At 43.4% G+C, this 65,765-nt stretch overlaps 2 protein-coding genes across 4 annotated transcripts in view; both read left to right on the top strand.

The window, feature by feature from the left end:
- The window catches only part of LOC143940393 (catechol O-methyltransferase-like), a 90,700-nt gene extending 77,709 nt beyond the window's left edge, over positions 1 to 12,991 (top strand). For all 3 annotated transcript variants that reach the window (XM_077461689.1, XM_077461688.1, XM_077461686.1), the window contains exons 4-5: positions 2,896 to 3,027; positions 11,858 to 12,991. In XM_077461689.1, the coding sequence (XP_077317815.1) occupies positions 2,896 to 3,027; positions 11,858 to 12,037 (312 nt within the window). In that variant the 3' untranslated portion in view covers positions 12,038 to 12,991. The remainder of the gene's footprint in view (positions 1 to 2,895; positions 3,028 to 11,857) is intronic.
- Positions 12,992 to 27,378: 14,387 nt separating this feature from the next.
- On the top strand, positions 27,379 to 54,474 carry LOC143940396 (catechol O-methyltransferase-like). The gene is made up of 5 exons (XM_077461691.1): positions 27,379 to 27,518; positions 37,634 to 37,806; positions 43,620 to 43,813; positions 50,457 to 50,588; positions 52,303 to 54,474. Exons 2-5 carry the CDS (start codon positions 37,644 to 37,646, stop codon positions 52,480 to 52,482), a joined length of 669 nt encoding a protein of 222 aa, XP_077317817.1. The 5' UTR covers positions 27,379 to 27,518; positions 37,634 to 37,643; the 3' UTR covers positions 52,483 to 54,474.
- Positions 54,475 to 65,765: the final 11,291 nt, after the last annotated feature.

Genomic DNA, 65,765 nt, shown 5'->3' on the forward strand with positions numbered 1-65,765 from the left:
ATATCATTACTGTTTACTGACTGGCTGCTAGAGGTTATAGCACACATTACGGCTCATTGATTAGTTGCTAGAGGTTACAGCAAATTATTTCTGCTTGTTAATTGGTTGCTAGAGATTACTGTACAGTAATACTGCTCACTGGTTGGTTGCTAGAGGTTATAGCACATCATCTCCTCACTGCAGGGGAGCATGATATACATATGAATGCCGCTTTTATTTATAGATCAATGCCACTGGCCTCAGCTATTTAATTATGAATGATGGTTATTTACATGTAAACACAGGGTCTGTAGGTAAGTCATCTGTACACAATAGGGCAGAGCTGGGCAGCATTAGTACCAGCACTTCACACTGAGATATCGGGACACAGCACAGGACTAAAAATTCAAGGGACAAGGGAATTTAAACTGGGATAGTTGGCAAGTATGCGGCAGCTGCTTTGGGCCCCACAATAATGACAGGGCCCAGGGCAGCTGCCCCTTTTGCCCTGCCTTAAAGACAGCCCTGTTTACATGTTTCCCCAGGGTTGGCAGGAGGGGGGTGAGCCCATTTACCATGTTGTTGACACATATTGACAGTGGGGAATGACTCTTACCTTACAGTCGCCTGATACACACAACAAATTATCTGACAGAATAAGCGGAAAAGTTTTGGGTCACGGTGGATTTACCTCATAGACTATTCGCCTTCCCAAAAAGAGTCATAGTACTGTTTAAAATTATATGCCCTTCCAAAGGGTTTTCTTAGGTCTACCAAAGACCTTTTTCTATATTAGTCTATATAGGCGTGGTTCGTCTCCTTTCTATACACTTTAAAAAGGACTAAAGCTTTATCAGAGCCACGGCAAGAAAATAATTTGTCAGATAAGACAAAAATTCACTTACTGTGGATTATTGCTTTATCCAGGAGGAGCCCCAGTTTGAAAGTAAATATTACTGGACAGCCGATCACCCTTTGTTCCTTGGTAACCCACCGGAACCTTTCAGCATTCTGGAGCTCCAATGACGCACAACAGGCAATTTCAGTGTTCAAAGCAAGTCTAAGGTCTTCAGAATTAATAGCTTTATATGCAAGTAACAACACAAGAGGGGAGGGGTAAACTTACTCTTAATGCTTCTAAGGGTTATGCAAACTTCTACAGAGATTTTTTTCAGCATGAGTTTAGGCAGCTAAAATGAATTTGCAAAGATGGCTTATCTAGCAAGGACACAGGATGCCATTCTGAGGATCAGCCTAACAATAATGACTCAGAGTGGGGGGGGTTAATTCAACTTTAACTTCAAGCAAGAAGTGTAAGATAAGGCACATACATTCTGAAAAACAAGAACTGTAAAATGGAGGGGACATTACAAAATGGAGTCGCAATTGATTATGTTCTGTTACAATGAGGTGACTGACTGTACTTGGGTGCCTGAGGGGAGGAAAGTGAGAAGGAGGAGGCACAACTCCAACGAGGCAGGAAGTCCTCTAGGGGGCAGCTTAAGGGCAGCCACCCTATTGCATAACAACGCAGAGCTCTGCAGGTGCAGGGCGCTGCTTACAACCCACTGACTCTTAAAAGTTCCTTGGTGTGGGCATTTTTCGATACATGTGCAGCAGATCGCACCATTGCTGTTTTCAACTTATCAAACATGGTCAGAACAGCAGCTGCTTGGGCACCATATGCTTGACCAGACATACGACGGCCTGCCATGCAGTTCGTTGGCAACAGCGCTTGAAAGACCCACATCAAAGAAAAAGGCAGACTTCTTGCTCCTCGTCTGGGATCTCCAACCCTACTATACATCCAGTCCTCTCAAAAACCTGCACTGACAGGAATAAAGTAATAATGGAATATATAAAGGAATAATGTGCTCTGCACATTTACTGTAATAAAATGTAATATTGCAGCTTACCAGTCTTTAGATGTGTTGGCAGAAATGCCCATTCATCTTGCCAGAAATGTTGTCATTGTCATGTCCTGTTGGTTGAACTGGAGGCAGAAAACCATCTCGTCTTCCTTGTTTAAACAACCAATCCCACCTACTCTCATGTAATGAAAATTAACAAAGACAGGCATGTTTGAATTCCAGCCTAGTGTGACAATCATGGTTGCTGCTATAGATAAAATAAGAGAAAATTTATATAGAATGGCAATTTTATGCATTTATTTTTTTTTATTTTATTTCTTTTTAGTACCACATCCAGTGTTTGAAACTAAAAGACAAAAAAAACCCTAGTGGTAGACTTTTAAGGCACGTACGAGAGAGTATTTAGAGTACAAAAATAATTTACTGATTATATAATATCATAAAAACATCTAGCATAGGGAATGGGTTTACAGCGTAATCACCAAATCACAGTAGTCTACTGTACTTTTGCACCCAACTCTTGCACTCGGAAACGCGTTGAGTGCAAGAGTACAGTGGACTACTGTATGTACATTGGTAATCATGCTGTAAACGTAGATAAAATAAAGGTGCAAAGTAGCATGCAGAGACAGGAATTGAAGGGTCTGCAGGATTAACAGGTGAAAATAAAGCCGAAATAAATAAACAAATGCAGCCACTAATGCAAGGACCCTAAGCAGCAATTTATTACACTTTTATGGTTTGCACACACTTTAATAAAAGGAGTTGTTAAATTTTTAAATTTGGCAAATAAACTTCAATGTGAAAACTTCAGTGGTAAATGTTTATTTGCCTTCTTTACATCTATACTATAATTTATATTTATAATTTATGCTGTCTACCCCATGTGTTGTCAAAGATATCGGTTGCTCATGTTATCCACATTTACTGTCGTGTATACAATGATACTCCTTGCACTTGTGTTTTTCTGATGATGGAACAGATGCTAACCAATTGGCTGTAACTGTCAATCTGAAATCAGTAACACTGCATTTTATTTCTCCAGATAGAAATAATAGAAGGATCCACAGAGAAGATCATTCCAAGATTGAGACTGGATTATGGTGTGGAGCATGCAGACTTTGTGTTTATTGATCATTTTAAGGAAAGATACCTTGTGGACACCAAATTACTTGAAGTAAGTAACTTCATCAAGGCTGCTGAAGAATTGTCTAGGAGAATATCTGATGGAATTTGAGTTGCAATGGAGTACATGGGCCAAATGTTGCTCGTATACAAATTCTGACTAATATCAGACTAGGTGTTCTTCCAGGATGCAATTAATTTACTGTTCCCTTCACAGATTTAGCACTGGTGTGTGTTAGGGCTGTTTCAGACGGGTAATGAGCAGGGCCGGAATGGCCTACCGGGAGTTTTCCCGGTAGGCCACCTGCCCTGGGGCCGCTTTTAGTTGCGGCTGCATTAGTGCTCTCTCCTGTGGATCACACAGCGCTGGCTGGCTCTGTGTTCGGCGGCCGCTCTGTAACACGGCCCCACCCCCTCAGACTGGCTCGTGTGATAGTAGATAGAATCAACTTTCCGCCTATCACACGAGCAGGTCTGAGGGGGCAGAGCCATGTTACGGAGCGGCCACCGAACAGAGCCAGCCAGCGCTGTGATCTGCGGGAGGAGATGCTGCAGGTACAGCCCGCCCTGTGTGGATTCTGTTTTCAGAATGTTTTGCTAGAAAATTACTTGGAACCTCCCCAAACACACATTATATATATATATATATATATATATATATATATATATATATATATATATATATATATATATATATATATATATATATATATATATATATATATATATATATATATATATAATATTGTGAAGTTTGGGGATACTAGCTCCGCGGGATTAAGTGCATAAACCGTTATCAGGTGAAACCAAAATATATTTATAATTAAATCAAAAATAAAGCTTTTCTTCAGCAAAAAAAACCCCATAAATTAAAGTCCGCTTATCTTCAGTACAAAATAATACAAAAAGAAAGTTCTGTAGACCAAAAAGTTTCTTTTGCAGAGAACTTTTTGCAGCCTCCAAACCAGCAAACAACAGATACAACACAGCCAGACAGCTCCTCAGACAGGTGTTCATCTCCTTCTCCTCCTCACCACCACCTCTCTACTACTTCCTGTCTTATAGGCTGTCTGTCTTCCTGGAGGCCGTTAACCCCTGGTGGTCAGGGAGGGAGGCTCTTTCCCACCCAAATGTCACTTTAGAGCCTCCCAAATTCCGGGTCCCAACTATCTCTCTTAAAATATAGAGAGGACCGCGAATCGGTCTTCTCCCGAAAACTATCCCCGGAATTTGTCGCCCATTTTTGGGTGACCCCCTGAGGCCTACCATGATTCCCTTAAAGGGACCACATCCCGAATATAGGCGCCACATAGTACCCCCCAACCTTGGCGTCCTGTACAATATATATATATATATATATATATATATATATATATATATATATATATATATATATTATTATATATTTTTTTTTAGAAGAGACCCTAGAGAATAAAATGAAGATCATTGCAATACTTTGTCATTTCGTATTTGCGCAGAGGTCTTACAAATGCAATTTTTTGGAGAAAAATACCCTTTTTTAATAAAAAAAAAATAGGAAAACATAGTTACATAGTTGGTGAGGTTGAAAAAAGACACATCCATCAAGTCCAACCTATGTGTGTGATTATATGTCAGTATTACATTGTATATCCCTGTATGCTGCAGTCGTTCAGGTGCTTATCTAATAGTTTCAAGAAACTATCAATGCCCCCCGCTGAGACCACTGCCTTTGGAAGGGAATTCCACATCCTTGCCGCTCTTACAGTAAAGAACCCTCTAGGTAGTTTAAATTAAAAAATTAAGAAAAATAAGAGAAGACCAGGGTTTGTGAAAAAAATGTTTATGCTCAAAAAAGCTCAAAGAAGCTTAATAAAAAACGTGCAAAAGAGCCCCAAAACGCACAAGTTTCTTCACACTGAAATAAAAACTCAGATGCCTGTAAAAGCAGATTTTTTTTTTTTTTTTTTTCTTGAGCTGCAGTGTGCATGACCCTTTAAACGCCAGCGTGCATTTTCAGAGATCTGTCAACAAACAAGATATAATGTTGCATGTCTCCTCTCCCAGCACGCTGTATTGTAACATTTGATTTGCAACCCCTCCAATCTGAAAAGGCGGCTTAGCCTTTACTTGGGGCCAATTCACACCAGAAACTGCAAGTAACTGCGTGTTTTTTTGGAGTGCAGTCCAACATACATCCAACTGCATCCCACTGCGTTAGGTGTAAAAGGACCCTAAAGCCAGTCTAATGCTGCATTTCCAAAGCTACAATCACCCCAATCGTTTTCCATCTACTTTCCTGCCCAGTGCTCACAGCAGTGGTGTCTTCCCAAATGCTTCCAGGTCTGCAGGTAACTCACAGCTTCTTCTATGATCAACTTGTTACACTGCAGACACACTTTCCTCTGTCTTCACACAGTTCTCTGTGCTTGTGATTTCTCTATAACGTGCAATGGTACCAGAACTAGGATTTCAATCTCCTCAGCCAAGTGAAACTCAGAAGTAAGAAATAACACCTTGAAGGTCATTTAGAGGTTCAATCCAGTACTGTGCAGATCTTGACAGTTAACAGTTAACATCCAGATACTCTAGGTCAAAAGATCATATTGTGATCGAATCCACCAATACACATATGAATAGGATGGTGGCTGACACATTATGATCATAGCCACACTGGAAGGGCGACTGTGCCCAAGGGTGGTCATTCACAGGTGATCACTGTTTGAGGGATTACATGGGAGAGGCCATGGATAGCTCTGGGAGCAGTTGGCCTCCTATGGTTTTCAATAGGCTTTCTACCTGCAGCTGATCACAGGGAACCCTGCTGGGTCTCCCGCATCTAATTCGCAAGTATGAATGGGGCCTATTCTGAGCTGTCAGCACATTAGGACTGCCCTTACTATTTACCTATTTATTTATTTTTTTAAATATTTTTATTTATATTTCAAAAAGAAAATAGAAAACAAACATGCATCAACAGGGTACCCACATATCATGTGCAGACAGATAACCAAATTGCAGCATATGTGGATCACAGTTATTTCCTAGCAATGTGTAGAGTCACTAGTCATTGCAGTACAGATTACAGACATAACCCGAGACCTCCCTCCTCAATACAAAAACCACAGAAGATAACAAAGGAACCCACCCCCCACCACCCCCCTAGCCCAATCAATGGTCAAATGCTTTGCCTCAACCCATGCCGCCCAGATCTTCCCAAATTTCCTGGGGCAGTTCCTGCCCAGATACGTGTGTTTGTATAGCGGCAAAGCCGCGTTTACCAGGGACTGCCACAATTTTTTAGTAGGAGGAAAGAGGTTGATTCCATTGCAGTAGTATTGCTTTCCTCGCGTATAGTGTAGTGTAGAAAATAAACAGTTTCTTCCCCCAGCAGATTTCCAAAAAGTCACAGATACCCAGCAGGAGAGGTATTGGGCTAAGTGGGATCGTAAGCTCCCCCACAGCATTAACGTCGGCCAGGATGCCTTTCCAGAATCCCACTACCCCGGGGCAGGACCACACCATGTGAAAAAAGTCAGCATCGTCTTCGTTGCATCTAGGGCAGGTAGTCAGTTGGTCAGGGTAAATCCTTGCCAGGCGTGCCGGCGAAAAGTATACCCGGTGGAGGAACTTCAATTGTGTATATACCTGTCCCTTGCAGAAATCGCCAGGGTCAGGTATTGCTGTATACCCTCCTCCCAGTCCTCTTCAGTAAGTTCTGGAATGTCACTGTGCCAGAGCTCAAACAAATGGGAGATCCTAGTCTCGTCCTGTATGGCCAGCGTGGTATAGATCGTAGATATTGTGCGCCCCCCCCCCCCCCGCAGAACCAAGCACATCCTCCACTGCAGACACCCCTAGAGTCACTCTGGGTGGGAATTGAGACCGGAAGGCGTGTCGCAGCTACAGAAATCTGAAAAACATATGATTCGGCAGGTCTCTAGCTTGTTTAAGAGCGTCAAAGGAGAGTAGTTGCCCCTGAGATACTATGTCCCCTAGTGATGTAACTCCATGCCTGGCCCAGACAATCGGATCAGGGATGGACTGAAAATGGGGCAGGCGGGGGTTCCCCCAAAGGGGAGTCCCTGGGGCCCACACCCCTGTGCCCACCAGCTGTTTGTTTACCAGTTCCCATACCTTAAGAGTCGTCGGCATCGGAAGAGTTATCCCGGGGTTAGATCGGGGTCCCCTATGGATTAGGTTCCTTGGTTCCGCATAAGAGCCCAACAACGCCGCCTCCAACGAGGATGCAGGGTTGGCCGGGCCCTCGGAGAGCCACCATTTAATAGTCACTAGGACTGCCGCCCAGTAATACTTCAGGAAACAGGGTAATGCCAAACCTCCGCGCACAAGGGGCCGTTGGAGGATTGTTCTAGCTATTCTAGGGGGCTTACCATTCCAAACGAAGGACGAGATAATGCCATCCAGTTTCTTAAAGAATCTAAATGGGATATGGACTGGGGTCTGGCGGAAGAGGTAGGTAAACTTGGGAAGAACCGACATTTTAATTAAATTGACCTGTCCCACTGGTGAAAGCGGCAGGGACCTCCACACATTGCACTTCTGGGCTAGCTGGGTGACCACTGGACTCAGGTTAAGGGTAATAAATTGTTTCAAGTCTCTGTATTTCCACACCCAGATATCTAAATTGAGAAACCCTCTGCAATTGCCCATCCACCCGGGAATCACCAGCACCATCATGTAGTGGAAATAAAGTCGATTTCGCCCAATTTATTCGTATACCCGAGAACTGTCCAAACTTGTCGATAAGCGACAATGCTGCTTTTAGGGAGGCTCCGTCATCTCTGAGATACAACAGAGTATCATCAGCATATAACGAAACCTTTTCCTGCAAAGGACCCCTGACAATGCCCCGAACCTCAGGGGGGGAGCGGAGGAGAGCCGCCATAGGTTCAATTGCCAGGGCAAAAAGCCCCGGGGACAGGGGGCACCCCTGCCTGGTTCCCCTGTGGAGGGGAAAAAGCGGTGAGAGGACCGTGCCCGTGCGCACCCTAGCTGTGGGAGCCTTGTACACTGCCCTGACCCAGGAGATAAAGGCTGGACCAAATCCAAACTTGCGGAGGACTTCCCACAAATAGTCCCACTCCACGGAGTCAAAGGCCTTCTCCGCGTCTAGGGAGGCCACTACCTCCTCCCCGCCTTCTGCATCCCCCGAGGCCAAGACAGTGAAGAGCCTGCGAATATTAATGTCTGTCCCCTTCCCTGGCATAAAGCCTGACTGTTCCTCATGGATTAGGGTAAGTATAACATCGTTCAGTCGCCTGGCAAGGATTTTGGTCAGCACTTTTGCGTCTGAGTTGAGCAGGGAAATAGGTCGGTATGACGAGCGCAGCTGGGGGTCCTTCCCAGGTTTAGGGATCACCACTATAATGGCTTGTGCCATAGATGGAGGGAGATCTTCCTCCTGGAGGGACGCGGTAAGCATGTCGTGCATTCTAACCGTCACCTCCTCCAGGTAGTGTTTATAGAATTCCGGGGGTATCCCACCCTCCCCATGGGTCTTTCCCGGCTGCATGGACCCCAGTGCAAGTCGGACCTCCTCCAGTGTGATCGGGGAGTCCAGGCCATCCCTGGCCTCAGAGGTGAGGGCAGGGAGTGTCACCCCCTCTAAAAAAGCATGCAACGCCTGCGGTGATGACCTTACCCTAGATGAGTAGAGGGTGGAGTAAAACTCTGCAAAACCAGCGTTGATGGCAAGGGGATCCGTCACCAATGTCCCAGCACTATTCTGTATTCGAGGTATAGTGGAGATTGGGGCCTGCTCCCTAGAGATCCAGGCCAACAGCCTCCCCGTCTTTTCGCCCTGTTCAAAAATCCTCTGCCTCTGAGCCAGGTGACGTTTGCTTGTCTTAGCCACCCTAAGCAGCACCACCTCCCGATACGCTACTTTCATATCTTGTGCCGTGAGCGGGATGGCCGTGAGGGTGAATCGGGTTTCAAGGTCTTGGGCCCTGACTTCTGCCTCCTCTACGGTGATCCTATCATTCCTACGCTCTCGGCCAATGGAAGAAAGGTAACACCCCCTCATGTAGGCTTTGAAAGTATCCCAGACTATCCCCCTTGCAGCCGTGCCTGCATTGGAGGCCCAGAATCCCCGTATTTCACCGCCCATCTCAATGGCAATAGTGGGGTGCTCAATCCAGTACCTTGACAATCGCCAGAGTCTATCACGCTGGGGGGTAGAGGTCTGCAGTGTACACAATAGTGGGGAGTGGTCAGAGATGCCCAGAGGGAGTAACTCTATCCCAAGAACCCTGGGAAGCATGGGGGCACCAGCGTCAACAAGGTCAATACGGGAGAGTGTGTTGTGGGAGGAGGAGTGGCACGTAAACCTTCGATCTGATGGGTGTTTCCACCTCCAGACATCCTCCAGCCCAAACACCTGGGCCCAGCGAGAAATTGGTGAGTCCGTAGCCCGGTCAGGCGCTAACCTATCTAGGGAAGGATTGGGAGGGATATTAAAGTCCCCCGCTAGAACTACATTGTCAGTATGAAATTGGGCGATCAGGGCAGTCAATTTATGTAGCAAAGACAGGTTCGCTGGAGGTGGCATATAGAGACCCACCAGCACCATCTATATCATGTCTATTCTGGCGTGCACCAGCACGTATCTCCCATCCTGATCTGTAACAATATCAAGAGGCTCAAAATTAAGGGACTTATGGACCAGGATGCTAACCCCCCGGGCATAGCCGGAATACGTGGCATGATAGTGGTATCCCACCCAGGGCCTTTTCAAGCCCATAGCCCCTTCCCCCTACTAGATGCGTCTCCTGAAGAATACAAAAATGCGGAGCATATTTTTTCATGTAGTCGAAGACAAGAGAGCGTTTAATCTTCTGGTTAAGCCCCCTAACATTCCAGGAGAGGATCTTCAACGGAGCCATAACCTGGAAGGGCAGGGGGGACCAACGGATATGGCCGCCTGACCAGGGTCAAGGCACAAATATCTCATCTTAAGTAATGCAATGACACCTAGGACAGAGTCTCCTGCGCAGAGTAAACAGACTCCAGCGCAGCCGCTTCCTGGAGGCAAAACATGTTAAAGGGGAACAAACAAGAGTATAGGTGACGCCTCAGATTGAAGTACATTGTTCACTTGGAGTGTTCCAAGGGCACATTCTTAGTTGCAACTCTTCCAGCAAGGAAGAGACAAAAAACAAAAAAGCAAAAAAATTGGAAGAAGAAAAAATAAGGGAATAAGACAAAACAAGGGGGGAGAAAAAGGTACAGCTCTGGGAGCCTGGGCTGTCAGGGTGTCCAGGTCCGGCATCCCCGGTATAGTATGTCCATGTCCAGAGGTAACCATACAAACCCCCTCAGGCATCAACCTAGGGGAGAGGTGAGGCCATAAGACAATAATATGGACCCCCCCCGCGGAGCATCAGTGCATAAACAACCACTCCAGGTCATCTCCTCGCCCCCTGCCCAAAACAACTAATGGGAAGGAGGGGGGCAGCCTAACCGGATCCCCAAGTTCAGAGACGGAGGGTCAGAATTGGAGGGGGGGGGGGACTGATCTGCTTACCACTGGGCAAGGCTGGTGATGCGTGTGGACCTCAGTCAGGGATTCTCCATCCAGGATCAGCCTTGCCGGGGGAGGGAATCAATCCATCTGGAGGGCTAACTCGGGGAGGTAAAAAAACTGACGGATTCTCCATCAATCACTGAGTTTCGCGGGGAACATCATGTTGTACTTGAGACCTTTGGTGCGCAGCTGGGCCTTGACTTGGTCGAATGTCCTGCATTGCCTTTGCGTCTCCATTGAATAGTCAGGAAAGAGCATTAGTTTAACGTTTTCAAAGCGCAGTTCGCCCACCTTTCTCGCCTCCCAGAGAACCAGGTCTCTGTCTCTAAAGTTCAAAAGGCGGAAAATAAATGTGCGCGGCGGGGCTCCTGGCGGGCCTCGAACAGACGGCATTCTATGTGCCCGCTCCACCACAAATTGAGGGGAGAACACAGCTAGCGGGAGAAGTGTGCGCAGCAGATGTTCAGTAAAAGCCTCAGTGTCTCGGCCCTCCGAACCTTCTGGCAGGCCTACCAACTGCAAATTATTCCTCCTGTTCCTGTTCTCCTGGTCCTCCGTCCTGGATTCCAGTGCCTTCATCCTCACTTGTAGGGTGCGGAGGGAGGTATCATGGTTGCGGGTGACCTCTTCCACGTCCCCCACCCTCCGCTCCGCCTCAGTAAGCCGCTCCCGGTGTTTATCCATATCACGCCGGATAAGCCCCATGTCAAGCTGTATCTGCTCTATCTTAGTGGTTAGGGTAGTCTGACAGCCCGTAATCACTTGCATAAGAGCCTGGAATTGTTCAGCACCCAGCAGCGGCGTGTCAGCTTGGTCCGTCTGAGACGCCATGTTGGTGTGGGCCTTCCCGCGTGCAGCGCGGGTCTGTAGCGGGGTTCCCGGTGCTGTATGTTTCTTCCTATGGGAACCGGAGCTGCCCCTGCGCATCCCCGATCCTCACCACCGCTTCACCGGCCCAACAGGATAGGTATATGTCCCTAATTGCCGGATAAATAGCCTGCCAGGTGCGGAGCGCTCTTCCAACACGTCCTAGCTGGTTGCCATCTTGGCCACGCCCCTCATTTACCTATTTATACTATGCTCAGAGCACATCGCTTACCATACCGAGTTTCTGAAGGTCTACTTTGATGCAGCTTGCCACACATATACATATTAGGCCTTAGCAAGCTGCTGTGTGTACTACAGGTTAATGTTTCATTATAATAACATAAAAGGCTTGCCTGTGTGTACACGTTTATTCAATTTTCAGTGTCGTTGGTATCGCCTTGTTTTTTATTATAATGGTAAATAATTGAAACCTGGAATGTTTGTAGCCACTTTAGATGGGTAACTGTCTTCTTCACTCTCTCTGCAGGACTCAAGCTTACTCAAGAAAGGATCAGTGCTATTAGCAGACAATGTTGTGTATCCCGGTGCTCCAGACTTTCTAAAATATGTAAGGACATGTGGCCGGTATGACTGTACCAACTACCCGTCTCACGTAGAATACACAGACAAGCCAGATGCTTTGGAAAAAGCGGTATTTCGGGGCTAGTAATCATCCATGCAACAGAACCGGTTAACAAAAAGCATCCTAAATAATCTACAGTAAAATGTTTAAGGACTGGAACATTGGACAAAAGTATTTGACACAGCTGTCATCAAAAGTACTGTACAATTTTAAAGGTTTGCACAAATATCATGAACTAAGGTCAAGCATAAAAGAAATTAATTTTGTAAAATTGCCAAGGACCTGAATTCATATCTAAACCCAGAAACAAGAATTGAATATATTGCAGTTTACCAATCCTTAGATGTGGTGGCTTTTTTTTTTTTCATCTGTTAATCCTGAGGCTTTGCTTATTTTTTCATTGTATCTATGGAAGTCACATGGTTATCACACAAACTGGACTTCAAACACGTCTACCTTTTTTGTTCCTGTTCATTACATGGTGGATTGAAGGAACTAATAGTTTAGACAAGGATAGGGATTTTGTGTTTTTTCACCTGCACAGGAAGTAACCAGAGAACTGTGTTTCTGGCAAGACCAGAAGGTAGTTTCTGTACTTGCTAAAAAAAAGTGTTCTTGGCCTGAAAAAAATAAAACTAATGCAGCCAATGCATGTGAAATGATCATTTGTAATACCCTTTTGTTTTTGGGTTTAGATATACTTTAAAAGCAGTGGATGTTCAATAATGCCAGCCAAACACTTAAATCATCTCTTGATTATACAATAGCTTTGATTGTTTCAAATGATCTGATTTGTTTTATACAAAAAATAGCATTACTCTGCTGAAAAATGATTGTTCATTGAATAAATCGCACATCTAATGAAGGCTACTAAATGAACTATGGAAAAATATAATTCTTCTCTTTAGTCCATTGTAACATTGTGTATAGCATATGGCCAATACAGTATATAACCAATGTATCTGATCCTATTACACTTCAGAATAAACGATGAACACGTTAACCAGTTATGTAATTAAAGCCTGAACCCTAACTGTTCACTGTTGTACTGTTTTTTTTTTTTTTTTTTTTTTTTTTTCCACATGAAAATTATCATAGGAACCAGGCAGTGGATACTCTTCAGGGTCGTCTTTACCCCGAGCAAACATTTTCTTGGGACCTCACATTTGACAGATTGATGGTGGGCTTATTAAAGCGGGAGTCCGCGTTTTTTTTTTTTTTTTTTTTTTTTATTTAAAGCCAGCAGCTACAAATACTGCAGCTGCTGACTTTTAACCACTTCAGGACCGCCGTATTGCCAATGTACGTCAACAGAATGGCACAGGCAGGCACAATCACGTAGATGTACGTGCCTGCCTTCCAGCGGGTGGGGGGTCCGATCGGACCCCCTCCCGCTGGATACGGCGGTCCGGTTCGCTCCAGGAGCGCTCCGTGATGAGGGGATGGCCGTTGGTTTTCGGCCACCCCCTCTGGATCGCTCCTGGCCAATGAGAAGCTTCCTCCCACTGTGTATTGTTTACACAGGAAGGAGGAAGTGATGTCATTCTCCTCGGGGCGGTCTTTTTGACCGGACTACGAGGAGAAGACTAATAGTAAGTGTGCACCAACACTACACTGACATGTAGGTACACACAGGCACACAAACCCCCCCCCCCCCCCGATCGCCCCCCGATCCGCCCCCCTAGTCACAGTGTCACTGATTGCATTGATCATTTCTTTACTGATCAATGCATTCAGTGTCAGTTGTGACAGTAAAAACTGTCAGGACAGTTAGTGTTAGGTCCAGGGTAGCCCCCTATCACCCCCCAATAAAGATTTAACCCCCTGATTGCCCCTAGAGTTAACCCTTTCACCCCCTTTTGCCAGTGTCACTAAGCGATCATTTTTCTGATCGCTGCATGTGTCGCTAGGTAGCTAGTTATTTTTTTAGGTTCACCGCCAGGTTTTTATATCGCTAGGTACCCCGATATACTACCCAATAATGGTTTTAACCCCCTGATTGCCGCTAGTTAACCCTTTCACCCCCTTTTGCCAGTGTCACTAAGCGATCGTTTTTCTGATCGCTGCATTAGTGTCGCTACAGTCGCTAGGTAGCTAGTTATTTTTTTAGGTTCACCGCCAGGTTTTTATAGCGCTAGGTACCCCGATATACTACCCAATAATGGTTTTAACCCCCTGATTTCCGCTAGTTAACCCTTTCACCCCCTTTTGCCAGTGTCACTAAGCGATAATTTTTCTGATCGCTGCATCAGTGTCGCTAGGTAGCTAGTTATTTTTTTAGGTTCACCGCCAGGTTTTTATAGCACTAGGTACCCCGATATACTACCCAATAATGGTTTTATCCCCCTGATTGCTGCTAGTTAACCCTTTCACCCCCTTTCACCAGCGATCACAGTATAAGTGTCACTGGTGACGCTGGTTAGCCAGTTAGTTATTTAGGTTCCCCGTCAGGTTTTTATATAGCGCCAGGGACCCCCATATACTACCTAATAAAAATTTGAACCCCCTGATTGCCCCTAGTTAACCCTTTCACCACTGATCACCGTATAAGTGTTACGGGTGACTCTGGTTAGTTTGTTTTTTATAGCATCAGGGCACCCACCATTTATTACCCAATAAAGGTTTAACCCCCTGATCACCCAGCGGGTGATATCAATTAGGTTTTAGGGTCAGGGTCTGCGTCGCCCCAGGCAGCGCTAGGTTAGTGCCAGTACCGCTAACACCCACACGCAAAGCATACACCTCCCGTAGTGCTATAGAATCTGAACAGATCAATATCTGATCTGATCAGATCTATACTAGCGTCCCCAGCAGTTTAGGGTTCCAAAAAAACGCATTGTTAGCGGGATCAGCCCAGATACCTGCTGGCACCTGCGTTTTGCCCCTCTGCCCAGCCCACCCAAGTGCAGTATCGATCGATCACTGTCACTTACAAAACACTAAACACATAACTGCAGCGATCGCAGAGTCAGGCCTGATCCCTGCCATCAGGGCCGCTGATAGAAATCATGGGGCCCCGTACAGCCTACCTGACGGGGCCCCCTTCAGCTCCACCCCTGGCCCCGCCCATGGTCCATCCTTCAGCCCCGCCCCGTCCCAGCCCCTCCCCAGACCCCGCCTTGAAACAAAGTGCAGGTTTGTCTACAAGCGATAGGCATGGCTGGCACTGTCTGTAGCACATTACGGCATTGGCGGCATGGGTGACACTGTCTGTAGCACATTACGGCATTGGCGGCACAGGTGGCACTGTCTCTGCAGGCAGCACATGCGTTATGGGCCATAAAGCATGTGCTACCAGCAGACAGTGCCGCCAATGCTGTAACGTGCTGTAAACAGTGCCAGCCGTGACACTAATGGCATAACGCATGTGCTACTTGCTGACATAATGCCATTGGCAGCATGGATGGCACTGTCTCTGCAGGCATCACATGCGTTATGACATTAGCATCATGGGTGTCACTGTCTGCAGCACAATATGGCGTTGGCGGCATGGGTGACACTGTCTGCAGCACATTACGGCATTGGCGGCATGGGGGGCACGGTCTCTGCAGGCAGCACATGCATTATGGCCCATAATGCATGTGCTGCCTGCAGAGACCGTGCCACCCATGATGCCAATGCCATATTCTGCTGTAACAGTGCCACCCATGCCGCATGCGTTATTGCCCATAACGCATGTGCTACCTGCAGACAGTGCCACCCATGCTGCCAATGGCATAATGTAAAGATGCTGCTGCAGTAGTAGTAGATCTTGAATCCACCCCCCCCCCCCAAGCAAGCACACACCTGTCTGTGTTCTGTGTTAGCCGGGCCCCAGGAGTCACTTCTTCCTTGATCCTGTTGCTGGTGGCTGTCTGGACTGGAGTACGAGTGTCCACAAAAGTTTCCAGTCAGATGCCAGATCGATCTGCTACTTTTTTTTCTTCCGCTCGGCGCTCGTCTCTCTGCTTTTTCTCTAGCCGAGCGAAGAACATAGCAGAAGGGGAGGAATCACTCCGCGCCAGGGAAGGCAATATAGAGGACGCGCTGGCCGGAACTTGAGCCAGCATGAGGAGCGGGCGCAGAGAGGACATTCTTCCGTTTCCGAAATAGAGAAAATAGTCCCTCCCCCTGCCTATTGAGCTATCGGCCTAAAAAAATATGTAAAAAGAACGGCAAGGGGTGGGGGGGGGTGGGGGGGGGAAGAGAGTCAGTCAAGGTGGCTGGGGGATTTTTTTTTTTTTTAACATTAATTGGATTTTTTTTTTTTAACATTAATTAGGTCTCTGTTTAGGTTGCCCGGGCCCCCCTGCTGGCCGGGCCCAGTACAACAGGGCCAGTTGTACTGGCCTATCAGCGGCCCTGCCTGCCATCGCTAACAGGTTTTTTGGTAGCATTTTATATTTAAATCCGGAAGGCAGTGCTTGGTTTTCGGGGTCCCGTACGTGGCTAGGCTCCCAAAAAGTCCCCCACATGTGGTATCCCCGTACTCGGGAGAAGCAGCAGAATTTATTTTGGGGTGTAATTTGACTTCTGCCCATAGCATGTGTGAGCAATATATCATTTAGTGACAACTTTGTGCAAAAAAAAAAAAGTTTGTAATATTCCCGCAACTTGTGGCAAAATATAAAATATTCCATGGACTCAACATGCCTCTCAGTAAATAGCTTGGAGTGTCTACTTTCCAAAATGGGGTCATTTTGGGGGGTTTTGTGCTATTTTGGCATTTTATGGCCTTCGAAACTGTGATAGGTAGTGAGGAGTTAAATCAAAAATTTGCACCCTTAGAAATCCTGAAGGTGGTGATTGGTTTTCGGGGTGCCGTGCGCGACTAGACTCCCAAAAAGTCCCACACATGTGGTATCCCCATACTCGGGAGAAGTAGCGGAATATATTTTGGGGTGCAATTCCACATATAACCATGGCATGTGTGAGCAATATATCATTTAGTGACAACTTTTTTTTATTTTTATTTTTTTTATTTTTTTTGTCATTATTCAATCCCTTAGGACAAAAAAAATAAATATTCAATGGGCTCAACATACCCATCAGCAATTTCCTTGGGGTGTCTACTTTCCAAAATGGGGTCATTTGGGGGGGATTTGTACTGCCCTGCCATTTTAGCACCTCAAGAAATGAAATCGGCAGTCATGAATTAAAAGCTGTGTAAATTCCAGAAAATGTACTCTAGTTTGTAGACGCTATAACTTTTGCGCAAACCAAAAAATATACGCTTATTGACATTTTTTTTACTAAAGACATGTGGCTGAATAAATTTTGCCCTCAATGTATGACTAAAATTTAGTTTATTCGATTTTTCTTATAACAAAAAGAAGAAAATATCTTTTTTTTTTCAAAATTTTCCATTTATAATCTTTTTCCATTTATATCGCAAAAAAAAAAAATCGCAGAGGCAATCAAATACCATCAAAAGAAAGCTCTATTTGTGGGAAGAAAAGGACGCAAATTTCGTTTGGGTGCAATATTGCATGACCGCGCAATTACCAGTTAAAGCAGCGCAGTGCGAAATTGCAAAAAGACCTCTGGTCCTTAAGGTGTTTATTGGTCCGGAGCTGAAGTGGTTAAAATAGTGACACTTACCTGTCCAGCGCGCCCGCGATGTCGGCACCTGAAGCCGATCTCTAGATCGTCTCTCGGGTGCTGCCGCCGCCATCTTGGGTATGGGAATCAGGAAATGGAGCCTTTCGGCTTCATTTCCCGGTTCCCTACTGCGCATGCGCGAGTCGCGCTGCGCAATAAGGACGGTCCCCGCCGCCTCTGGGATCTGTGTGTTTCCCAGCAGGCAGCGGGGCACTTGCGGAAAGGGGCGGGCACTTGCGGAAAGGGGCGTAATCTACGCCCCTTTCCGCAGAGAGCTATCCCGGAAGTGGGTGCAGATACCTGTACTGTACAGGTATCTGCACCCCCCTCCCCCCTGAAAGGTGCCAATTGTGGCGCCGGAGGGGGGGAGGGTTTCGATGAGCGGAAGGTCCACTTTAGGGTGGACCTCCGCTTTAACAACAGTTGTAGGCAGGACTTTCAAGCATACTCATTTACCTCCCCAGTGGGCAGGATTCAGTATAGGTGATGGTAGATATGATCTCAAGGGGCCATGATATACATATGAATGCCGCCTTTTTTTACATATGAATGCTGCCGGTCTGCCATTATTTACGTATGAATCCCATCACTATTTACATATCCATGTCGGTGCATACAAACACAGGGTCTGCAGGGGAGTCATCTGCACACGACAATAGGGCAGAGCTGGGCAGCATTAGTAACAGAACTTCACACTGAGATATCGGGACACAGCATGGGGCTAAAGCTTCAAGGCACAAGGGAATTTAAACTGTGAAAGTTGCCTAATATGAGGCAGCTGCTTTTGGCCCCACAACAATGACAGGGCCCAGGACAGCTTCCCCTTTTGCCCTGCATTAAATACAAGACTGTCTTTAACTTTGATAGGACCCTGGGCAAACATTTTCTTAGGCCCCCCCAAATCCACTTGTCAACTATTTTCAGGCAGTGTAGGCTCAAGGGGCATCTGTAGGCCCCGCAACAATGATTGGGCCTGGGGCAGCTGCCCCTTTTGCCCTGCCTTAAAGACAGTCCTATTTAAAGACAGCCCTGATACTCTTGCCTGCAAGAGGCAATTCTAGTTAGAGCACCACTAAATGTGTTGCCTGCCTTAAGGTAAAAAAATGTCCTGCTAATTGTTGTGCACCTCTCCCTAAACATTTGCCTGACTCCTCCACCGACCCAACGCTGTCCCATCTGCTGTACCCTTTTTCTGGTCTCACTGGAGACACTGGTGGCAGTGGGAGCCATAGGCCCCTTCTGCTGTCCGTTAAATCCTGTGAGGAGGGAGTGGGGGTGTGCCTGAGCTGCACTGTGTGTCCATGGATGCACACCTGTGTAGGTGCCCCTTCAGCATCTGGCTTCCTGAAGGAGCTCCCTCAGGAAGGAGTATTGAGCACTGGTGGGAGACTGCCAAAGAGGAGTCACTCTGTACAATATCATTGCACAGAGCAGATAAGTAAAACTTTTGTTATTTTAATTTAAAAAAAATAGCCCTCAATATCACTGTGCAGCAGAATTGGTCTGATGCTGCAACCGATCTGCTGTGCTGCACTGTGGAGTAGAGTGTCCTCTATGTGGCTGTTCACCACCATGACAGGAGCTGCTGTGTGCTGACCAGGGATGAAATTCTGTGAGTTTCTGTGGATGTCTCTCAACCTTTTTTCTTTCTGGTCATCCTCAGGAGTTTCTCCATTGCCTAGGGAATGTCCAGATGTGTTTCTGGAGCGGGTAAGTAGCTGGAAATCTGTCTTAGCACTGAGTGTTCAGAAGAGCTGAATTAGGAAGCTTCCGTGCAGCTCGCGAGCCGGCTCCTCTCCCCTTTTATATTGGCTTTTGAAATTAACGAATGCAGCAATTTAGAAATTGATGAAAGGTTTATCACTAAAATTTTTGATAAATAGTGCAATTTTTTTATCCAGCTATAAAGATCAAACAAAAATTAGGACAAAGGGACTTTGTTCTAAATGAGGGACAGTCCCTCAAAATTGGGGACAGTTGGGAGCTATGCAGTTTATAATGCATATACATACATATGGATTTGCAGAGGGTGTGCAGTACAGATTCTGTCTAATTCCACTGTGTGGTGGTCCTTGTTATCACACACTAGTTGCTAATTATACATAATGCAGGCCCCTTAAAATGTTCATCAAGTCTGCTTCATTACCAGGCTGATGAATCCCTCATGAGGTTACAGCTTGGGATAAGGTCATCCAGTGCCCAGGGCAAAGGGACGGGAGGTGACATAGTGTCTCCTCAGTGCCTGTCAAATGCCCTCTGAAAATGGCAACCACTGCAGGTCACTCTTCAGAGGGCTACCACAAGTATAAACAAGCCCTAACTTAGTGGGATAGCTAAAAGGGTAGGGGAAGGGATTTCTGAGGTGGAGAGGGGAGGTCTGTGGCTGACTTGTTCCCCACCCTCTCTGTACCCACAGTTCACACCTGAGCATGACACCTGCCAGAAAAGAAGGCAGCTTCTCCTTCCCATCTCAAGTCATGTGATATGTCACATGACAAGGGGAGACAAGAAGCTGCTCAGTCTGCCCTCATGCCCCAGTGGCACACACTGAGAATGCACCTCAGTCTCAGTGGAGTGTACTTTGCTGCCCACAGTAGGTTGCTATTGGAGGGAGGAGAGCGCAAAATCCTCCCTCCAGCAGCTAACATATCTCTGCTCCTTCTGACAGCTGTGGGACTACAGTCACTCCTCTCAGTGAGAAGCAAGTGTAGGAGAGGTACAGGAAACAGCACAGGGGGAATCGATAGGATTGTAGCAGACCTGGAACACCTTTGGGTGCCCCAAGGAGAGCAGTAATGTAATGTGCTGTACATGCTGCAGCGAACACTGAGTGTGGCCAAACTGCTGGGGTAATGTAGGGCCATAGGTAAACAAAACCTATTTATTGCTGTGTTTTATATGTAGGGGTGGGGTGAATGTGGAATACTAATCAAAGGCACATCCCTGGAAGATATGCAACTAGGTTTCAAAAAATGTAGAACCGGATGAGACTTAAATTTTGCCTCAGAAGTCTATAGAAAAAGATTATTATCTAAAAAATCAAGTTAAGATGCATTACAGTCTTATGGTTTGATTTGAATTCAAGGTGTGCAGGTCCCCAACAGTTTACAAAGATATGGCTTAAGCGTTTCGCGGACAGTTCTGCTTCGTCAGGGCCTTGAAAGTAGCACAATGGGATGTCATATGAATTCTACAGATAAAACATTGATTAATACTAAAAAAATGGTGTGATTACATGAATGAAAAATAAGTAATATATAGACATCTTAATACATTGGCCTTAACATGAATTTACATCAATACCATATCACAATAAATGTTTGTTAATAAAATATATATAGTACATTGTAACATGTGAATACAGCTACATTTTATACTTATTGGTGTGCAACGGTGCTTCTTGCACAAGGAATTTCAAGTGGGAAAGGTCAATTAAATGATGTGAACTGTCTAAATATGTGACATTCAAATTTATTCCAAAAAATAAAGATAAATATAAAAAACACAGTGTTTCATTGGTATGCATCCCCACTCACAAGAAGACTGTAGTCAGAAGACGTTGCCTCAGTGGGACATTTGAGGCCTGGGAGCACGTAGGAATACTCCACCCCACCTCAACAGAGGAAAATGACGAAGCATAACTGTCCACAAAACGCGTAGCCCATATCTTTGTAAACTGTCGAGGACCTGCACACCCTTAATTCAAATCAAACCATAAAGACTGTAATGTATCTTAACTTGATTTTTAGATAATAAAATGTTTATTTTTCTATAATTACAGTATCATATTCTATTTTTCTATACTCCTCTGAGGCACAATTAAAGTCCCATCCTGTTCTACATTTTTGAAACATAGTTGCCTATTTATTGTTGTGTCACAAAGAATGCAACAAGAAATGTAAGGGTGCAATTAGGGCGGCTAAGATGGAACACGAAAGACACATAGCAGAGGAGAGCAAAAAAAATTCTAAAAGTATGTAAGCAATAAAAAAGGGAGGACATTCCATATTGGCCCCATAAAGAATGAGGAAGGACATCTGGTTACAAAGGATGGGGAGATGGTGAAGGTATTGAATTTATTCTTTTCCTCAGTCTTCATGAGAGAATCTGGGGGCTTCAGTAACCAAAACTGCAGTATTTATCCTTATGACATATTACAGGAAGCACCTACATGGTTAGCAGAGGACAGAATTAAAATTAGACTTGGGAAACTTAACATTAATAAATGACCGGGACCAGATGGCTTGCATCCGAGGGTACTTGGGGAACTCAGTCAAGTATTGCCAGACCATTGTTCCTAATTTTTACTGACTGGGATGGTACCAGCTCATTGGAGAAAAGCCAATGTAGCACCAATATTTAAAAAGGGCCCAAAATACATCCCTGGGAATTACAGACCAGTTAGCCTAACGGCAATAGTATGCAAGCTCTTTGGGGGGAGGATAAGGGACCATTATACAATATTTTAGTAACGAGAACGGTATCATTATCAGTAATCGGAATGGATTCATGAAGAATCATTCTTGCCTAACCAATCTATTAACCTTCTATGAGGAGGTGAGTTGCCATCTAGATAAAGTAAGGCCCGAAGACGTGTATCTGGATTTTGCAAAAGCATTTGACACAGTTCCCTATGAACGTTTTCTGTACAAAATAAGGTCCGTTGGCATCGACCATAGGGTGAGTACATGGATTGAAAACTGGCTACAAGGGCAAATTCAGAGGGTGGTGATATATGGGGAGTACTCAGGATGGTCTGGTGTGGAAAGTGGGGTCCCCAAGGGTCCTGTCCCGGAGGCAATATTTCATTCATAAACTATCTGGAGGATGGGATGAACCGCTCAAACACAGTATTTGCGGACGATACTAAGCTAAGCAGGGCAATAATTTCTCTACAGGTTGTGGAAACCTTGCAAGAAGATCTGAACAAATGAATGGGGTGGGCAACTACATGGCAAATGAGGTTTTATGTAGAAAAATACAACATAACGCATTTGGGTGGCAAAAATATGAACGCAATCTATACACTGGGGGGAGAATGTCAGGAAATGTTCCATCCGCTGGCAATATCTGTCTTTTGGTGTGCAGTACTGAGGTCCACCAGCAGGTGTCTCCTGGCAGTTTGGAACTGTCAGGAGAGCTTTTCCCTGCTGATGTTATGTCATCTTTGGGCTGCAATACTGGCGTCCATCAGCGGATGGATCCTGGCAATGTGGAGCAGACTGCACCTCCTGCAATCAGGTGTCACTTGAGGCCAATCACAGGCTTAAAAAAACTTGGCAAGCACTCACATGTTTGCCTTGGTTTTGTCTTTGAGCCCCGGCCTGTTTCCTGTTATCTTGAACCTTGATTCCTGCATCCTGAACCTGTTATACCTGATCCTGTCTATTCCTGCATCCCTGGAACCTTGTCCTGCAACCGGATCCCTTTCTCCTTGTCCCCCCATCTGCTAACCTCCTGTTTATGATCCTGGCCTGGCTTGACTACAATTCTGGTATCCACTTTGTTATATATACTGGTTGGTTTGTTGCCACTGTTATTTGGTTTTCTCACTCTGTTTGGTATTGGTGGTGTATTCACATTATATGCATTTATCTTAATAAAATCACTTACTTTCACCTACTTATGTTTTGTTTACTCTGTCGCAGTCACACAGTTCTGGTCATATCCGGTTTATGACAAGCTCTGGGGGAATCTAGGATGGAAAAGGACCTGGGGGGTCCTAGTGAATGATAAGCTCAGCGATGGCATGCAATGCCAAGCTGATGTTAACAAAGCAAACAATGTTGGCATGCATTAATAAGGGGATCAACTCCAGAGATAAAACAATAATTCTCCTGCTCTACAAGACTCTGGTCTGTCTGCACCTAGAGTATGCTGTCCAGTTCTGGGCACCAGTCCTCAGGAAGGATGTATTGGAAATGGAGCAAGTAAAAAGAAGGGCAACTAAGCTAATAAAGTGTCTGGAGGATATTATTTATGAGGAAAGGTTGTGAGCACTGAACTTATTCTTTCTGGAGAAGAGACACTTGACAGGGGATATGATTTCAATTTAAAAAATACCGTACTGGTGACCCCACAATAGGGATAAAACTTTTTTGCAGAAGGGAGTCTATCAAGACACGTGGCCACTCTTTAACCTTAACCAGTTCACGACCAGCGCACACCGGTGTACGTTGGCAGAATGGCACAGGCAGGCATATTGGCGTACAGGTACGTCCAACCTTCAATGCCGCCCTGCCATTTCGAGCGTGCAACCGGCGGCACGCTCGCGTGCTGGTCAGGACCCCCATGAGTCCAGTCGCGGGTCCCGCGGAGTCGATCGCCGCGGGCATACCCGCGATCGTTTCACGGGGCGGCTGAACGGAGAGATGCCGTTGTAAACAGCATCTCCCCATTCTGCCTAGCAACAAGTGACCCTGATCTCTTCTCTCCATGTGATTGGAGCAGAGATCAGCATTCACTAAATGAAAGCCCAGCCCCCAACAGTTAGTAACACACCCCTAGGAACACTTAACCCCTAACTGCCACCCACTGGTTAACCCCTTCACTGCCAGTGTGATTTACACAGGAATCACTGCATTTGTATAGCAGTGATTGCTGTATAAATGACAATGGTCCCAAAAATGTGTCAAAAATGTCCGATGTGTCACAGGCTCCGTTGATAGGCTCGCATTCATAAAAGTGAATCAGTCGTGGATCAGCTGCTATCAAGCACCTGATGTTGATGTAACTGAATTTGCTATGGATGTGGGATCCCTTGAAGACTGCCTATCCTATTTCTCCTCAATCTTGATGATGCTAGCTTCCAACAATATTTTTGGTTTAGGGCACCTCCACCCAAGGCCCAATTTTTTGGCCCCTGTTTAACCACTTCAATACCAGGCACTTAAACACCTTCCTGCCCAGACCAATTTTGAGCTTTCAGCGCTGTCGCACTTTGAATGACAATTGCGCGGTCATGCTACACTGTACCCAAATGAAATTTTTATCATTTTTTTCCCACAAATAGAGCTTTCTTTTGGTGGTATTTGATCACCTCTGCGGTTTTTATTTTTTGCTAAACAAATAAAAAAATACCGAAAATTTTGAAAAAAAAAATGTTTTTTTTGTTTCAGTTTCAAAACTTTGCAAATAAGTAAGTTTTCTCCTTCACTAATGGGCACTGATGGGGTTACACTGATGGGCAATGATAAGGTGGCACTGATGGGCACCGATGAGGTGGCACCAATGAAGTGGCACTGATGAGGTGGCATTGATGGACCCCGATATGTGGCACTTATAGGCGGCACTGATGGGTGGCACTGATGGGCGACACGGATGGGCACTGATAGGTGGCACAAATTGCCACTGATAGCTGGCATGGATTGGCATGGATGGGCATGGATAGGTGGCACAGGTGGGCATGGGTTAGTTGGCACAGGTGGGCATGGGTAGGCGGCACAGGTGGGCATGGGTAGGCGGCACAGGTGGGCATGGGTAGGCGGCACAGGTGGGCATGGATGGGCACTGATAGGTGGCATGGATGGGCACTGATAGGCGGCACAGATGGGAACTGATAGGCGGCATTGTATTTTAATATATTGTACTAATGGATGCCAATCAGTGCCAATCAATAATGCATGCCAATCAGTGATGCCCATTGTGGGCACTGATTGGCATCCATTATGTGCACTGATTGGCATCCATTGTGGCACTGACTGGAATCCCTGGTGGTCTAGGGTGGCATACCTTGTCCTGGGCATCCCTGGTGGTTTGGTGGCGTCCCTGGTGGTCCAGTGTGGGCATCCTCGGGGGGGCTGTGCTGATAATCGATCAGCACAGACCCCCCCTGTCAAAGGAGCAGCCGATCGGCTCTTCTCTACTCGCGTCTGACAGACGCGAGTGAGGAAAAGCCGATCACCGGCTTTTCCTATTTACACTGTGATCAGCCGTGATTGGACACGGCTGATCACATGGTAAAGAGTCTCCGTCGGAGACTCTTTACCGAGATCGTAATTGCCGGGTGTCAGACTGACACCCAGCAACAACGATCGCCGCGATGCGCACCCCCGGGGGCGCGCAGCGGCTCATAATCCTGATCACGTCATATGACGTCCGGTCAGGATTATGCAACCACTTTGCCACCGTCTATTTGTTATAGGGCGGGCGGCAAGTGGTTAACAGGGGCATGCAATTACAATTTTTGATATAATATTTCAACGCAGGGCCATTCCTGTGCCGAACAAGAGTATCTGTGAGGGGATACAGTGTTGTGGCACCACCACCCAAGGCCCAATTTTCTGCCCCTGTTCAACAGGGGCATGTAATTACAATTCTTAATAAAATATTTCACAATAGGGCCCCTTCCTGCGCCCAACAAGAGTAACTGTGAGGGCTTACAGTCTTGTGGCCCCACCATCACCACCAAATGCCCCTGTTTCACAGGGGCATGTAATTACAATTTTATATATAGCATTTCACAGCAGGGCCTGTTTCTGCGCCCACCAAGAGTAACTGTGAGGGATTACAGTGTTCTGGTACCACCAACACCTAAGGCCCAATTTTGCAGAGTATATAGGCCAGGCCGCATAGTATATATACTGCTGTTCAGAGTATATAGTGCCTGGGGGATCCCCACGCCTTTTTATTTTAACATTTCGGTGCGGGGTTCCCTTTAATATCCATACCAGACCCAAAAGGCCTCGTAATGGACTGGGGGGAACCCATGACGTTTTTTTTCAATGATTTTCATCTATATTGCTGGGACCCAACAATACATTACAGCCGCAAGTATTTTTAAATTACATTTTTTCCTTTAGAAATGTAATTTTGCTGTGGTATTGCTCTAAACATGGGAAAAATGTGCTACTTTACAGTCATACTAAGGAAACCCCTCAGGCACAATATTTAAAGGAATATTTCATTTTAAGCAATATTAAAATCACTAATCCTAAAAAAACAGAAGTTTTTAACACTTTTTTTTGCATTGATACATGTTCCCTGGGGCAGGACCCGGGTCCCCAAACACTTTTTATGGCAATAAAGTGCATATAAGCCTTCAAAATTAGCACTTTTGATTTTTCACATTCATGTCCCATAGTCTTTAACGGTGTTCGCTTGTGCAAGCATGCGGCACAAATACCCCGCCAACTCCACCCCCCGTCTACCCTCTCAGCACACATACTCTTCCACCTACAATTCTTCCCTAACAACAGAACCCCCACAAATTCTTCCTCCTAGCACAAACCCTCTTCCAACCCCTCAAATCTCTCCTAGTACAACCCCCCCCCCCTCCCACTCTCCAGTCTCCCCCTACAGCACAAATCCTCACCCCTCTTCTATCACACATCTTCTCCATCCCAACTCCCCCTCCACTATAAATCCTCTTCCAGCACAAATTCTCTCCACCTCCCCAAATCCCCCTTCTAATACAAATGCTCTTCCCATCTAAACCGTCCCCCAATTCACACTCCCAGCACATATCATCTCCCCCTTTTAGTACAATTCCCCCCATCCCCCTCCCAGCATAAATCCTCTTCCTCTCTCAGCACAAACCCCCATGCCCCTTCTTATACAAATACTCTTCCCCTCCAAATCCCCCACAGCACATATCCTCTTCCACTCCCCAAATTCCCCCTCCTAGCACAAATCCTCACCTACTCACTAAATCTATCTTCTAGTACAAACCCTCTTCTCCCCCCAATACCCCAGCACAAATCCTCTCCCTGTATTACAGGTTTGAAGGTAATATAGTGGCTTGTTTATTAGTGTCAGGAGGAAGATTTGTGAATGAAATGGAGCACACAGTTCACAATGAGCTTCCCACCACTGTCCAAGCCTGCTCATTGTCTGGTAGAACACTGTACTCAGGACTACACACCCATTCTACTTAGTCATGCGTAGTGTAGGCTGCTTTGTGGAAAAGATAAATAGCACACTTGTGGTGCAATAGGGCAACCAGTCCTTTCTGACTACAGAGAAGAGTACATAGAGATAATACAAGGTGAGAGAACTCATATACAGTATAACTGCTCCATGCAGGCTGTGAGTGTTTAGCTCAGTGCTCCCATATCCCAGGTGTAGTCCTCATGGACAGCACAGCTCTGCAGTGACTGGACCTGGAACCTATGTGTGTCTAATCATGTATTTCTATAGTTTAGATATGTATGTATAGAAACTTTAGGTGTGATTGCATTTCAGGAAATTCCAGACAGCGTATAGACTCTGGAGAATGTAAGCACTCACAAAGGACTTCGGCCACCTTTATAGCAAAGATTTCAAATTTTATTGTACCATTTCTATCAATTTATGACTGCTGTATAACAGTTACAGATTCCAGCACTGCATGTTACAGGATAGAAAATGGTCTCCAGCAGTACTGACTTGTACAAACCTCTTGGCAGTTCCAACAGTTCACATACATCAGTCACCCCTCTTGTTATAGGGCCCCCTCTTCCAGTCAGTGTCGGTATCCTCACTTTTATCCACCATTTAGTGCAGTACAGCCAGGTCTTTAAACAATGAAGGTGAAGCACCTTAATGAAGTCAGTATGGACAATGGAAGGGATTGTGTCTGATTGATTTGGATGTACTGCACAACATGGTTGAGACTGTAGCCCCCTATGTTCCTTATTTTATTATTATTTTAGCAGATTTTTTTTTTAAAGTTTACTTTCACTTCACCCTTCGAATCCACTTTCACTTCATGTTATTTCACTCCTACCTACTTCCTCTCTTACAACCAGACATTGATTTTTTTTGTTTTCAATTCATTATTATTGAATTTTTACAGTTTTCAAGTAGAACAAGAAACCATAAAGCAATAGTGTGCAGACATTATTGTGGAGATTTGCTAATCCTGGTGCACTCAGAATCTGGTACATCTGGTGCACAGTGACCGATTAGCATCTAACTTCAGCTTGTTCAATTAGGCTTTGGCTAAAAAATTAAACTAGAAGCTGATTTCTATGCACAGCTGCACCCGATTCTATGTGCATCAATTTTAGTAACTCTCTCCCATCAGAGGAGACCTTTGAGAAGAAGATGGTAGCACAGGACCACTTGTGTAGGGGCGAATTCCTTCAGAACACTGCTGGATTTGTTGAGGGTGTATGTTGTTTGTTGCTAGTGAATAAGGTAAAGCGGGAAAGAAATATGAAAGGGGTGGGGGGTTAAAGTTCCTCAGGACTTCATCATGGACCAAACCATTACTTACATTTCAACTACACATCTGCAAATTTGGGACTAACTTTGTTCGTACTCTGATTACCTTGTTAAAATTCTTCAATGAAAAATTGGGAAATAAAAGAGGTACACAGAAATTGACAATAGTGTTTCTGTTATGGTAAGAAATGTAAACGTAGGTTGCTCATTCTAAGTGGTTTCCTCCAACTCAGACTTTCCGTCAGACTTGGTCCGTCAGACTGGAATCCGTTGGACAATTCGATCGTGTGTGGGCTCCGTCTGACTTTTTCTTCCCAAAAGTCCAACGGATCTAGAAATAAAACACATTTTAAATCTTCCCGCCGGACCCAGTTCCTGTCGGGAAGCCCGTTCGTCTGTATGCTGGTCCGACGGACCAAATACGACACGCAGGCAGCTACAGCACCTGCCCGTGAGAATGTTTCCAGCGCGATCCTATTGCACTAGTTCTCCGCGACAGGGTACTGTACATCTCATGCTAGCTGCAATAGGAAAAACATATTTTCCTATCGCAGCAAGCACGAGGGGGAATGCCCCTCTAGGAGCATACCAGGCCCTTAGGTCTGGTATGGATTTTAAGGGGAACCCCCTACTGAAAAAACAGCGTAGGGGTCCCCCAAAATCTATACCAGACCCTTATCCGAGCATGCAGCCCAGCCAGTCAGGAAAGGGGGTGGGGACGAGTGAAGCCCCCCCTCCTGAGCCATACCAGGCTGCATGCCCTCAACATGGGGGCTGGATGCTTTGGAGAAGGGGGATGAGGACAATGGCCTCTTCCCTACAACCCTGGCCGTTGGTTGTCGGGGTCTGCGGGCAGGGGGCTTTAATAAGGGGGCTCCTAGATCCAGGCCCGCACCCTATGTAAATGAGTATGGGGTACATCGAACCCCTACCCATTCACCTGCGGGAAAAAGTGTCAATAAAAAACACACTACACAGGTTTTTAATGTAGTTTATTAGGCAGCTCCGGGGGTCTTCTTCCGACTTCGGGGGTTGCTTCCGACTTCTCCGCGCTTTCCGGTTCTTTTCCCACTCTCCAGTTCTTCTGCCAAGCTCCTCCACTATCTGCTGCTCTTTTGCCTCTCTTTTGCTAGCTGTGGCCCAGCTTTCCCCTTCATCATCGTCGCCGTCTTCTTCGTCTTCTCACAGTGTGACATCATAAGGGGCGGGGTTCACCGGGTGACATCACCCGGTGACCCCAGCCCCTTATGCCTTTATAAGTCGCCGCACACCATGTCCACGGAATTACAGTGGGAGAGAGTGTCGTGTCAACATCGGAAGAAGAAAGAAGAAATCAACTTGGGTACAACCAGCCTGGCAGATTGTACATGCGGTTATCACTAGCAATAATCACTTTTCTCCAGGCGGGGACGACTCCCCCCCCCCCAGAGAATACAATGGTTCAGCAGGAGGGATTTCTCTGTCAACACTGTCTGCAACCCATGGCTGTATGCTGCATAGGATGAATATTGCGCCTGCATTAGCCACCACAGAAAAAGAGGGGGGTGTTTAGCCAGGTGCTAAAGGTGCCATCTGGTCTAGATATGAGGGTAGAGGGACATGTTATGCTGACTAATGTGGATAAGCTCTTCCATGGTGCCGATCATGTTTACCTGAGAAAGTCAGGCCTGAATGGATTTAATCTGCCGATTTGGCTGCATCTAGTAAATGGGGTATTAACAATCGATTGTATCGTGTAATGATGATGTTGTGTAGTAGGAAAGAAGTGTGATGAAAAGGCATGGTGATGTCCGTGGGTGACAACACAATAGACTATGGTCTAGAACTGTTGAATTCCAGGGCATTGCTACCATATACATACGTTTGTCAGTACGTTTAATATAGAAGTGCTCAACTATTTTTCTTTTCTTACTTTGTCTCACAAGAATGAATTTGTTATATGCATTAAAGTGAATCTGCGTTTTGCCCATTCAGTGCAAAGCAACAGGTTCACCTTTAAAGTCGACCCCACAAGTTGCAGTACTGCTTTTCATTTCCCTGCCATTTTAATTGAAGGGAGTGAAGAATGAAAGCCTCATACAAGTTCCAAATCGTGAATTTGAATTGATGCTAGGCTAAGCAAGCATCAGCGTTGTCACCTGGGAGGATGGGGAGTATGAGTACTGGCTTACTGGCTATTTTTTTCTTTCCTCTCTGTTGCTCTATTCCACCACTTGAAATGATGAAAATGTGCTGTTTGTGAAGCCACCATGTGCATACGTGGACAAAGTGCAGGTTTACTTACAAGGCAAAGAGAAGAAAAACATGGTGGAAAAATTGAAATCTATTGTTGGCATGTTGTCCCAACATTCTTCTTCCACAGTATTTATTTTCATTTCTTTCTGTAGTAAATGCATTGCAGGCATTGTCAGAATCGAGATTAAAGTGAGTTGCTTCTCGCCAACAAATTGCAAGGCAACATAGGCTGGAATAGTTCTATAAAAATAATTGTATTTTCATATGTTCATACATTTCACCTGGAGAAAAAATGCAGTACATTAGTTGATAACACCAAGAAGAATTCTCTGATATTCGGCTTATAAAAATTCCATTCTGCAAAAAAATCTCTGCTGCAATGCACTTTTAATGATTTATTGAGCTAAGGAACGCTAACTTTAAAAACATTTATACATCATCTATGACTTTTTTACATCCAACCTACATTCCCTTTCAATGTATGCTGTTGGCTTTTTCTTGATTTTTTTTTTTTTTTTTATCAAAACAAGTACATTGAAGCTAAAGTGGCCCCAATAGGAATAATTTTTAAGCAGCAGCAATTACCCTAAATTACATGTATGTCCCAAGCCATGACCCTGTGAGCAGACTAAAGCAGTTGGGATCTCCTGCAATGCTACATTTATATCAATGCAGTGTCTAGCAAAGCTTGAAATATAGCATTTTTTTAAATATAAAGATATATTGTATATACTTTTTGTCAACTCCAAATGCAATTGGCTGCCTCGTGTATGTGCTGGATCACCAGCCACTCAATTCTATTTGATTTAGGCCGCGTACACACGGGCGGACTGTTCGCCCAACTTTGTCCGCTGAACAGTGTTTGGGCGGACAGTCCGCTCGTGTGTGGGCTTTCAGCGGACAGTTTCAGCGGACAGTTTGACGAACAAGGTTTTTCGGAAATTCCGTAAAACTGTCCGCTGAAACCTTGTTTGAGCGAACAGTCCGCCCGTGTGTAGGCTTGTTCGTCAAACTAAGTTCCGCGCATGCTCAGAAAGGATTTACACGCCGAAAGTTATAATGCAGTGTATAGGACGTCGTATTTTTCGTCCCGTCGTACGTGCCGTTCACTTCATCGCGCACGGTTTCAGCAAACTGTTCGTTCGTCGTGTGTGGCCATGTCCGTCCATGCTAATTTTGAGCGGACTGTTTGCCGAAACTGTTTGACGGACAAAGTTGGGCGAACAGTCCGCCCGTGTGTACGCGGCCTTAGACTACAACAGACACTCAGGGCCATCTTAACAGCATCATGGGCCCCTGGGCAAAGTATTGCTCTGGGGCCCCCTACAAGCCTGTCCCAACTTTTCGCACCTCAAGAATTAAAGTATAAATAGTTGATAGAATCATTTGATTTGTTATCAGATTATTTATTTATTAGAATTGATAGAGCCGTGCTGAAACTTCCCCGCAACCGCGTGCAATGCACATGGTTGTGGTGTGGAGATTCAACATTTTGGGAGTTAAAACAAGTTGTGAGGAGCTGATATTGCTTCCTCACTGCCTGACAAATGTCTCTAAAAAGAAATCAATGTGTGAATTGTTTTTCAGACTAGTGGCAGCCTTTTTCAGGCTATATTGACACATAATGCAAAGTTGCTGGAATGATCTGGCAGCTCTGCATAGCCAACTGTGGGGGCAGTGTGGTGTGCAATTCAGCGCATCATATGGGTCCCTTTTTTTGTATAAACTTTATTTGAAGTGTAAAAAATGTACACTTCATTCACAGTAATGTACAGCAGTTAGACATGCTGCGTTGCCATGTGATGTGGCATGTGTGCTGCGATAAAATGCAGCACGTCTGCCTTTTATTGCAGAATGCTGCAGAGCAGCCATATGCTGCATTTCAGTGTAAATGGGGCACATAGGAAACAGTTGTTTTCTGAGTGTTCCTGGTGTGACAGTCATGTTTTACAATGCAGTAAAATTTCTGTCACTGCATATAGTGTACATTAGGCTATGTTCACATCAGTGATTGGGGCAGGTACAAATTGAAACAGCAGTTCCTCCTGCAGCTCTCAGCGGCTGTCAGCAGGTAGGTGCAGCAGTGGCCCACTTGCTGTCTTCCCACCACTTACCCTATCTCGTTGGCGGGTCAGGCAGGGGGTGACAGCAGCGAGCTGTGGGACCTTGCAGCGATGAGCTGTGTCCTCCATGCGTCTCCTCCCCTCCTCCTGATAGGAGTGGTATCAGACCCACGCTACCTGATTGGTGGGGAGGCAGTTCAGTGTTAGAAATGTGAATATTCATTTGCTTTTCTAACACACCTGGGAGGACTCCGAGCACAATGCTTTGCGCTCCGAGTTCACCTTTTTTGAAGCCTATCAGAGCCGATCAGGGCCTAATCAGGTGCTTTAAAAATACACCCTCGCCAATGCGATTCAGGCACCCGGCATCTGAAAAGGGGCCGGATAACCGAGTAGGGGGTGGCGGCACCAGCAATGCATGAATCTATCCATTATACATAGAGGGGGCGGCGCCCGGGAGCACTTAATGGACGCACCGCCACCAGCCCTGTTCACTATAATGACAGGTCACTGGTGGCTGAACCTAATCATGACTCCCTGCGCAGCTAGCGATTGATTAGCTGTGGTGATTGTTGCTGAACACAGACAAAGTGCATGCAGCAGTGGTCACTATAGTGAACAGGGTCAGTGGCCACATGTACCCACTGACAGCCGCAGGAGGAACTGCCACTACAATGCACACTGTCCCTTATTGCCAATGTGAATGTAACCCTAGGCCTCAATCAGAGACTCAGAGTAGGGCAGAGGTAGGGCCATCTGCAATTAATGGGGGGGGGGGGTGTTTGAGAGACACTCACCAATTCTCCAGCCAGGATATACTACTATATGCCTGCTGTAGTGTGTGTACTCCAATATGAAGTCTGTCCTGCACTCACACACAGAAAGTCCTTTCACAGTGCTGTGTGTGTGCATAGCAGGGGGTGAAGTATGGGCAGGGGCTGATGAGGGCAGGCATAGCAGGGATAGGATGGATCATGAGGAGGAGGAGCAAAGTCACTGGCCTGTTCACACTGCACTGTGCACTCCTGTTCCTGTGTCTTTCATTATCTGACAGGTTTTATGCAAGTGAGATAATGAGTAACAGGTACGGCACAGCATGGCACAGTGACATTATACCTGCTCCCAGCCACAAACTCCCAGGATTCCCGGCTGGGCACACCAGGGCACACCAGCAATAAGCCATGGTGACAACCTGAGGACTGCAGGCAGAAGGTGCACGCCGTGTCACTTCTAACAAAGTTACTGTTAATCTCTGTGCACAGTGCACCATGTCACCCTAGCAGTGTGAGCAGCAGTGCTCTAGATCTAACCAGCCCTGATGGGGCCCCATGTGCATCTGGGGCCCCTGGGCTAGGCCCAGGTGTGCCCCCTTGAGAAGACGGCCCTGCTCATAGAATTCTGTGGAATGACCTCAAGAGAGACATTCACACCAGACATCCTGCAAATGCGTCGGAGCTGAAGCAGTTTTGTAATGAGGAATGGTCAACAATTCCTCCTGAACGTTTTTCAGGTCTGATCAAGAGCTACTGCAAGTGTTTGCTTGAAGCCATTGCTGGCAAAGGAGGTTTGACCGGCTATTAACTCCAAGGGTTCCCTTACTTTTTCCTCCAGCACTGTGAATGGTTAGTGGGCGTTTTCAATAAAGACACCAGAATTGTTTGTGTGTTATCCACTCAAGCACATTGTGTTTGTCTATTGTAACTTAGATGAGGATCAGATCACATTTTATGATAAATTACAGTGGAACCTTGGTTTATGAGTAACGCGGTTAACAAGCTTTTTGAAAGACGAGCAACTTTTTTCTTTTTTATTCTGACTCGTGTTGTCTCGCAAAACATGCGAAATTCAAGCCAAGCTAATGGGCGGTGCAGTACCACATTTGGCCAGAGGTGCGGGGGCACCGGGGTCACTCAGAACAGTTCAGAGCCGTTTGGAAATACTCAGAAATACTCAGTTCCTGAGCCTTTCCAAGGCTTTCCAAGTTCGGCCGAGCTGTCCCTGAGTATTTTCCGAGGCTCTCCGGCACCCCCACCTCTGGCCACATGCGGTATTGCATGTAATAGAAATCAATGCGGAACAAATTATCTTCATTTCCATTGACGTCTATGGGGAAACTCTCTTTAATATGCAAGTGCTTTGGATTACAAGCATTCTTTTGAAACGGATTATGCTCATAATCCAAGGTTCCACTGTATTGCAAAAGAACGGTTAATTCCAAATGGGTTCACCTACTTTTTCTTGCAATCGTATATGAATCTAACATGTATCCTAAAATGCTGCATGGTTCTTATCATAGATATCAATCAGGCATTAAAGAAGATATCCTTTCACAAAGAGGAAATATGCAAAATGCCAATAACAACCTAATACATTTTCAAAATATTTTAACAGTATATTAATCATGTATAAAACAACAGATCGTAACTGTTAGACCCCTTTCACACTGCCACACCCAGAGCGTTGGCAGTAAAATGTTGCTATTTTTAGCTGCGTTTTACCGTCGGATTTGCATGGTATTTTGGTCGATAGCGCTGCGCTTTTACCCCTGCTAGCGCCGAGAAAGGGTTAAAACCGCCCGCAATAGCGGCGTTTTGCCGGTGGTAATGCAGCGCTGCCCCATTGATTTCAATGGGGAGCAGCAGTGGAGGAGCACACCACTCCTTCACCGCTCCAAAGAAGCTGCTGGCAGGACTTTTCCTGACGTCCTGCCAGCGCACCGCTCCAGTGTGAAGGCCCTCGGGCTTTCACACTGGAATGAATGGATGAATGAATGGAGCAGCAGTTTGAGGGCGGATTGCAGGCGCTATTTCTAATGCTATAGCTCCTGCAAAACGCCCTCGGTGTGAAAGGGGTCTCAAAGCATGTTTTCACCTTGACGTGTTTCACAGACAGGATGGGAGATAAGATAATGTTTACATTGTATATTATTGGGAAGATAATAAACATTGTACATGCTTGTTGAGTAAACCTTTAGCTTGTTTAAATAATGCAGCAGCCTATAAAGACAGGGCAATATCCCGTGCAGACACAGGTCCAATAGAAGGGGGGCAGAAAGTCCCAGCATGCAGCAGGGTGAGAATTAACTCCAGGTGACTGGGAAAACCTAATAATCATTTATTATTAGAACCATTCAGCATTTTTGGATCCATGTTGAATTTATATACATTTTAATCTGCTTGTTAATAAACTCATATCTTTATGATTTTTATGTAAAAAGTCTCTAAAGGTACCTTTTAAACTCTGTACAATTTTTTTTTTTTTGGTGGATTTTCATAAACATTAACTTACTGGTTCTAGGGTCACCTTTGTCCTAACATTTAGTTGACAGTCCTTTTTTGTAGACAGTTTTTTTTGCAGACAGTTGTCCCTGGAACAAGTTTCCCATGGGAAGATTCCCCCTCTTCCAATTACATTGACAACAAGGAATATTCTGTTTTCCCATCACATTCAGTCCTGATGACAATGGTCACAAGGACCATTAGAGAAGTAAATCTCCAAGTGTGTTGCAGTGCAGGTGTGTTGTAACTGTATTGGCGTGCTTTTTAAAATGAATGTCCCCACAACGCAACTCAGTGTTTTTCATAACACAATAGTGTAAACATGGCCTTAGTGTTTGATGGCAGGCATTGTACAGTGATTGCTTTACTCACCTTTCCTTTCCCAGGCTCAGTTTAAATTAATTTCATGATTATTAGTTCAAAATTTGAATACATGGTGTCTTTAAATATACCTGGTGCTTGAAAGGGATTATAAAGAAAGAAAAACAAAAATAATTATAAAATATTTTATATATATATATATATATATATATATATATATATATATATATATATATATATATATATATATATAAAAAAAATTTTTTTATAACAAACATGGTTACAATGGTTTTGTACAGCAACCTGATCCACCCACTTCTCAGGGACCCCACCATCACTCCTGACACCTCTTCCCCCATTGAATGCCCGCTTGCTATGGGGGCACTCATATGAGCTCACTCTTAAGCCGCACTCTATTTGTCCCTTGTTCCACACAGTGGAGCTCGGCCCCACCCCCCCCGCGGCTGTAATTGACAGCAGCAGGAGTCCCGCTGCTACATCTGAGCCAATGGGGAGAGAGAGAAAGAGATAGCAGCTCTGCTGCTCTTGGGCACAGTGTGGGATCAACATGAGCCTCAGGTAAGTATGGGGAGGGGGGGGGGGGGGCAAAGCCAAATACAGAACATTTTTTTACCTTGCATCAAGGTAAAAAGCCTTCTGCCTTTAGAACCACTTTAAAGCTGAAATTTATCTTAAGCCATATATTTATATTTTTTACCTGCCCATTTTCCAAACAATTTGGAATGCTAACCTCCTAAAACTGAAGCCTAGATGAGTGAGCTTTGCTGATTGCAGCGCTGTAGCTCTGAGTAGGAGGTATGTCGGGCCGATATGTATACAGATGTGATGTATAATAGTGAGAGTTTGTGGGTTATCAGAGGTCTTGAAGGAAGGGCTTCTTACCAGCATTCAGTAGGCCTGTACTCTCTAATTTTGACATGTAGGATAGAGATTTATCTGTCATTGTTGCTGGTACATTTTATTTGGTACACAGCCTTGACTTATTTTCCTTAACAGAAACTTAAATGTGTTCAGTGCTATATCTGTTTATATGACAGATCGAAGTCAATGAATAGAAGCTCTGTAACAGCTATGGCTGGAGAGAAGGAACAGAGGATCCTGGAGTTTGTGAAGCAGAATGCAGTGAGAGGCGACCCTCAAAGTGTGGTGGATCATATTGATAAATACTGCATCCAGAAGGAATGGGCCATGAATGTGGGAGATGAAAAAGGTAATAATATGCAACAGGACATTATAGGTTATGTTCTATAAGCATATACTCAGAGCAGCATGAACTGTAGAGCTGGTTCACTTCTGTGTAGTGTGTTTTCCTTGCGTTTTAGATGAGTTACCATTGAACTTTATGTACATCTTTTATTTGAATGCACTGCACCTGTAGGCAGGTGCAGTCTGTTTTCTCCACTGCAGGTGGCACTCATCCACAGCGGTGATACAGGTGGAAGTCTAGGAACCTCATTCCTTTATGATCCCCTCGGTCACAGAGAAGCAGCATCTGATTGGATTCTGGCGTCCAATGTCACTTTGGCCATCTGAGGTCAGGCAGAGTCTATTTAAAACTCTGGCTCTCTCGAATTGGCATGCATTTCATGTGTGCATAGCACAGGGACAGTTAACCCATGTGTAATTTATTAAAGTGGGAGTAAACCCAGTTTCAAAAACCACTTACATTCCCGGCACGCCGGAAATGCTAACGTTCACATTGGTTGTGCTCTCAACCAAACTTTCAAACCATCCAATGGCTGTTGTCATAACTGATCACATGTGCAGCATTATGGCAGTTGAAGAATTATTAGAGGTCAAGATGGCGGCTTCCTTGACTGAAAACGATAGAAGGGTTTATTTCCACTTTAAGTGGGCACAGTTAAAATGCCATCCAATACATTCACATGAACTAAGATGGTTACATGCTTATCACAATGTTCCTCTCCCAGGTGTTAGGGACTTTAAAAACATCCCAGTAGGAACCCAAAGATGGATCCCTGCAATCTGTGACAGGGATAGACAAGCTGCACAATCACTCCCAGTGAAACAGCCAGCAGACAACCTGGAGTACAGGGGGCACTGCGCAAGTGCCCAGCCAAGCCGGAGCCAGGCATGGACATGCGAAACAGTTTCAGAAGCAGGGGGCAAGGAGGGGGATGTGGTTGCTATGATGATGTGTTTTAGAGGCGTGGCTTATCTCAAGTCCAACCAAGGGAAATAAAGCAGGCCTCTGAAACGCATCATCATCATAGAAACCACGTCACCTTGCTCCTCCCCCTCTACCCCCCCCACTTCTGACACCGTTGTCCGTGTCCTTGCCTGGTGCCAGTGTCTTGCAGAGAAAGTTCCCCCGGCAGATAAAGACCCCCCTGTACTGCGCATGCGCTATATGAACAACTATGGAGTCACCGAAAGTCTCTGAAGATGAACAGCTGATCATCAGCTCTACACCGCGCCTGTGCACTACATTCTGCCCTGAGTCCAGGTTCAAGCGCTACCATCCAAATGGACATAAAGTTAGAATATAAATATGCAGAGCGAAGCGAGGCTGTGCCCAAAGCATGGCGAGCAGCCCTGTTACAAACTTTTTTTTACATAAGCGTTGGCACACAGGCACCATGTACAGCTGACTCACAGGTCTCCAGCTTCGGCTATTTTTGTCGGCTCCGTTGTGGTTCGTACTGCGCAAGCGATGCGCCTGCACAGTGCAGGGGGGGGGGGGGGTCATTATCCACCGGTGGGAACTTTCTCGGAAGAACACCAGCTTGGCTGAGCTCATGCGCAGTGGCCCCCGTACACCTGAGCTGTTTACTTGGACCAGACCATTGGATATACCCTCCAGAGGCAGTGAGGGACATTGTGATAAGCCTGTTAAATCTTGGTTCATGTGAGTGTATTGGATAGAATTTTAACTTTTCCCAATTAATAGATTATTTTACACTAGGGTGTTTGTGTGTGCTCTGGTTTTGGCTTAGCGGCAGGGAGAGATTCTAGAAGTACAGGTAGAGCAGGGACACGCCCTCCTTCTTGGAAGCCTCCACAATTGGGTTTGGATTGGCAAGGCCACATTCCGTCCCTTGAGACAGAAGCTGTCAGTACACCTGGGACCCACTGCTCAACCCATTGATGAACATTCTGTGAGTGCGCCCGGTCGGGTTGTTAACCCACAGGGCTAGTTCTGATTTGTTGAATTCCAATTTCAATACAGTTCAGTTTCTGCAACTGGACTCTGAATGTTTACTGCCGCCATGCTGTACCTCCCCACACACCTAAAACCACTCAGGTGTGAATATTATTATAAATGTATAAATAATATTGCAGTTCTGCAATATAGCAAATGATAAAAAGTTGTATAGCTTTAAAAAGCATATGTTGCTAAAAGGGAAGTTCAGGAATGCTAAAAAAAAAATAAAAAAAAATATTCATACTCGCGTAGGATCAATGCTGCATCTTTCCCCCACCTCTTTTAAGTCTGAGCACTAAGCGACCCGCTCACTGCTCTGCCCCTCCAGCACTCAGCTGAGCCAGCTGCTGGTCCAGGCATCTGGGTGGATTCCAACTGTTAAAGTCTTTCCAGAGCCTGGACCGGCTCAGTGATGTCAGCCAACAGAGGTTTTAGCCTGCTGTCAGCTGAATAAGGGTCACAGGAGTGCAGAAAGAAGTGCACTCTTGTGATTCATAGGAAAAGTACAACCAAAATAGCAAAATACTTCTCCTTTAACCAGTTGCCGACCGCCGCACGATGATGTACGTCGACAGAATGGCACGGGCAGGCATATGGGCGTACCTGTACGTCCCTGCCTTCCCCGCGGGCGGGGGGCCCGATTCACTGACACTCCCAGTAGTTCGCATAGGGCAGTGTGATGCGGGAACCCGCCGCAGATTCGTGGCGTTCTCGCATCGCTCCAGTGTGAACCCAGCCTAATAAGCGATAGTTTTTCTGATCGCTGTATTAGTGTCACAGGTGACGCTAGTTAGGCAGGTAGGTATTTAGGTTCGCCGCAGCTTTTTATAGCGCCAGGGACCCCCATATACTACCGCATAAAGCCCCCTGATTGCCCCCTAGTTAACCCTTTCACCAGTGATCACCATATAACTGTTACAGGTGACGCTGGTTGGTTAGTTATTTTTTTATCGTTTCAGGGCACCCGCCATTTATTACCTATTAAAGGTTTAACCCCCTGATCACCCGGCGGGTGATATAAGTTTGAGGGTCAGATAAGGTCTGCGTCGCCCCAGGCAGCGTCAGGTTAGTGCCAGTACCGCTAACATCCACGCACAAAGCATACACCTCCCTTAGTAATATAGTATCTGATCAGATCTATATTAGCGTCACCAGCAGTTTAGGTTTCCCAAAACGCATTGTTAGCGGGATCAGCCCAGATACCTGCTAGCACCTGCGTTTAGCCCCTCCGCCAAGCCCAGACCAGCCCACCCAAGTGCAGTATCGATCGATCACTGTCACTTACAAAACACAGCACACATAACTGCAGCGTTCGCAGAGTCAGGCCTGATCCCTGCGATCGCTAACAGTTTTTTTGTAGCGTTTTGATACAGTCGCTGACAGCCTAGGTGCTTTTTTACCTGTGAGTCTCACTAGTGTACCCCTAAATTTAGGGGTGTCTACTTTCCAAAATGGGGTCATTTGGGGGGGGGGGGGTTTGTGCCATCTTGGCATTTTATGGCCTTCAAAACTGCGATAGGTAGTGAGGAGTAAAATCAAAAATTTACACCCTTAGAAATCCTGAAGGCAGTGCTTGGTTTTCGGGGCCCCGTACGCGGCTAGGCTCCCAAAAAATCCCACACATGTGGTATCCCCGTACTCAGGAGAAGCAGCAGAATTTATTTTGGGGTGTCATTTCACATATGCCCATGGCATGTGTGAGCAATATATCATTTAGTGACAACTTTGTGAAAAAAAAAAAAAAAGTTTGTCATTTTCCCGCAACTTGTGGCAAAATATAAAATATTCCATGGACTCAACATGCCTCTCAGCAAATAGCTTGGGGTGTCTACTTTCTAAAATGGGGTCATTTGTGGGTGTTTTGTGCCATCTTGGCATTTTATGGCCTTCAAAACTGTGATAGGTAGTGAGGAGTGAAATTACAAATGTATGCCCTTAGAAATCCTGAAGGCGGTGCTTGGTTTTCGGGGCCCCGTACGCGGCTAGGCTTCCAAAAAGTCGACCACATGTGGTATCCCCGTACTCAGGAGAAGCAGCATAATGTATTTTGGGGTACAATTCCACATATAACCATGGCATGTGTGAGCAATATATCATTTAGTGACAACTTTGTGTAAAAAAAAAATAATAATTTTTTTTTTGTCATTATTCAATCGCTTGAGGCAAAAAAATAAAATATTCAATGGGCTCAACATGCCACTTATCAATTTCCTTAGGGGGTCTACTTTCCAAAATGGGGTCATTTGGGGGGGTTTTGTACTGCCCTGCCATTTTAGCACCTCAAGAAATGAGATAGGCAGTCAAACTAAAAGCTGCGTAAATTCCAGAAAACGTACCTTAGTTTGTAGATGTGACAACTTTTGCGCAAACCAATAAATATACAGTTATTGACTTTTTTTTTTACCAAAGACATGTGGCTGAATACATTTTGGCCTAAATGTATGACTAAAATTGAGTTTATTGGATTTTTCTAATAACAAAATGTAGAAAATATCATTTATTTTCAAAATTTGCGGTCTTTTTACGTTTATATCGCAAAAAATAAAAATCGCAGAGTCAGTCAAATACCTTTTAAAGAAAGCTCTATTTGTGGGAAAAAAAGGACGCAAATTTTGTTTGGGTACAACATTGCATGACCGCGCAATTACCAGTTAAAGCAGCGCAGTGCCAAATTGTAAAAAGACCTCTGGTCATTGACCAGCAAAATGGTCCGGTCTGAAAGTGGTTAAGATGGGTATGTTTACAAGAGAGCAAGAAAAAGTAGAATATCCAATGCAGAACCGAGTTTTATTATAATGCAACACGTGTTTGAGGCTGCGTTCACATCTAAGCCGCATGCGTCTCACAGCAGGAGTCCAGTGTGTCTCCATTCACCGTTTCAGGTCTGATTTAAGCCCAAATTTTGGGCTGAATGCAGACCAAAGGACGCACAATGCTCTTGTGGAATTCACACCGTAGCCGCTGCAGAGATGTGTGAACCAGCTCCATAGAGAGCCGGTCACAATCTCCTGCTATGCAAATTGGATGTAAGAAAAACCTGCATCCAGATTGCATAGGTGTGAACCCAGCCTTACAAACAGGGAGATGAAGATGGTTTTCAGCTTGTCAGGACAATACATATAAAACTTTCTAAATCCAACATATTCTGATCTGTGAAACATCTGCTCTAGCTTTTAATATTACAAATGGCTAATACTGTTTAAAATGACTGGTTTTATTTTATTTATTATATGACTGAAAAGCTCCAAAGTTTATCTAAAAAACTGTCATAGTAGCTGCTAAACAATATTCAGTTATCATAGAAACATTCGTATTTGCATAGCTAAAACCCATTTTCTGGTAGTGCCATTTGTGTGTTCAGAGATGGGCAAAATAAAATGTCATTCTCAAGAAAAATGTCAGTCTATTCTAGGAAATAATAGGTTATTACCTGTGTAAAATCGTCAGGAAACTGAAATTATCACTTATATCATATACTTATACACATAGTGGACTTATATTATTATTGTCTTAAGAGAAGAGAACTAATGCTTGAGAATAAATGCCAGGAAGAGGAAATCTGTCCTGTGATTTTTGACATGACGTGATAGGACTAGCCTATTATCTGGGACTGTTCTCTGACTTGTGGGAACACACAGAGCACTTTAGAGGCTTCAAATTGTGTTCTGCGTTTCATAAAAAAAAAATAAGGTAGGCATGGGCACAATATGATACCCAGCTACACATGTAAATCTGTTCATTCATCTAGCTTAAGTTACTACATACTAACTTTTTTTATACTTCACATCTTAGTTTCTCAACTAACTATTTTTGTGTTAAATGTGTCTCAACATTTATATTGATTTTTTGTGTAACAGGTCTAATTCTGGATAATGTAGTCAAAGAAACTGACCCATCCCTGGTTCTGGAGCTGGGCACATACTGTGGATATTCTGCACTTCGCATAGCCCAGATACTAAAGCCTAATGCTTGCCTAATCACCATTGAGAAGGAAGCAGTTTATGCTGCTGTGGCCAGGGAGATGATTGAATTTGCTGGACTCAAGGATAAGGTATATATACACATACACACTATATATATATATATATATATATATATATATATATAAAAAACTTGATCAGATTAAGAAATGTATTGACAGCATTAGATGACTCAAAAACTGCTAAAACATTTGGTAGATGCCAAAGAGGTATACAACCTTAGAATTACTTGCATTTCTCAGGATTCTTAGATCTCACTTAGTAAAAGCGACTAAAGGTATTTTTCAAATAAAATAAAAAACCTGCTTTGTGCAATGATATTGCATAGAGTGGCCCCAAACCTGCTCTGCTGTGGCTCCCACCAGCCCTCTAGGCTCCTACTCTTCGGAGTGTGCCCCCAAGCCTCTTATTAAGAGCAGTGTTGCTACAGATGGGCACCCAAGCCTGTTATTAAGAGCAGTGTTGCTACAGATGGGCACAGTGCTGGATTGAAATCAGTCAAGCCTTTTGCTATAGGGGCACACCTGTGGGCTTGCTCCCAAGCTGAGCTGTGTGCGTCCATTGACACATCCAGCATGGCTTGGCACCGCACCCACCCTTTGCTTACAGGTTCCATTGACAGCAGCCGGAACCAATGGTTCCAACTGCTACTGATCCTCCTTTGAGAGAGGGGAGTAAATAGCAGCGCTGCTAGAGATGGGCACAGCGCTGGGTCAAGATCAGACTCAGGTAAGTCTTTAAGAGGGGGCCTATGGGGAACTGGCATGGAAAGGTTTTATTTACTTAATGCAGAGAATGCTTTAAGGTTAAAAAAAAAAACTTTTGCCTTCAGAACCAATTTAAATTGGCTGTCTGCACATCTGATGCATGAAGATGCCCTTCTCTCTTGGCTGAATTAAAAGTGACCCTGTTAGGAGTTTTAAAACAACTTCAAATATTTTACAAAAAGGAAATATCTTTGCTGCTACCTATGCCACTAAAGGCCACTCCATTCAAGATGGATTTTTTGTTGAAACCTTCTGCACTTATCGGTTCCAACTGCCAATCTTCACTTAAACACAGGTGTGACTTGGAAGTTGACAAGAAGAACTGGTGAGTGCAGCAGGGTACCAGGAGACTGGCACTCCCAAGAAATGATGGCTTCTGTAGAAGATTTCAGCAGACAGTTCCTCTTATATGAAGCAGCACAAGTTGCAGAAAGACAATAATTTACACTATTCTTTTGAAAGGGTTTTCTTTTGGCCATTTTATTATTCCTGACACCCTGAATTCAACTTATTTTGAACTAGTGTGAACTCCACAGGGTTTTGGAAACTCCTAAAACTTTCAAAGTTCGTACTAGTGAAATAATATATGGAATAGGAATATGCATTTTTAATAATTGAGGTGTTTCTGTGTTTTGAAATGTCTTCGTATAATAATACAGCAGTATTGTAGTTTACATAGTCACACCGACCTTCATTTGTGAAAGTGCTTGTCCTGTTACTCAGGGTTTAGCGGACAATGACATGAACGAGAAATTGCACAACTCTTTATGTATAGGTTGTGTTTTTGATCCTGAATATTTTGCCTTCCATAAACCATTGATCCTGCTGTATAATGGGATGTGGTAGGCACAGAAGGCCATTACAGAATTAATTTTGTGTGTGCATATACATATAAGTGCAAGTGTAGGAATTGGTATTTTGTTTCTAAATGTGCTCCATATGCCAAGACTGATTTATTAGTTTGCACAGTAAACTGTGTGCACATTCATTTCAGTTTACCAGTTTTGTGCAAATAAAGAAATAGAGATTTGCCTTTTCATATGACTGGATAATTTAAGAAAATCTTTACACAAGCCATATTTGCAACCAGTGGCAAAAACGAATACCATAGCTACCCATATATTCGCTATTAGGCCCAGCTAGTGCCTCATACACACGATCAGATTGTTGGCCTTCAAAATATCAGACTTTTGTTTGAAGGGGGTTTGCCAGGAACTTGTCTTGCATACAATTGGTACACAGCTCTTGGCCAACAAACACAAATGTAGTGACGTACTACAAGGAATTTCAGCTCTTGAGCACCACCATTTGGGCCCCTTCTGCTAACGTCGTGTTTGGTGAGCATCGATTCCAAGCATGCGTATTTGTACTTTCAACTTTTGTGTGACGGACTTGTGTACAGATGATGGGAAAATCTGACAACAGACCGTTGTCCACTGAAAATTTACTAGCCTGCCATCCAACATTTGTTAGTGGAAAGTTGGACAACAATTGTCTGGAGCGTACTAACGGTCGGATTTTAGGGCAACAGTCTGTCATCACACAATTCCCTGCCGAGAGGCTTAAGGATGGGTCCCCTTTAGTGTCCATTTGCCGTTCCCTTACTTGTGTGACGTAGGATCCGACTTGTGAGATCCCAAGTTGCAGGCCATGTAAAATGCCATGCATCTCTTAGAGAGCCAATCCAATTTACACTACAGAAGTCAAGACTTTTTAGGAAAGCTTCCTGCACTATTTTGATCCGACTTTGAAACAACTTCAATGCCAGAGAGTGTAAAAGTCAGATCAAAATCAGACTCCAAAGCTGCACTGAAAATCAAACAACTTTGGAGTCGGTCAGTGTGAAAGGAGCCTATGTGAATTGGATGCAGGTTTCCTTGCATCTAATTCACATAGCAGGAGATTTTGACCAGCTCTCTACAGAGCCAGTTCAGACATCTCCGCAGAAGCTCCAAGAGCCCTGTGCATCTTTTGGACTGTTTTAGGTCTGAATTCAGCGCAATGTTCAGGCCAAAATCAGACCCAAAATGGTGAAAGGAGACACACCAAACTCCTGTTGAGATCCGCATGCAGCTTAGATGTGAACCCAGTCTTAATGTTGCACCTCCCCTAACCTGCTCCTCCCTGTCAGTGAGGGAAGTGCAGGGCAAATGCCAGCTCTGACAACAGAACTAGTCGGTGTTGAGAAGGAAAGAGTGCACTCGCGCAGTCTAACCTTGAGGTACTGCCAGTTTAGTGGCCATCAATGACTCTATGCTGGGGGGCAGTGGGGGATTTAGTGGGGAGATTTTAGCACTGCCATTAATGAAGCTGGGGGAAGGTGGGTTACAACTATACTTTGTAAATATGCTCTTCCCCCTGCTTCATTGGAATTAATGTAATTATTAGGGATGGGCCAAACACCCCCGGTTTGTTTCACACTAGAACATATTGAACAAGCAAGAAATTGGCAGAACACATGAACATAAATGATCAAAAGTGATCATTTTAATGGCTCGTATGCAAGTTTTTGTAATAAAAAGTGTTTGGGGACCAGGGTCCTGCGCCAGGGGACATGTATCAATGCAAAAAAAGTTTTAAAAACGGCCGTTATTGCAGGAGCAGTGATTTTAATAATGCTTAAAGTGAAATATTCCTTTAAATTTCATACCTGGGGGATGTCTTTAGTATGCCTGTAAAGTGGAACATTTTTCCCGTGTTTAGAACAGTCCCTGCACAAAATGACATTTCCAAAGGAAAAAAGTATTTTAAAAGTACTCGCGGCTATAATGAATTGTCGGTCCCGGCAATACATATAAAAGTCATTGAAAAAACTGGCATGGGATCCCCCCAGTACATTAACAGGCCCGTTGGGTCTGGTATAAGTATTAAGAGGAACCCGAACCAAAATAAAAAAAATAAAATAAAATTGCGTGGAGGATCCCCCCAAATTCCATACCAGGCCCTTCAGGTCTGGTATGGATATTAAGGGGAACCCTGCACCATTTTTTTTTAAATGGCTTAAGGGTCCCCCTCAAAATCCATACCAGACCCTTCAAGTCTGGTATGGATTTTAAGGGGAACTCCGTGCCAAAAGAAAAAAAATGGTGTGGGTGTCTCCCCAAAAATCCATACCAGACCCTTATCCGAGCACTCAACCTGGCAGGCCGCAGGAAAAGGAGAGGGAACGAGAGAGCGCCCCCCTCATACCAGTCCACAGGGGAGGGCGGGATCTGGGGGTCCTCTTGTTAAAGGTCTTCCAGAATCCAATAAGCTCCCCCTGCCCGCAGGCCCCCACAACCACCGGGCAAGGGCTGTGGGGATGAGGCCCTAAGCACCCTCCCTATGTTGAGGGCATGCAGCCAGGTACAGTTCAGGGGGGGCGCTCTCTCATCCCCCCTCTTTTCCTGCAGCCTGCCAGGTTGCGTGCTCGGATAAGGGTCTGGTATGGATTTTGAAGGGGACCTCTATGCCATTTAAAAAAAAAAAATTGGTGCAGGTTTTTTTTTTGGTTCTCTCTCTCTCATTGGTGCAGGTTTTTTTTTTGGTTCTCTCTCTCTCATCCCCCCTCTTTTCCTGCGGCCTGCCAGGTTGCGTGCTCGGATAAGGGTCTGGTATGGGTTTTTGAAGAGACCCCACACCATTTTTTTTTTGGCATGGGGTTCCCCTTTAAATCCATACCAGACCTGAAGGGTCTGGTATGGATCTTGAGGGAGACCCCTACGCCATTTGAAAAAAAAAAAAAGTTTTTTTCAATGACTTTTATCTGTATTGCCAATGACAATTCATTATAGCCGCGAGTATTTTTAAATGACTTTTTCCTTTCGAAATTTAGTTTTGTGCAGGGACTGTTCTAAACAAGGGAAAAATGCTCCACTTTACAGGTATACTATAGACACCCCCAGGTACAAAATTTAAAGGAATATTTCACTTTTATTGTTTCACTTTAAGCATTATTAAAAATCACTGCTTCCAAAAAAACTGCAGTTTTAAAACTTTTTTTTGCATTGATACATGTCTCCTGGGGCAGGACCCAGGTCCCCAAACTTTTTTTATGACATTAACTTGCATATAAGCCTTTAAAATGAACACTTAATTTTTCATGTTAATGTCCCATAGACTTTAATGGTGTTCCAGCGGCTTTCAAATATGCCCTGAACACCGCATATTGTTCAGTGTTCTGCAGAACATCCAAACAACCAAAGTTCGGGCCAAACCGTTCGCCCATCCCTAGTAATTATGACCCCTCTTTTCCCCAGCTTTATTGGTGGCAGCGTAAACTGCACTGTTGTCGTCATCAATGAAGCTAGGGAAGGGGAGGGACAAGAGAGGGCAGGACGGTCAGCTTTTCCAAGTACAGTGTTAAGTGGAATGGGGGTGCCGTTTGCCATCTGACCCTATTCAGTTCTCCACCAGCATGGGACTGAACATAATATTGACAGTATACCCATTGCGCTGTTATTTATAAGTACAAAAGCGGCAAGAATTCCTCTGACAGATATGATAGATGTCTTCTATTGAAGAGTGTGTAAGAGAAACAAAGTAATGAAAGCCATCCTCTGCCAGCTTGACAAAAGTGATCTGGTAAGCTGTTAAATCTCGTGTGAATCTCACACTAATAGAAAGCTGGAGGGGGTCCAGCAGCCCAGTAGAACTTGCAGAATAAGAGGTGATCCACCCTTCTCATCTTATCCTTAGTGTTCTGACTCCCCTAACCACCTTTCCCTCACCATCCACTCCCTGATGGATGGGACCAGTCTAAGCAAGCATTTTCTTTAGGGTGCTTGGCAATTATTCTCCACTTTTAAAAATTCTGATGTACGTTCCCTTTTCTGCAACAGCTTATTGTACTGTACATATATATATATATATATATACTGTACATTCCATGTTCTGTACCTCCTCTTTCTGTATGCTCTACATTTGCTGTTCGACACCCCCTCATTCTTTACACAATGTACATTTCCTATGCCATTATGCCTCATATTTTATATGCCATGCTGTACATTCCTTATTCCACACCCCCTTGTTACAGCTGCATATGCCCTATTCCACAATACCTCTTAAAGAGGTTGTAAACCTTCCAAAATAAAAAAAAGAACCTGCAAGATAAAGGGATAATGAGCTGGTATGCATCACATACCAGCTCATTATGAAATACTTACCTTAGAACGATGCTCTACAGTGCCGCCCGCACTCCGCTCACACGGCTGACATCTCTACCATTGTTACTTCCGGGTCCGCAGGCTCCGGTGTGGTGAGTGGCCGGAGCGGCAATGACGTCGCTTCCGCGCATGGGCGCCACTGGTCACGGCAAAGGTCCTGACGAAACAGCACGAGCGGACCGTTCCTTCAGTGCGCATACACTGATGACATTGGCGGCTGCGTATATAGTAAAGATCTCCTAAACGGTGCAAGTTTAGGAGATATTTACTGTACCGACAGGTAAGCCTTACTATAGGCTTACCTGTAAGTACAATTAAACAGGAAGACTTTACTTCCTCTTTAACCATTTGCAGTCAAGACAAATTTTACATTTTCACACACGTTAAAAGCAGTATTTTTTTTCTAGAAAATTAGCAAAATACACAAATTAATTCTAATGCACATAAACAGCATAATACCCTGTCAAATTTTATTCTATTCTACTGCTTTAGATTTCTTTGCAAATTATTTTTATGTGAATATGTGTAAAATATGTAATGTGCCCCTTGAAGTGAAAAGTTTGGAGACCTCTGCTTTAGTAAATGCACTCCAATACTAGTAAACTGTAGTAGTAAATGTATCTTTGCCTGCCTTTCAACTCCACTATATTTTATACAGTCAAGTAAACTCCATGCGTTGTCACAGGAATCAGTTGCTCATGTCATCTACATTTACTATTGTGTATACAATGTGCCGCTGTCATTTTTCTGTAACTGTGTCAATATGAAATAACATTCTATAACACTGCATTTCATGTCTCCAGATCAAGATAATACAAGGCTTCACAGAACAAATCATTCCAGGGCTGAGAACTGATTATGGTGTGGAGAATGTTGACTTTGTATTTATTGATCATTTTAAGGAGCGATACACTGCTGACACCAAATTACTTGAAGTAAGTATCTTAAGACCACTGCAGAAGAATTATCTTGGAAAACATTTGATGAAATTTAAGCTGCACTGGGATACATAGCCCAAATACTGTTCTTAATAGAATGCTGCCTAATCATGGACTAGTTGTTCTTCCAGGATGACATTAGGAGGCTGAGAGCAATAAACATTCCCTCACTGTCAAAGTTTAGGGGTCAACATGTGCCTGCTTTCAAAAGGAGGGCTTAGTGTTTAATTGGAAGTTCCAGATATAAATTCTAAGATTCATCATTAGAGAAGATTGTGGTGAAAAAAAAAAAAGATCTGACCTTTAAACGTGGCCCCAAAAGTCAGGTGTATACAGTACCATGGAACCTGAGTGTGTTCTTGTGCTATTCCTACCATGGCTTTACACCAACTGACTCCCAGACATTCAGCTATGCTATAAAGCATTGCATCTGGCATGAGTGAACTAAAATCCTGTTATACTGAACCACTTTTGCTCATTCGGCACCTTTTGGAGGAATCACTTAACAAGTATGATGCATGTGTCACTTAAAATGTTATAAAATGGGGATACATAAGAATAGTGTTTATCCATTATGAAGAGTTTTTTTTTTTTTTCAATTAAACTACAATGTGCATAAACAGTAACCTAAAATTAAATTATTGGTGTGTACAGTGTACACAGTTTGCCTTTAAAGCAGCATCAATCCTTCATAGTACACTTGATCAAGATTGACAAAATAGTCTGGCTGAGGGGCACTCAGCCATTTTATAGGCATTCATGTATTCTATCAATGAATACAGATCTTCCTCTGATTGGCAGAGTCAGAGAGGCGGGCTGATGACATTACAATCTCCAACTTGTTTGAGTGCTGTTGCTGCATTGCAGGTAGGGCATCAGGCAAGCCCATTCACTTGAATGGGATGCTCTACGCACGACAAATGCATGCTTCGGAACCTTTTGAGAGCATTGCGCACCTGCAAACCACATATAGGGTGCCATTAGGAATTAATGGAACCAAAACACATGATGCACGTTTTGTTGCAATTTTAGCGTGATCTAGACTCGCACACAGAATCACATGATTCTTATATGCTAAGGTGTAAATGGGGCCCAAAGGATTTTGCAGGAACATGGTTCAGTGTATGTGCATCAATGAGCCCTGGCCGCCCATGACCCTGTTGCCAGTTTGCGTTCCTTGGACCACCTTTGGTAGGTCCTGACTACGACCGACTGGGAACATCCCACAAGAGCTGCAATTTTGGAGTTTCTCTGTCCTAGTCGTCTTGCCATTACATTTTTACACTTGTCAAAATCATGCAAATTACTACATTTGCCCATTTTTTTCCCTGCTTTCAACATAACTTTAGGGACAACATGTTCACTTGCGGTCTAATAAATCCCACCCACGTTCAGATGCCATTGTAACAAGATAATCAATGTTATTTACTTTAACCGTCTGTAAGTGATGGGCTCAGAGTACAGCCACTCAAGCCAAGTTTCTGAAGGTCTATTTGATGCAGCATAGCTCACATGTACACAATAGGCCTTAGCAAGCTACTGTGTGTGCCACAGGTCAATTTTTCATTAAAATGTTAACATAAAGGCTTGCCTGTGTGAGCAATTTTCAGTGTTGTTAGATTCACCTTCTTTTTCATTGATGGTGCATAATTAAAACCTGGAATGTTTGCAGCCACTCTAGCTGGTTAACTGTCTTCTTCATTACATGCAGGATTGCGGGCTACTCAAGAAAGGATCGGTGCTATTAGCAGACAACATTGTGTATCCTGGTGCTCCAGATTTCCTGGAATATGTAAGGACAAGTGGTCGCTATGACTGTACAAACTACCCATCTCACATCGAATACTCTGACAAGCCAGATGCGCTGGAAAAGGCTGTGTTTAAGGGGTAGTGGTCATCCACGCAACAGGAACCTGTTAACAAAAAGCATCCTAAATACTCTGACAGATGTCATCTGATAGTACAAACAATTTTAAAGAAAGGTTTGCACAAATATCTTATAATTCTAGGCCAAACACAATGCAAAGGCCTGAAAGCATACCTAAACCCTAAAAAAGAATTGAATATATTGCAGATTATCGACCCTTAGATGTGGTGTCTACATTTTTTTTTGGACTTGGTTTTTCTGTATGATCATTTGGTGATCCTGAGAAAATAAACACTGTTTCTTTGTGTCTACACTCCATTGTATCTATGGAAATTCCATTGTTGTCACACATGCTGGACTTCAAAGTTTACCTTCATTAAATGGTGAATTGATAAAACTGATAGTTTAAACAAGATAGATAAGGATGCGTGTGCTTTTCACCTCCCAGGAAGTAACAAGGGATCTGCATTGCTGGCAAGAGCAACAGGTCGTTTTTTTTTTTTTTTTTTTTTTTTCTTTTTAGCAAGTTAAAAAAGAAGTGGTGCAATATATTACACTTTTATTTTTGGGTTTAGGTATGCTTTAAGAGCAGTGGACATTTAGTAATGCCAGTGACCCGTCAGATTAGGTAATCGAAGAGACATTCCGTCAGCTGCGTATTCGTCCACCACTACCAGGTTTGCTAATCCGACAAAACATCTGCAGTCAGAAGAAGACGGCAGCAGACATTTTAGAGTAGGAGAATTATCGTTTAATCTCTGAAGTTGATCCCTTTTTAAATGCATGCCAATATTCTGTTTGTTTAGTTAGCAGAAGCTTGCCATTGCATGCCATTTCTGAGCCTATCATCTACTAGGATCGCCAGGTTCTTTTCCATCTTAGATTTCCCCAGAGGTTCTACTCCCGAAACACCCCCCCCCCCCCAGGGTATAGATTGCATTCATGTTCCTGCCACCCAAAAGCATTATTTTACAATTTTCTACATTGAACCTCATTAGCATGTAGTTGCCCACCCCGTTTATTTGTTCAGATCTTTTTCAAGGTTTCCAAATCCTGCAGAGAAGTTATTGCCCTGCTTAGCATCGTCTGCAAATACAGAGATTGAACCGTTTACTCCATCCTCCAGGTCGTTTATGAACAAATTAAATAGGATTGGTCCCAGCACAGAACCCTAGGGGATCCCACTACCCACCCTTGACCATTCCGAGCACTCCCCATTTATCACCACCCTCTGAACTCACCCTTGTAGCCAGTTTTCAATGTACTCACCCTATGGTACACATGTTGACATGTGTGATGCTGTTTGGATGTTACGTTTTGAAAGAAGATGGACACCAGTAGTAAGAAGGTGGAATTACCTTGTGAATAAATACCTGTGTTTTATTATACTGCACTTAGGTTGGCGCTGTTTTTTTTCTGTTTGTATATTTCTTAAAGGAAGGTGGCAGAGGCCATGTTGGTACACCCTGCACTGCTCAGCACTAAACCTTTAAGCTTTCAAAATTAAACATGCAAACAGAATCAGATCAGTCAATATACTATATTTATATATGCTAACTGTATTGCTAAAATTACTGTGAAATTCAAGACATAGGTGGATGTAGTTGCCTTCTTCTGACTGCAGGTGTTCTGTCAGATGAGCAAACCTGGTAGCGGTGGAACACATGCACAGCTGACTGACCGTCACTTCCTAATCTGACGGGTTACCAATTCTGACAGAACACCGACCATATACGTAAAACATCTCTTGATTTGATGGTTTCAAATGCTCTTTTACACAAGTAAAATGTTTAACACAAAGAATAACATTACTCTGATAAATGATTGTTCATTGATCGGATTGCCCGTTTAGTGAAAGCTACTGAATTAACAGTTCAAAAAAAAAAAAAATCATGAATTCTTCTCCCATTATATCAATATGTATATGGCCAACTCTAACTATATCTGATCTCATTACAGTTCAGAATAAATGATGAACATGTTGACTAGTTATGCAATTAAAGTCTGAACCTTAAATATTTGCTGTTGTATGAATTTGTTTCCCCTCCACCATACAAAAATCATCATAGAAACCAGGGGCAGTGAGATAATGACTGCTGACTACATTTGCTTGCAAGAGGCAGTTCTAGTTAACAGCGCCACTTAAACAGAACATAATAAAAGGTGGTTTTGGGAACTTCAGTAGCCATAGTTACTGCAACTAATGGCAAGTTAAAAATCAAAGATTTAGGACATTTGGTAAAATGTTTGCTACAGTATCCTAATTCTCCTTTTTTCCCACCCTTCATAAATCAGTTCTCGTCTCAGAAGCCTTTTTAGGAAGCTCGAGCCCCATACTAATCGTAGTACAGTGGCTCAACCAGTTTTATGCTCATAAAGTTACTGCCCCCGAATTGGCACACAGACTTAAACATAAAATGGCTACTCCCATAACTAAATTCTAAGATTGGGGGTCTTGCTTTTGTCAAAGACTCGCTTTAACCACTTCAGCCCCGGATCATTTGGCTGCCCAAAGACCAGAGTGTTTTTGCGATTCGGCACTGCATCACTTTAACAGACAATTGCGCAGAACAAAATTGACGTCCTTTTTTCCCCCCACAGAGCTTTATTTTGGTGTTATTTGATCACCTCTGCGGTTTTTATATTTGGCACTATAAACAAAAAAAAACAAACAAATTTTTTACTTTTTGCTATAATAAATATCACCAAAAATTATATAAAAAAAAGTTTCTCAGTTTAGGCCGATACATAGTCTTCTACATATTTTTGGTAAAAAAAAAAAAAAAAAAGAAATTGCACTAGGTGTTTGATTTGTTTAAGCAACAGTTTTATAGCGTCTACAAAATAGGGGATCATTTTATGGCCTTTTTATTAATATATATATATTTTTTTAATAGGGCAGCAATCTGCGATTTTGATCATGACTGACATTATGGCAGACACATCTGACACTTTTGGCCCTATTTTGGGACCATTCATTTATACAGCGATCAGTGCGATTAAAAATGCACCGATTCCTGTGTAAATGTGACTGGCAGTGAAGGGGTTAGGCAATTGAAGGGGGGGCGCTGCAAGAGTTAGGTGTGTCCTAGGGAGATTCTAACTGTGGGGGGGTGGGCTACATGTGACACGATGCAGATCACTGCTCCGAATCACAGGTAGCTGTGATCAGTGTCACTAGGCAGAACTGGGAAATGCTCGTCGCGGGTATCTCCACGAACATAGAGTCCCCAGGACCGTAGGTCACACTTACGGAGCTCACGGCAGCAAATTTAAAGTGATGTACCTGTACGCCCATTTACCTGCCCGTGCCATTCTGCCGACGGAAATGTTCAAGCGGTGTTCGGCAAGCGGTTAAAGCTGGGTTCACACTGTGCGGCCACGGGGCAGTGCAGGGGGTCCGGTGCGTTCCCGTTAACCATTTCAGGTCTGAATTTTTGGGCGAATTGGGACCTGAAATAGAGCCAAATATGCACAGGACTCTTCTGCTGTGCGCGCTGTGGCCGCCCCGGAGATGTGTGAACTAGCTCTATTGAGAGCCCATCGCACTCTCATGTCATGCGAATTGGAATGCGGAGGAAACCCAGCCTAAAGTGGCTGTAAAGGCTGAAGCTTTTTTACTTTCATGCATTCTATGTGTGAAGGTGAATAAAACCTGTGTTTTACTACCCCCCACCCCCCGACTTAGCCAAGCCCCTCTCCAACCAGCGATGTGCACGGGATGTCCTGGGTGTCTCTCTCATCATTGACTGAGGCACAGCAGTGGGAGTCAATCACAGCCAGTGTGCCAAAGACAAGAGAGTGGGGCAGGCCACAACTATGTCTTATAGAAGCATAGAGTGGTGCTTCGGAGTGAGCATGCACCAGTGCTCCAATAGCAAGCGGCTTGGCATTTATTTATTTTTTTAGACATGTGCATTCGTTTTCATCCGAATGCATTTTCGTCCGAATTTCAGGGATTTTCGTTTTGACAAACAATAACGAAAGTGCAGAATCCGAAAAACGAAAGATCCAACATAAATAAATGCTTTATTTTCGTTGTTACAACAGTTTGATATAGAATAGGAGATTCGATGTGACTGACAATAACAATCTGTGTCTATTGAACCTGTGGTCAAATGTGCTTAACCTTACCTCTATTAGTCCAAGATTATATAGAGAAAAGATTCGACAGAGAGAGAAAAGATTCTAAAGTGCTAATTTCAAAGGCTAATATGCAAGCTACTGTCCTAAAAAGTGTTTGGGGACCTGGGGCCTGCCCCAGGGGACATGTATCAATGCAAATAAAGTTTTAAAAATGTCAGTTTTTTCAGGAGCAGTGATTTTAATAATGATTAAAGTGAAACAATAAAAGTGTAATATTCCTTAAAATTTCGTACCTGGGGGGTGTCTATATAGTCTTAGAACTGTCCCTGCACAAAGTGTAATTTCTGCAGGAAAAAAAGTTATTTCAAATCACTCGGGGCTATAATGAATTGTCGGCTCCCATAATACAGAGAACACTCATTGAAAGTCATTGATTTAAAAAAAATAATGGCTATTAAGGGGAACCACGTGTCAAATGTAAAAAAAAATAAAAAATTGACATGGGATCCCCCTAAAAATCTATACCAGACCCTTTATCCGAGCACGCAACCTGGCAGGCCACAGGAAAAGAGGGGGGGGGGGGGACAAGAGAGCGCCCCCCCGAACCATACCAGGCCACATGCCCTCAACATTGGGGGCTTATCAGAATCTGGAAGACCCCTTTAAGAAGGGGACCCCCAGGTCCCAGCCCCCCCCTGTTTGAAATGGTAAGGGGGTACAAAAGTACCCCTACCATTTCACAAAGAAAGTGTAAAAAATTGTTAAATAAGACACACTTTTGAAAAAGTCCTTTATTAAAAATAAAAAAAAGATTCCAGCGGTGGTGATCCACTCTTGCTATCCAGTGACGGATGATCATCACTCCGGGGTCCAGCAATAGCTGATCTGATCCAGCGCAGGGGATGAGTTTGGGGATGAGGTTCCGTGCTCGAATAAAGGGTCTGGTATGGATTTTTAGGGGGACCTCAGGTCAAATTTTTTTTTTTTTTTTTTGACGTGGGGCTCCCCTTAATATCCATACCAGACCTGAAGGGCATGGTAATTGAATTTGGGGGAACCCCAAGCTTTTTTTTTTTTTTTTTTTTTATCAATGACTTTCTCTGTATTACGGGAGCCGACAATTCATTATAGCCGCGAGTGATTTTAAATGACTTTTTTCCTGCAGAAATGATACTTTGTGCAGGGACAGTTCTAAGCACGGGAAACATGCGCCCCTTCACAGGCATACTATAGACACCCCCCCAGGTACGAAATTTAAAGGAATATTACACTTTTATTGTTTCACTTTAATCATCATTAAAATCACTGCTCCTGAAAAAAACGGCAGTTTTTAAAACTTTTTTTTGCATTGATACATGTCCCCTGGGGCAGGACCCAGGTCCCCAAACACTTTAGGGCAGTAACTCGCATATTAGCCTTTAAAATTAGCACTTTAGAACCCTATTTAAGTCTATAGGACTCCAACTTTTAAAATCTAAAGTTCACACGAAGTATGCTATGTAGCGTTTAGCAGCTCCGTCGAATGTTCTTTATACATTCGACAGACACCATAAGCCTTCAAAGACAGATTCGACCGTAATTCATGTGGATTTTCGGACGAATGCAATTTTTGAAGGAAAAACGAAATAAATAAAAACGAATTTTGGGAGTAACTAAATAAATGTATTTTTCGGACCAATAACGAAACAAAATATTTCACTCTACACATCTAGTATTTTTCTCTTCTTCAATATTACTGATGGTGATGAGCCGGGATTAGCAGCTTGGACCGGGTGTGTCCATCTTTTGCGGCCTGAAGCAGTGTGCGCCTTTTTGTCTTGCTATGGAAGGCTGGTAAAGGGGGAGAAGCCAGGAGCACCAGCAGGGGACCCAAGAAGAGGAGGATCAGAGCTGCTTTGGGCAAAACCACTGCACAGAGCAGGTAAGCATGACAGGTTTGCCATTTAGAAGAAAAAAAAAAAGGCTTTTAGAATCATGTTAATGATGCGGTCAGACTGGAAATTAATGGCCTAGTCCAACTATAATTCATTATATTTAATTCAGTAGTTTTAAATAAATCCAAACAAAAACCTGAGATTTATGTACCCTAGATAATAACCAAACATTTAAAGACAAGTAGAATATCCCTTATTAACGTAGCAGGCTATAGTAAGGTGCTAACCCACCAAGAATGGAGTAGTTTGAGTGTCCAACTAGATGATATAGCACCTATACATTTAGGAAGCCCCTCAAATCCACAGTTTTAAATCTGAAACCAAATACATCTGTGCAGAATAAGACTTTTAACAACCCAAAAGTGCTTAGCACATACCAAATTCATGGAAAGAATTGGTCAGTCCTCCCAACTGAAAGTGTTAGAGTATCTCTTGCAAATGCTTTATGGCATCCCTAGTAGAAATGGATGAAAAAGGCCATACAAAATTGCAAGGTTTAGTTGAACCTGAACATTTACATGCTGATCTTTGAAGAGCCACACAAGGATTATGGGTGATTGAATTGTAAAAACTGTATTGTATGCCAAAGACTGGACAAACCAGCATATGTATCGTCAGCAGCATATAAAATGTGATGGTTTATGAAGGGATTTGCTCATCACTGCTACTAAGGGAGAGAACACAAGGGAAGAGGCAGTGTTTCGTCCAGGCATGGTTTATTGAAAACAGGTCAAGTCATCTGTCATCTGTTCACACCTGGCACTGTACAGGCATTCTGTCTATCCAGATTAGTAAAACATCAGTATATATTACACAATGTTATTTCAAACATGTTTGAGTTTGAATATATCACTTTGAAGGGGAAAAGAAAAATCAAAACTGTTCACCTAACAATCACTGTAAAACCAGAACTGTTTCTTTCTTTATAGCTATTATATTACAGTCTAAATACAATTCAGAAATCCCATTGGCTTAACTTAATATGAAAGTGTAGCAGAGGATAATTGTGGGAACTTTCCAATAGAACATTTTTTCCATTCTGCTTATATCTATCATGAAGATGTGTTTAAGGCACATGATAGTTACAAACATGTTTTACTTGTAGTTACTAATCAAACGGTCTTCATATTGCATTTTACACCTTTGACTGCCATGCTTTTAGAGATGTGTTGAAACATTCTTAAAACTTTGTGTTTATTATTGTGGCAGTTTTGTGTTGCTTTGCACATAACATTATTCATAACTAAACCCAACAATTATTAGGTTTTAGCCAAGACTTAAAAGCCTAGGATTGGATGATGAATGGTGCTTCCATAAGGCTATGCAATACCCACACTGTTTTATTTGAACTGGATATAATCAATCCTTTATTTTAATACCAGCCTCAAAGAGGAGGTCCATTTTCTGAGCAAGTGCAGCTTAGTGACACTTTCAAAGTTAATGCAGCCCGGATGACCTACAGTGTCACTGTGATGCAGGCAGTGGAGATTCATTCCCTTAAACACTTCATAAACTTGTTAAGAGGTAATGCATGTGATACACTGAAATGACTAGCTCCCATTGGGATTTCACAGCAAAACTTCACAAACTGTACAAAAAAAAAAAGTATAAAAATGAAAAAAGTATAAAACATCTGAATATACCAATAGATAGAAACGCAAAATGTGTTAAAAAAAAAATCTTAAAAACATACATTTGAGATGTGCCTGCCGAATGTTCTTATGATGGAGGTAATTACAGTACATAAGGTGGCGTCATGTCTTCTTGTATTGAAGGGCAAGGAATATTGTTTTGGATGGATGTTTCCAAATGTCTGCCAGAGCGGAGGCAGAATGCAATCTTTAGCCATCAACTTAATGGAACCCAACAATACTAGATTCTTGTGAGCTGAAAAGCACCATTATCATTAAAGCTAAACTTCAGGCAGAAATGGTTTCAAATATTTATATAGTTTGTTACCTTCAATCAATCTTTGTGCAACTTGATTCAGCAATCCAGCCATTGATAATATAACAAAAGGTCATTCTCATTGATATCGATTTATAAAACTAGCGGCTGCTGTGCCCTTAATTTTCTGGACCACCGATGAACAATACCCAAGCTCAACTGAAAGTTCAGCTTATTGTGGATGAAGACCGGTGCTCTGACTATAGTGCCTCACCACTCAGATGACGAGATCAACAGTAAGTTCAATTTGGCAACTTGGTGTAGTCTGTAAAATCCAAACACTGGTAACCAACTAACACATTTCAGCTTGTTACCAGTGTGTTTTAGTATGTAGCCAATAAAGATTTCGATTTTACAGACTACAGTAAATTGCCTGCTTGAACTTACTATGGATCTCACCAAATCTTATAACATTTCAGTAAAGGGTTGCAGCCTATAGCTGTAATAGAAGGACCTGGAAGTCTGACAGACAGGCCAGAAAACTCCTGCTTTGTTCCACCCAGCTTTGAGAGGCACACTAAAGATCACTTTCCAATGCATCAGGGGAAATGTAGTTTGTTATAGGAGCCATGCATCCTCACAGAAAGTGGGGTCAGTGCTTCCCTTCTGAAGCCCAGACATAGATAAGATTTCTAAATGGAAGCATTGATAATACAGCCATTATAAAAGATGAGGATATGCATGTTTAACATTTGTATAGGGACAATAAAGTGTGGGTAACTATTCGTAACTAGCCCAGGATTCAGCTTTAATGTTATGTTGGCCTACAAACTAACATGTAAAAAAAAACAAATCTAAGGATATGGCAAGTTTGTTCTTATGTGTAGCCTTTTCTTTTTGAATTTAGTGACATACTTCCCAAATGGCAACAGAAATGCACTGTGATAAGCCAACTGCTGTTCGCATGATATAGAGTTACTCCATGTTTTGTGTAATGAACACTTACAGAATCAATGAAGCAAGAATATATTACAGCATATTGCAAATATTGTTGTCCGATTAAATATATTATTGACTAAATTAAAATCAAAAAAAAAAAAAAGTGTTATAAATAAAAAGCATAATGAGCGTCAAAACAAACGGGTATCTTTTAGCTATAGTTCTGCACAACTATCATGTACAAATGAACAGGGTTGTCCAACTCTGCTCTAAAGGACCAATACTTTCACACAGTTTTAGGATTTCAATTATTAACTCTATGAAATTAAAGTGCAAGTCACTAAGCAATACCACGTCTGTCCACAAATCCTTGCCTGCATGTAATCTTTGGACACTGGAGCTGGATAGTCCACTGTGTGACATATTGGTGGCAGAAATGTGCAATATAGGTCTAATGTATTCCTTACATGTACCAAATACTTCTAAATGTAGCCGTTCCCAAGGATGTTTTTCCTATAATTGGCTCTGTTCAGGTACAGGATGGAGACGTACATGGAACTTCTAGCTGGGCAGGTCTGATGAATGTCGACTAGAAATATAGGAAATTTTGTATGGTAAAATCGTGGATCTCCAAGGAAAAAAAAAAAGAGTTACTGTGTTGATATATCCTTTAAAAAATCTTAATGTACCATCTTACAATCCAGTAAACACCATAGGAGCAATACCATTTACACAAATATTACCATGTGGGCTACCTACAATTATCAGGTTCCATCAGCTGCGCAACAACGTAAAATCCATTATAAAAAAAAAAATTTCAGCACCAGAGATAATATAAATATATAGAACAGTGTTTATAGTCAGATTACAGTCAATGTATTCATGACAGATCTACAGGTTTCATTTTCCTCCTCTGAGTAACAAGTTATGCCTGGGTTTGACTCACCGCTCAGAGTTTGGCACATATCTCTACCACTCATTATGTTAAAATGATCTACTGTAGACTATATATAGATCCAGCATGCTACTGCCATATGACACTTGCCGATGACAGGAAAAATCACATAAAATGCACGAAGAATGAGGTACGGCTGCCAAATCCATGGCGGAAGCATTTCGGGTGCGATTTACTGCAGGCGTAATGTTCACCCTAACCTGTATTTCAAATAGTCAATAGGGAATAAAAAATAAATAAAACAATTATTATATATATATATATATATATATATATATATATATATATATATATATATATATATATATATATATAGTTATATTACAGCAACAGTAAATCAGCCCCTTTACATGCTGGAACATACTCTGGAAAATCCAGCCAATAGGAGCTTGCAACACCACTGCACAACAAAACTGACGTTACTCCATAGTACAGGTGTAGTAACGCACAATAATCTAGCAGAATGAATCGTCCACTGGTTATGATTAACTGAAATGTCTTCTGTGAGCGGCACTTTTCACAATGTCTATGCTCTATACTGAGTAAGCATGGGAATCCCTCTATGTCCACTGATGTCAAAGTCCTTTTGAACTGGTTTACTCAACATAGCAAACAATTTGCCTGCACTGTATACGAGCGTCATACACTAATCACTTGATGATGAGAATCTACAACTGACATAAGAAATCTATTTACATATTTATATGTAATGTTTGCTGAGAAACATCACAGCCCTCTCACAGTAGTTGCTGACACTGAGCAGGTGCTTTTTTATTTTAGAGAACTTGTTGGGCACTAGCTATATTTTTTGGACCACTAATTGTTAGAATTGATCCAAGGTTTTTTTTTTGTTTTTTTGTTTTTTTTTGGAATAAAAGTATGCAGGGTTTATAAAATATCAAAGACAAAGACTGCTAAGATCAGAGAAGACATTTGGGATCAGAGGGTACATCATGTAGATATGCAGTCATTTTATGCAGCATTCTTTCTATTTTACTTTAGATGTCTTTGTGTTATAATTATCTAATATAACAAAACATTTGTCTAAGAGTAAGGTTTTCTGAACTCTAGTGCTCATGGCCGGCTAATAATATATGTATTCACTACATATAGTCCTGTTAAGCCGCTCACCTGGCACCACGAAAACATCAAAGACTAGAAAGAAACACTCAGTTTTTTTTTCTGCCATTGGCATCCCAAAACGTCTAAGCAATTCCTCTGGAATCGCAAGTAAGTATTCCAAGCGGGGGACAAAAAATACAAAATCAGGGGCTGCCGATGCGATTCCAGGCAACAGGCTGCACACATCGGCTATAGAAAATGACCTTAAAAAGGCCAAGTTCCTTGAAAGCATGCTTTGTATGGTAATATAGCAAAGTCAAAAGGCAGAATTAACATTGCAAACAAGCAAGAAAAAACCCCCCAAAAAGCTGTCCAAATAGGTGTAAAAACAAAACACAGATACGATCTCATGTACTGTCTTTGGTACATCACCCACAGAGTTGATGCCAGTAAGCAAATTGGGATATCATAAAATGGAAAAATCTTGCAGAGAAGTCACATACACAATAACCGAGAATGTGTTATAAATTTTGTGTGACCAACACATAGTAATTACACCTGTGGTTTGACGGATATTATAAATGTATATGCGCTTCAGTACAGTGGGTTGGTGCACAGAAAAACTTACTGTGATACAGCAAAACCTGAAGCATTGCTGAGAAAATAACCATTGTGAAATACATTTTTCTATTAATGATCACTCTTTTCAATACATTGGCCCGGGGGAGGAACGGACAGTCATTAATGCAGTTTCCCCCCTTCCTCATTACGCTGCCACAGAAAACAGAAGACTCATGCTCATATATTCAGAGATGATGCACCTTCACAGCACATCAAGCTGTACCCACTTACAATGCCTTAACTTCTGGAACAGAGAAATACAGTTGTGCTCATAAGTTTACATACCCTGGCAGAATTTACGATTTCTTGGCCTTTTTTTTAAAGAGAATATGAATAACGAAAACTTTTTTTTCACTCATGGTTAGTGTTTGGCTGAAGCTATTTATTATAAATCAACTGTGTTTACTCTTTTTAAAGCATAATCATAACAGATTCTACCAAAATGACCCTGATCAAAAGTTTACATAGCCCAGTTCTTAATACCGTATATTGCCTCCTTTTTAACATCAATGACAGCTTGAAGTTTTTTGTGGTATTTGTGGACGAGTCTTTATCTTCTCAGATGGTAAAGCTGCCCATTCCTCTTAGCAAAAAGCTTACAGGTTCTGTAAATTCTTGTGCCGTCTTACATGAATTGCATGTTTTAGATCTCCCCACAGTGGCTCAATGATATTGAGGTCAGGAGACTGAGGTGGCCACTCCAGAACCTTGACTTTATTCTTCTGTAGCCAATGACAGGTCAACTTGGCCTTGCGCAGCTTCCTTGCTGATGAATGCAAATGTTTCTCCAGTATTTTTTGATAACATACTACATTCATCTTGCCATCAATTTTGACCAAATTTCCTGTGCCTTTGTAGCAAACATCAGCGATCCACCTCAGTGTTTCACAGTAGGCATGGTGTACCTTTCATCATAGGCCTTGTTGACTCTCCTCCAAATTAAGATTTTATGTTTGTGGCCAAAAAGCTAAACTGGACCATGCAACCCATCTTTCTTTAAGTGCCTCTTGAAACAGCCACACCACGTGTTTTCAGAGAGTCCTGTATTTCACCTGAAGTTATTTGTGGGTTTTTCTTTGCATCTCAAACAATTTTACTGTCAGTTGTGGCTGAAATTTTAGTTGGTCTACCTGACCGTGGTTTGGTTTCAACAGAACCCCTCATTTTCCATTTCTTGATTAGGGTCTGAACACTGCTGATTGGCATTCTCAATTCCTTGGATACCTTTTTATATCCTTTTCCTGTTTTATATAGTTCAACTACCTTTTCCCACAGATCCTTTGACATTTTTTTTGCTTTCTCCATGAATCTAGAAACGTCAGTGCAGCACAGGATGAAAGATGCAAGGGTCTGTTAGGAGTCTAGAAACCCATTGACCTTTTATACACGTACACTAATTACAAGCAAACAGATCACAGGTGAGGATGGTTACCTTTAATAGCTATTCAAACCCTTTTGTGTCAGCTTGTGCACGTTAACAGGCCAAAATCACAAGGGAATGTAAACTTTTGATCAGGGTCATTTGGGTAGTTTCAGTTGCCATTAGGATTTAAAAAGCATACACAGTTGATTGACAATAAATGGCTTCAGTCAAACACTAATCATGAGTGAAAGAAATATTTTTGTGTTATTCATATTTGCTTAAAAATAGCCAAGAAATCTAATTCTGCCAGGGTATGTCAAATTATGAGCACAACTGTATGTGCAACGGAAATAGATGCATAAGCTTCCTGGGACCGGAAGCTGCCTAAACATCTTCAACCATCAACATGGATACTGGCGCTTAACTGTTCTGCCATGTGTGGCGTAATAGGAACATTCTG

Source organism: Lithobates pipiens, unplaced genomic scaffold, assembly GCF_037356315.1.
Source record: "Lithobates pipiens isolate NorthernLeopardFrog02 unplaced genomic scaffold, aLitPip1_a1.2 Scaffold_3, whole genome shotgun sequence".
In the NCBI taxonomy this organism is placed as follows: Eukaryota; Metazoa; Chordata; class Amphibia; order Anura; family Ranidae; genus Lithobates; species Lithobates pipiens.

Excerpts from the sequence above, each read along its gene's own strand:
- LOC143940396 (XM_077461691.1), top strand. The coding sequence starts at position 37,644 with ATGAATAGAAGCTCTGTAACAGCTATGGCTGGAGAGAAGGAACAGAGG. Across the intron at positions 37,807-43,619 it reads GAATGTGGGAGATGAAAAAG|GTCTAATTCTGGATAATGTA; the intron begins GTAATAATATGC and ends TTTGTGTAACAG. Across the intron at positions 50,589-52,302 it reads CTGACACCAAATTACTTGAA|GATTGCGGGCTACTCAAGAA; the intron begins GTAAGTATCTTA and ends CATTACATGCAG.